The sequence below is a fragment of the Spinacia oleracea genome, chromosome 6, assembly GCF_020520425.1.
Source record: "Spinacia oleracea cultivar Varoflay chromosome 6, BTI_SOV_V1, whole genome shotgun sequence".
Taxonomy (NCBI): domain Eukaryota; kingdom Viridiplantae; phylum Streptophyta; class Magnoliopsida; order Caryophyllales; family Amaranthaceae; genus Spinacia; species Spinacia oleracea.
This window is the reverse complement of record NC_079492.1, coordinates 49,788,371-49,860,459: the sequence shown is the minus strand read 5'-3', so window position 1 is coordinate 49,860,459 and position 72,089 is coordinate 49,788,371. Positions and strand designations below refer to the sequence as shown.

The 72,089-nt window shown below is 39.5% G+C and overlaps 1 long non-coding RNA gene and 1 pseudogene across 1 annotated transcript; one reads left to right on the top strand and one right to left on the bottom strand.

The window, feature by feature from the left end:
* Positions 1–45,957: 45,957 nt before the first annotated feature.
* Positions 45,958–51,367, top strand: LOC110787169 (uncharacterized). Its single transcript, XR_002533040.2, has 4 exons — positions 45,958–46,115; positions 47,814–47,900; positions 48,003–48,117; positions 50,198–51,367. It is a non-coding gene; the product is annotated as an uncharacterized lncRNA (long non-coding RNA).
* Positions 51,368–52,770: 1,403 nt separating this feature from the next.
* Positions 52,771–52,870, bottom strand: LOC130464496 (uncharacterized; annotated as a pseudogene).
* Between the last annotated feature and the right edge of the window lie 19,219 nt (positions 52,871–72,089).

Genomic DNA, 72,089 nt, shown 5'->3' with positions numbered 1-72,089 from the left:
CTCGCTCATTAGGTCCCTCTCGCCTGCATGCCCCCTTGGCTTGCACTTGCGGGTTGGCCTCTTGGGCGAAATTCGTCTGTTGAAGACACTACCTCGACCGGGGCATGTGTTGGATCTACGATAGAAGCGGTACCAAGCCAGGCGCAAATAACTACCCATAGAAGCCTATCATAAACTACATGACATGTTATTATCGCCTCATTATGAATGTTAGTTATGTGTAGCGAAATATGTGATTGTGTGTGACAAACTATCCTAGAAAACCAACGACCTTAAAAATTGCCCAAACATTCATAGACTAATTTGCCAAAGAGTTATACCGAAATACGTGTTCCGCAAACCCGAATGATTGCCACAAAAATAAGCGACGCTCGGGATGGCCTGTAACGAATCCCACAAACGCTTCAACGCGTAAAGGACGTTATTAGGCAAGCACGCAAATCGAAGTCGCATAAACAGAAGTAGACGCAAACAGAAAACGAGAACCAGCCAGGGGCGCATTTTCAACGCCCTTGACTGGGCGCCAGAATTTCTCACGCCCCACGCTGGGCGCTGAAGTTGCTGCTTGGCCTTCTGGTCAGGCGCAGCAGCCTTGGTGCCCGCGCAAAAGGAAAATACGTAGCACAAAAAAAAATGTTCGTAAAAAGAATTGCTACGAGGGCGTAAGAAAAGCACTCGATTTCAAAAGCGACTCGTAAAAAATTAATAACTCTTTGCGTCGTTGATAGGCCTCATACGACGACAATGCTCGGCACTAAAAAAACCGAACATGCTAACAATTATGAATGTCACACGGGCAAGTGTTTCGAAAATCCAAAGAATGACCAAAAGAAAAAAACTAAAAAGTGTACCAACAAAAGAAAGAGTGAAAAACCAATAGAGAGAGTCGAAGTCTAGACTAAGTAATGCTTGAAACTTTGGGAACCTAAACTTTAGCTTATCTTATGCCTAGGACTGGTCCTGCCACTTGGTGCCGATCAGGGAATCAACGGTTAGTGCGTCTCGAAGATACATCGCCAACATCAGGTTTAGTGACTCCAAGCTCCGTCCGTCGTCCCTCATTTTAAGGATCTCCGCTTCCCCAACCTCGATTCGCACCTTGAAACATGTCCATCGAAGATTTGCGAGACCAGATGGTCCAAATGACCCAACTTATGGGCCAATTGAAAATGGAAAATGAAGCTTTAGCGGCTGCGCAAGCCAAAAATGACCTCGATAACGAGAAGAGGATTGAAAAAATGGTCCTACAGCAAACCATGGGGAGCAAATACTTCTCCCTCGATCCTGAACCTTTTCCTGGCAAACTACCAGAAAAGTTCAGTTCATCTGACTTACCAAAGTTCAAGGCCACGGACAATCCCCGTGATCATCTACTGAGCTTTGTGAATGCCATGAACTTGAAAGGCGTGGACAAGTCCATGTATTTACCTGCCTTTCCTTTGTCCTTGGAACCTGTGCCGCTCAAATGGTACTATCACCAGGACCCTAAGCTCTTCCCCACTTGGGAAGACTTTGTCCATGTCTTCATCCAGCAATACTCGTCGAACATGGATTTTCAAGTCACCATGCGTGAGCTGGAAGTTCTCTTCCAAAAGAAAAATGAGGGTTTCCCAACCTACTTTGCTAGATGGAGGGACCAGGCGGCCCAGCTAATCAATAGGCCTTCCGAAACAGAATTGGTCCAAAAATTCATTGACAACCTGGACCCGGCTTACAGACAACACCTTAGGTACCTGGGACTTGACACTTTCAAAAGAGTTTATGATGTGGGAATAAAGATCGAGGACGACCTCGCCAAAACCATACAAAGCAAACCCACATATAAAAACTGAAGGAAATAATGCCCTTGGTCCAAGTATGCATTCAGTGTTAAGTCTAATAAATGCGGTTCAGTATTAATTAACAAGTTAATAATTCAGTGAGATCAAGTGAGCTGAATGCCTAGCTAGAGGCCGTTTCAGTTCAAGTGGAATTAATGATATTAATCCACAACTTACTCTTGACTGAACCCGTAGGGTCACACAAATAGTACGTAAACGGATCAAGTATTTAATGGCATTAAATACTCCATCTATGGATATTCGGAATCGACGGATCTTGGTTTCAGTGGGAGCTGAGATCGTCACAGGCAAGAAAAGAATACTCCGGAAACGATGATATTGCCGGAAACGGAAATATGGATCGTATCGGAAATATAAATATTATCCAAGTCGTAGATGTTGCCGGAAACGGAAACATGGTACGTATCGGAAAATATTATCGGAAATGGAAATATTGCCGGAATCGGAAATATTGCCGGAAACGGAAATATTATCAGAATCGGAAATATTATCGGAATCGGAAAATAATTCCGGAAACGGAAATATTAAATATTTGTTCGAAACGGAAATTAATTCCGGAATCGGAAATATTAAATATTGTTCGTATCGGAAATGAATTCCGGAATCGAGAATTTAATCGGAAGCGTATCGTACGAATTAGCATCGGACGAGGCCTGCCAGACGAAGGCCCAGCACGAAGCCGGGCCATCGCCCAGCAAGCCAAGCGCAACAACCACACGCCAAGCATACGACCAGGCCCAGCGCAAAAGCCAGGCCCAGCCGAAGCTTGGGCGCGCGCGCGGACAAGGCTGCGACAGTGGGCCTTGCGCTGTGCGCTCGGCGTGGGCCGCAAGGCCTGCGTGCGGGCGTGCGGTGCTTGTGCGCCACTCGTGTGTGTTACTCGGAATCCTAAGGCTACCGGGATTCGTAATATGATTAAATCTAATCCTAATAGATAAACTTTGTTTAATTAGAATCCTAGTAGGGTTATAATTAAATAGATTTGTATTCTAATAGGATTATAATTCCTTTCCATAAACTCTATAAATAAGTGCCTAGGGTCACATATTTACAACGTTTTTTCAAGTATTCAAAGTGATTTTTTGAGAGAAAAATTCAGTCACACATTTGCCTAAAAGTGCCGAAAATAATAGTACCTTAAGGGCGATTCTAGTTGGTCAATCTTAAGGCGGATCCGGACGTGCTGTGGACTATCTACGGAGGGACGACACTTGGAGTCCTAAAGACTTGTTCTTGTTCGGTTCGGGCGCAGCTAGGGAAGGCACGCAACAAAGAGTATGCATCTAAACTATGCTAAATGATTATGTGTAAATAATAGGTATTCCTGGCTTAATGGTTGTTTCCGCATGATTTATGAATTGTCATATGTATCATAACCTAACAGTGGTATCACGAGCCTCTTATTATTTTCATAATCTAAATTGCATGAACATGGTTAAATATTACAAATTTGCAAGAATTAAAAGGGGTGATTAATTTTCGTAATTGTTAATTAATTGCAAATTGCGTTTATTTAATTATACGTACGCAGTTTTTCGGCAGTTTCTTCGTTACTCATCCAAATCGAGTGATTTTTGTGTCAATTCCGCATGTAAAAGGCATTCTAAAATTTTGACAAAAATAGTGTGTTTTTCTTCCGAACCCAGAATTCTCAAATTCGAAGCCTAACTATGACTTTTCGGAGGTTTTAGTTTTTCGAATGCAAAATTTCGTAAATTTAAGATGTTAAATTAAATATTTGCGATTCTTGTTGATAAATCTTGAATTTTTGTTTGACCTACTGTATACGTTTAACAAGTTTGAATGCCTAGCCTTGTTAATTATGCAATCTAATTTGTAATTATGATTAATTTGTTGAAAATTAGAATAATTTAGAATTAATTTGATTTTCATAATTAATTATAATTTAATTAGATACCTATGATTAAAAACCACCATAAAAATTGTAAATTTATGATAAATTTTAAATTTTTATGACCTAGACTTGAATCCATGTTAATCGGAAATCAATTGAATAATAAATTTTCGATTTTTCGCCCTAAAATTATGAAATTAATATTAATTTATTAATTTGTCATTAATTTTAAATATAAATTTTTTTAATTTTATGCGATTCGTTCATATAACTTGCACGCACAAAGCAATGGACGCTACGTGTTACCCTTAAGGGGTGTTGTATAGTGCGGGCATGTGACGACGAGCAAGGGAGCTCGTCGCCCATGCGGCACGAATGCAATGAGCAAGGCCATGGTGCACGAGCACAAGGCAGAAGCCCTGCCTTATGTCGTGGGCTATGAGCAATGGACGAATGGGCATGGGCGAAGGCAAGGCACGGCAGTCGCGTGTGGGAGCAAGCGAGCTGCGCCACAACGCGCACTGCCTCGCGCAAGCGAGCTGCGCCACAACGCGCACAGCCTCGCGCAAGCGCGCGCAGCCTCGCGCGCAGCGAGCGCAAGCTCGCGTGCCACGAGTGCTGCGCCCAGCGTCGATGCCTCGCGCAACGAGCGCTGGCTCGCACAAAGCAAGCGCTGGCGAGCGCGCACAGCGAGCGCTGGCTCGCATCAAGCGAGCGCTGGCGAGCGCTGGCGAGCGCGCGCAGCGAGCGCTGGCTCGCATGCAGCGAGCGCTGGCGAGCGAACGCAGCGAGCGATGGCTCGCGTGCATCGAGCGCTGGCGCGCGCGCAGCGAGCACAAGCTCGCGTGGAGCCTTGCGAAGGATAGCAGCAGCAGCTATGCGACGCAGCGCATGGGCTGCGCGCACATGGCCAGCGATGGCTGTGTGCGTGTGGCCCATGGGCGTACGATGCGTGGGGTTGTTGCGTTACGATTAGATCGTTTTGAAATTTTAATTTGAAATTTTCAGTTTACGTAATTTTAATTAATTTTAAAATTAATAATTTAAATTATTTTCTTGGATTTTAATTTTGAATATTGTAATTATAATAAATTTTATTTATTCTAATTATTTTACTAAAATTAAAATCATGAATTAATTTAAATGCGACTGAAATTAAATTAAACTTTTTGGATTCAATTATAAATTTATATGAGCTTTAAATTTTAATTCAATTTGTATGTTTCCGGTTAGACTAGAAATACATTTTTATGTTTAAAATTAGTAAAGCATATGAATTTATTGGTTTAAGTGGGAACCCTTTTAGTCATAAACTCTTGATTAGGTCTACAAATCCTTAAGGTTAAAACAACTTGATTAAAATTAATAAGGACTGAATAATTGGTAGATTATTGGTGCCCTTGATTAATTGCTGCAAATGTTTACGTGATGCATAATGCGTTTTACTAACCAGCTATGTGGGCCATTCATGATAATGAATGGGTGAATGGTATATATTGTATATGTACTGTTTTGCAGGTTATGAAGTGACTAGTATGGCCCAAATAGGATAGAAAATATGGTCTGCGTACCATTAATTTGAATGTAATTGGTCTAAAGTACCAAAGTTGTTTTTCAATTCAAATATGGTCTGCGTACCATCAAATAGTTGTAATTAGTTTTAATTATAGCTTATCCTATTTGAAGAAAATGGTGCCTCCCACGGAGATTTTCAAGACGGACTTTGAAGTTAAAGCTTCAAGATGAAGTCGGGCCACACTAGATCACATTTATCTTATGCATGTTTTAAGTTATTTATTGCTTTAAATATGTCTTAAAATGCATGAGATCAAAAGCTTGATTATGTTGCATGATTAAGGATTTTAGTTCACTTAAAATCTAACCAACATAGTAAGAGCCTTAAGTTCCAAACTTAAAAATTGAGTTAAAAGGTGCCATGCCAAAATATACACTTGCTTGGATATCCTTTACATCAATCTAGTAATAGTTTTCGCTCAGCGAGGTGTTACTTATTGGTCCTAAAGGGGCAAGGTACACAAATAATTGTGAGTACATGTTAGTTTTGGTGAAACTCAACGATATAAGTAAGGAGTCCTTTTATGTCGTGGCAAAATCGATAGGTTTACCTAATAAGTTCTTAGATGTACCTATCAACCAAGAGTAGTTTCTAGACTATTAGCAAAAGGCTTTTGCTTACCTAAAATGTTTTAGAATTGAGTCGACAAACTGTGCTTAATTCTTCATTGGTTTTAGGGTCTTGGAATCATTTTATTCACACCTGCCAGAACAATAAATTCGAATAAAATGCTAATAACTTGTTGAAATTGCATGATTGCTTTAATTTTCAAGTTATTACTCATGATAAATGTTTAGACTTTGCATGCTTCAATGTATGTTTTAATTATTGTTTATAATTAAATATCTTGCACTGCAGTAAATCCTTTTAGAAAGATAACAGTAAATTTCCTCGATTGGTAGTGAATCCAAGAACGATTCACAGAAATGAGAGATGTGAGCAATTTTAAAATGTACGTTTCTTTTAGCGACTTTTATGGTTGTTTTCGAATATCAAAATCGAATGGCAAACCAATTGGTGCTTGTGAATTCAAAATACACTGTAGTTTTGAGATCATAAAGCATTGAGCTTAAACGCTCAGCTTTACCAATGGTTAACAACCTAATATCTTTGTCCATTTAATTCTCGAATGAGTCTAGTCCCTAGACATTCGAATAGATCGATGCTTAGAGAACTTTAGAAGCTTCTGGTAAGATCATCTAGTTGAAACAGAATATTCAACATAAATTAAATGGAAAGAACCTTGTTAGGGTGACATTGGACATGTCTAACAAAGTATAAAAGTCAACACTAAAGAATTCAATTCTGAAGACTATAAGAAAGGGTACAAGAAATAGGAAAACGAGGAACAAATGAAAGGAATTTACGATTCCGTTTCTACCTATAAGTTTATGCTTAAAGAGAAGTGACCTAGCAATCAAACTTCCTTGGTATCATATACCGCTTGAGGTTCTTACTTCGGTAATAACTCAAACAATGGAAGCTAGGATACACTAATGACCTACAAGTGGGAAATGAAGCATGGCAATGCTACATTAGTTGTAGGGTCATCTAGTTTGTTTTAAGTCCTTTCAAAGGCTGGAACTAAATGGCTATTTTGTTCCATAATCAACATACCTAAATTTCTGTTTTCAAACACAGAAAGACTCATATTCAAGAAAAACAAAACAATGTTTGTTTGTTTATTTGAATGAAATGGTCAATTACAGGTTGAGTCAATATGCTTGATTAAAACAAACAACTCTTTAAAGAACTTTACTAGGTTCAAATCAACCCCTTAATTTGAGTTCCACTAATCTTTGGCATTGTTGCTTAGACCATATCAACAAGTTAACATTCAAAAGCTCTATTTTGTTGGACTTTTGAAAGTTGATTGATTTCTAGATCATTTTAAGACAACTAGTCTTACTTGTTGAAAGTAACAAAAGATATGAACTATTGTTAGAACGCCTAGACAATAGAGTTCAAAGCTAAAGAAAGATTTTATGACTTTATTATTTCACATGGATTTGAGTGAATATAGGTTTATTTACTCAAAGTGATATAAACTTGAATCTTTTTGGCTAGTTCAAAGATTCAGAAGTATAAAAATCCTCTTGGCAAGAAATCATAAAGATCTAGGATAGATCATGTTAATGATTACTTGAGACCAAAAATGATCATCAATGATTGTGTGTTGTAATTTCACGATCGAGCTCCATAAGATATGGCATATCTAAGTTGGATTGATCGAAGTCAATTAGTACTTGATTCGATCAATGATGGATCATAAAGACTTTTCCTATAATTTCTAAAACAAAATGCTCAACTACCACCAAACTAAACCAAATTCGTCAAAGCTATTGAAAAGTAATTTCAGGATATCTTTTCAATTATATATATCTAAAGAGTTGCTAAACTCAGTGGGAGCTTAGTGTTTGTTATTCAACAAACTAAGGCCCGAGTCTAGATATATGTTTCATTGTGATTTATTCAAATGAGACACAAGGGTATTGTTTCTACCACGAATTTTTGAGAACATAATGTTTGTTTGCTCGAAATAATGTCCTTTTGGAGATTCGTTTCCAAAATGACAAGTGGGAGAAAATAGACCTCGAAAGTCTTCGAGGCGAACAACAAACATAAATGGACATTCCGGAGGCTTTTTGAAGTTCTTTAGAAAATCCGAACACGTATTCTTTAAGGACTTTAGAAGTGGCTTTAAAGAATAGACATCTCTTAGAAGACTTTACAAGTGCTTCAAGGAGAACAGAATATTCAAAGGACTTTCAAGTGGCTATTGATATTCTATTGTTTGATGTTCAATACCCAAGTAGGCATAGAGTTCAAATCACTGAAACTATGATATTCTTCTATAGTGAAGAAACATGGAGTTCAGGTCACTGAAACTATGCAATTCTTCTATTAGATAGTGAAGAAACCTACAACTTACAGTCAAACTATTATCATGAAGATTAATGAGTTTGTGACCTGTAAGAAAGCTATGACGAAACCCAAATTCCCTAAAAAGGTTAGAGGCCTTATATAGACTCAAATGTTTTAAATGGTTAGAGGCCATAAAACATACTCAATGTTTTGATGACAAAATTGAAATTTTGTTGATTTGCAAGAATAGTTTCACACCTATTGGTTGCAAGTTTGTTTTAAGGATAAAAACCATCAAACATGAAATTTTGTTCACACACAAAGCGAGATTAGTTGCTAAAGGTTACAAGCAAATTCATGGTTTGAATTGTGTTGAAACCTCATGCATAATCGTAATGCTCAAGTCTATAATTCAAGCAATGATTGCATATTGGTACTTATAGAAATTGGATGACAAAACGTATTCCTCAATCAAATGTTGGAATAAACTATGTACATGGTATGTCATAGGATTTGTGGATCCAAATAAATGCTTGAAAGAGAAAGCTAGCTTATAAAATCTAAGTACAGATTTAAGCAAGCAATTGGGAATTGGAATTGTATTTTAGTGAAGCTAATAAGTATTTTAGTTTCATAAAATGTACATGATTCTTATAGATTTATAAGAAGTTTAGTGGGAGTACGTAAAACTTAATTGGTCCTATGTGTATCACACACATATCTCTCTATTGTGAAATAACATTCAAATGCTAATGACTTAGATTTGAAATTATTCATCAATAATGGACCATGGCGAAACTTAGTACATATTGGGTATTAAGATCTATTTACAAAGATCTTATAATATTGTTTTAGATTAAGTAATGGCATTTACTAAATCAAACACGAAAGTCTCCATTGGAGATATTCGACCCATGTGAATAAATCTAAGAAAAGGATGTTTGAACTATGTATAAGCATTTACTAAGTTAAACATCAAAGAGTCTAAATGAGATTCTTAACCTATATTATATGTCAAAGAATTTAGCTGGATTCAGTATCTACTGAAATTGAATGAGCTAAAGTTACATGAATAGAATTCAATTGGGAATTATTCTGCAAAAGAATTTATCATGTATGATATAATATGAGGATCGCCAAAAACGTATCGTATGACTTTAGGCATGACGAACATATACCAATCTCTATTGATCTAAGTGAAGACCAATTAGATTGAGATCAAGAACACTTATGGTACTTGAAAAGGTACATAGGAATAGTTCTTGATTCAAGGAAATAAAGATATGCTAAATATTGATGCTACACGCATAAACACTGGCAAAGGATCAAGCAAAATCCTTTGGAGTTAACCATTGACAAGGACGAGCTAAAGTGCATCGTGTTTTGAAATGGCAACATGGATTGAAGACCATGAGTTGTTGCGTGGGAAATTAAAATAATAATTTCTATGTTCTAAGATATAGTTGGAGAGTCTTCCACATATCTGTGAACTTCTTGGATAAGTAGATCCAACCAAAGCATCACTAGCAACCTATACAGTTGAAGTAAAAGTAATTATTGCCTAAGAAGCAATAAAATAGAGTTGTTTATATGAGTTCTTCATTGAACTTGGGAAGATCACATGTCTGTTGACTTAATGGTTCTTCATTGCAAAATGCGTAGAACCACTAATGTATTTTGAAATGTATTTTCATTTATCATATATGAAATGTATTTTCATATTCCATTTATTCTTGGTTTAGTATTAAATGATGAGTCCCTTCAATTTGACGATATATTCAAGATAGACTGTCAGGACCAGTCCTGTGACTAAGAAATGTCTATCAAGTGAACTTGAATGTCAAAAGTTGAAAATGGTCCCTAGTCGGAGTTTTCAATAAAATTGGACGCATAGAAAACGTTAGACGACTAGAATGCAAGATGACTAGTAGTTCTGTTTCTTGAACTATGGGGACATGGCAATGTCATAATCATTTGCATAGATACTTACTTTGGGAAGACTAGTATCGGACAAGACCTATGAAACTTTACTGTAAGAGATGAAAATCTGTCATAAGTAAATTTCATTAAAATTATTAGACACTAAATCCTCAATACCTGAGTGATTTGAGATTACTTGTTTGAGAACTGGTTGCTTTGACGTTGACCAACCGTCGCACCGTAAAAGGAGGCTATAAAGGCAACACTCAGGTAATCACCTATCAAACGAAGTCTAATCTAAAGATCGCAAGATTGGGATTGTCCTCCCATAAATCGGGATGAGATGCTTAAAAGTTGTACAAGGCCACTCGGAGAGCTAGAAACTGTGAAATGCATGGCCGTGCTCGGATGAATCATAGGCTATGATTATCTGTTTATTTGATCAGTTGAACTCTGAAACCGAGGAACACCTCTGGACATAATAAGGATGACAACTCTTACCTTATGTTCAAGAGCAAGCATCGAGCGACAAAGGAATTAGGAAATGCACACTTGTCCCTAAGGACAAGTGGGAGACTGAAGGAAATAATGCCCTTGGTCCAAGTATGCATTCAATGTTAAGTCTAATAAATGCGGTTCAGTATTAATTAACAAGTTAATAATTCAGTGAGATCAAGTGAGCTGAATGCCTAGCTAGAGGCCGCTTCAGTTCAAGTGGAATTAATGATATTAATCCACAGCTTACTCATGACTGAACCCGTAGGGTCACACAAATAGTACGTAAACGGATCAAGTATTTAATGGCATTAAATACTCCATCTATGGATATTCAGAATCGATGGATCTTGGTTTCAGTGGGAGCTGAGATCGTCACAGGCAAGAAAAGAATACTCCGGAAACGATGATATTGCCGGAAACGGAAATATGGATCGTATCGGAAATATAAATATTATCCAAGTCGTAGATGTTGCCGGAAACGGAAACATGGTACGTATCGGAAAATATTATCGGAAATGGAAATATTGCCGGAATCGGAAATATTGCCGGAAACGGAAATATTGTCAGAATCGGAAATATTATCGGAATCGGAAAATAATTCCGGAAACGGAAATATTAAATATTTGTTCGAAACGGAAATTAATTCCGGAATCGGGAATATTAAATATTGTTCGTATCGGAAATGAATTCCGGAATCGAGAATTTAATCGGAAGCGTGTCGTACGAATTAGCATCGGATGAGGCCTGCCAGACGAAGGCCCAGCACGAAGCCGGGCCATCGCCCAGCAAGCCAAGCGCAACAACCACACGCCAAGCATACGACCAGGCCCAGCGCAAAAGCCAGGCCCAGCCGAAGCTTGGGCGCGCGCGCGGACAAGGCTGCGACAGTGGGCCTTGCGCTGTGCGCTCGGCGTGGGCCGCAAGGCCTGCGTGCGGGCGTGCGGTGCTTGTGCGCCACTCGTGTGTGTTACTCGGAATCCTAAGGCTACCGGGATTCGTAATATGATTAAATCTAATCCTAATAGATAAACTTTGTTTAATTAGAATCCTAGTAGGGTTATAATTAAATAGATTTGTATTCTAATAGGATTATAATTCCTTTCCATAAACTCTATAAATAAGTGCCTAGGGTCACATATTTACAACATTTTTTCAAGTATTCAAAGTGAGTTTTTGAGAGAAAAATTCAGTCACACATTTGCCTAAAAGTGCCGAAAATAATAGTACCTTAAGGGCGATTCTAGTTGGTCAATCTTAAGGCGGATCCGGACGTGCTGTGGACTATCTACGGAGGGACGACACTTGGAGTCCTAAAGACTTGTTCTTGTTCGGTTCGGGCGCAGCTAGGGAAGGCACGCAACAAAGAGTATGCATCTAAACTATGCTAAATGATTATGTGTAAATAATATGTATTCCTGGCTTAATGGTTGTTTCCGCATGATTTATGAATTGTCATATGTATCATAACCTAACAAAAACAACACCTATAATCGGGGTAACACATCCCAAGCCCAAGAAGTCCATGCTGTAGAAGAGACTCCCGCCCGAAGAAGCCCTGGAAGATGGGTCCGAGACCGAAAGTTTGCCTCACTCGGGTCGACTTTGGTACAAGCCTTCGAAAGATTAACCAATCAAGGAAAATTGAGACCTATAGGCCCCACCCGTGACCCTCCTGTCAAAAGCAAATATTGGGTCGAAGGTACTTACTGCAAATTCCATCAAGGAAATGGGCATGACACTGAAAACTGCTGGAACCTAAAGAATACCATCCAGGACATGATAGAGGATGAAGTGATACCTCTCCCTAACGTTGGCAAACCCAACAACAACAACAGCCCACTCGGCTCTTGTCACATCTCTCTCGACCAACCAGAAAATGAGAACTTCGACCCTACGGTGTACATTACACCTCAAGGTGCACCACTCACTGTGGTCCCTATGGATCGAATCGAGAGAGAAGTGTGCGGTGTGTGGGATGATGATGCTGAAGACATCTACCTATCTCAAGTGTCGGGCCTGGGATTAGGAAGCGATGACTTCCAAACCTCCACACAAGGGGTACGAGCCTATGATAACTCTCGAAGGCCTGTGTTGGGAAAAATCAACCTTACCATACAAACCGGGCCTGTGGCACGCACCACGGAGTTTCAAATAATCGACATGAAGCCCACTTTCAACCTCCTATTAGGGCGACCTTGGCTCCATGACTTAGGAGGTGTGGCTTCTACCCTGCACCAAATGGTTAAACTTACCCATAACGCGGTAATACTAGAAATCCGCGCCCCCCCTCTCGACATCAGCTGTACTATGGTTGGAACGGCCGAAACTGCAGACGACCTTTATGGGTTTCAAATGGAAGAAACAATCCAGTTCATTGAAGACTATGATCCAGCATTCCTAGACCCGCATGCATCCCGGGTCATCCCTAGAATGCTGCTAGCTCAAGGTTATTTCCCAGGAACCCCATTGGGCATAAGGAAGAAGGAATGCACATTCCATCCTTTACCCAACAAATCTACTCCCTTTGGCTTAGGCTATGAACCAACGGAGGAAGATATTGCTGACCGCCTATCTGGGCTACACCTTAACAAAGCCAAGCAAACCACCCTCCTTCCCCCGTATCAAAGAACCCTTAACGGGGTGTTCGTTCGGGAAGGAGAAGAACACCCATGCTGTGATTTCCCTGAACCCTTCGTTCAGGATGGCTTGCTAAAACCCGGATTTGAAATTTTCCATGACTGCCACACCTTGGATGAGGCACCCCACCTCACCAAGACTAAAACAGCTGAAATATTGGACAACCAGGCTCTATGGACATTGTTTAACGAATCGAGGCCTATGGAGAACGAGACTGTGATGACTACCCTAGCTTTACAAGATGAAGGTTTCGATCCAACCTGGTTAATCTCTCCTGCATCAACACTAGAAGAGGTCGAGAACGGATGGGTGAAGACATATCAGTGGGTCAATGCAAAAGGAATGGAATTCAAGATGAGTACCGGTGAAGGACCGAAGTTTTATGAGACTAAACCCCAGGCTTGAGCCACATAGAGCACCATTAGTAAAAAGCGCCTAGTAGTTCTTTAGATTGGTAGAAAAAATAATAGAGACTTTAGATGGTCCTAAGGCCCCTTAGAATATAGGTCAGTTTTATTTCAGTGTGTTTTCCTTACTTTCCGAATCAATAAAGGCGTAATATTTCTCCTAAAAAAAAAATTTATTCTAACACTAAATAAAGCACCAAATGTACTTGCAAAATACAAAAATAAAGAGGCGGCCCACTCTAGGCCCAACAAACAAAGCCCACTCGGTTTTGAAATAGTGCCATGGGAGCCAATTCCCAAAACCCACAAAATAAACCGCACCATCCCATTCATATCCCCAAAACATAAAAGTCAACCAGTGTAACCATAAAAATCAACCCATACAACCCAAAGAAGTCAAAGGAAATCAAAATCCAAAACGAAAGCAAATGTTGCTTAAAAGGGGAATTAATAAAATATAACCCCCACCAATCCTTCAAAAACGACACGCACCTCAACCCACCTCAAAAGCCTACACAAGGATCTTCATAACTTCCGCACCCTAACTCCATTTTCAAAACTGTTTTGAGTCACGAATAGAAAAAATTAATCCGGACAAAAATGCATTTCACGCTAACAGCCAAAAAAACCTCCAAAATAGCCTCAAAATTGACTTTAAATACGAGCAAAAAATCAAGGCACAAAAAAAAAAAAAAATGCAAGAACATGTGAAGCAAAGCGTCAAAAATTGACCGCCCAAGTCATTTTCAGCGCCCAGGGCTGGGCGCCGAAATCTTTGACGCCCCAGCCTGGGCGTTGAAACTCTCTGTCTGCCAAAAATTTTCTTTTCAGAAGTGCTCGTCATTGTATCCGCACACAACGGAAAAATAACGAACACTTGGGGGGTACAGTACGTATCCAAATAGGCTTACCAAAAATATAGCCATACAAATTAGTCGAATTTCATTTTGTCGCGACTTATGGCAAAAAACGGCAGATGAAAATAATGATAATACTTAACTCATTTGACCGATTAAGTAATATGCTTCCACCTCAGGGCGTATCTACCGAAATCCGGCATACTAGAACTTATTCTAAAGCTAGAACTACGCGCGACCTGATTCTGACAAGATACGTAGGCAATCCTTACCAAGGATTCGGTCCAATAAAAAAAAACATATTCTTTGTGCAAAAAGTGTTAGCCATATAAAAACATAAAAAAGAGGAGAGAGAAAAATAAATGAAAATGAAAAATAAAAATACGCCTTTATTGAAAAAATAATAAGGAAAACAAAGTGCTAAGAATAAAAACAAACACAACCGAAATAAATAAAGGGCACCTACACCCTAGCAAGAACTACACTACTCTAGTTCTTCCGGATCATCAAATAAAGTCTTGAAGAGGGCAATGTTCGCAGGATCCACCCCCACAGTCTTCTGCGCTGCCCCAATATCAATCTCCATAAGAACCAGCTCCTGGACACTAACTTCCAAAGAAGCCAAGGTTTCAAAAACATTCTCAGTTATAGCCCGCTCAGCCTCAAGGGCACAGACAATGGTGGGAGAAGGATTATTATCATCAACTAGACTAGCCACTGTTTCTACAGGCGGCTGAGCCTTCCTAACCCATACATTGTTCCGGTGACGATCTCCGCGAGAGCTTGCATTTCTTTTAACAACAGCAGGCCCCTTCATGTTAGGCATCTTTTTGAGCCTGAAACTGGAACGGGGAGGAACTTCCTTTCGCTTTCGATCAGGACGAGCTTTCACAGTCTTAATACTATAGGTACGAGATTTGGAAGAATCAGGACCCTCATACTTAACACGAATACGAGGTATCAAAAGCTCAGCCGGCTCCCCATTTCGAGCCTCGGTCCTCACATCTTTATCATCGGAGCTCATCCACAACTTGTAGTTTTCAGAAAGACCCCCAAAGACATTTGTAGCTACGGCCCAACGCGGGAGACCATCATAATACTTAGCCCACGCTAGGACACGTGCTTGTGAAAAGGCCGCTACCTTAGGTGGTACCGTATCGGAAAAGGGGATAGTCTGCCTTAAACCATATTGACGCATGACTCGATAAGGGAAAATATAAATGGGACGAGATAGCCCCAACAAAGAAACATAAACCGATACATCAGAACCCCCTGTCATAGTAGTCAAACCCCACCATGGTACCACCCACTTAATAGAACAAATGCCATAAGTAAAAAAGGAGGTCCATTCGGCCTCGTCCTGGCCCTGGTGCAAGTATTTTCGGTTACCCAAGGCTATAGGGCGATAATGTTTAGGATCGGCAGGAGCTTCCAAAAGTCTAAGCCGTTCCACGAGCCAAATCTGCAAAAAACGGGCACGATCAAAAAATAATAAAAGAAAACGGTTCATGGGCGCAGTTTCAACGCCCAGGACCAGGCGCCGAAAATTCCAGCACCCAGCCCTGGGCGCTGAAACTCATTGTGTACGCAAAAAAAACGTGTATACGTGCGCAAGGAAAAATCGATTACCTGCAGTAATAGGGGGCTTCCCTTAAAATGTTCAGATTTGGCATCCTTCTTCAGCTCATCCGCACTCAGCAAAGTCTCGGCAACAACCAACGGCATAATAGAATAGCAACTTTCCATATGGCTAATCAAGGGGATCAACCTTATGTAACCGAACACGCCATTGTTATTCGACAGCAAATAGTGATTCAACAAGCAAAATACAAGGGCTCGAATATTCAATTTCTGTTCGTTCATATTCTTACTAGGCCTAAAGTGATGTTTTACAAGTTTTGCCAAGTTAACCTCGTTACCTACAACAATTTCAGCAAACATGTTATCATCTAGTCCTAGGAAAGCCCCTATGGTTGTTTTACCCTCTTCAATAGTGCCAGGGGTAGCAGGAGTAGCATTAGTAGGATAACCAAGGATCGCAGCAAATTCATCTGGCAAAGGACATATTTCGTTGCCCCGAAAGGCAAAAAAATGATGATCGGAGTCCCAAAAGCTTAGGGCAGCATGCAGAAAGTTATAATCAATATTAAATTGTTGTAAGCCTAAAAGTGCCTCTAAGTGGTATTCTTTTAACAAAGCCTTTTCTGTGGGAGTAAGGGCCCGTAGCCAACGCCTAACAGTCCGTTGGAGTGAGAAAGTAGGGATCGACATGGCAAAAGCAATGAGTAATTAAAACACAGCAAAAAGAGAGAAAGAAATTGGGAGTGGTGGAAAATAGGGACGTATCTAGCCCCTATATATAGCTGAACGCACCCAGTGACATCCTGATCCCATTCGGAAACGCGTTAAGAAATCCGAAAGTCAAATATCACCAGGAAAAGACCTCCAGCGCCCACGGCTGGGCGCCGAAATGTTTAACGCATAGCCTTGGGCGCCGGAAATGCAGCCCAAGGCCCAGATTTCACAAAACACGGAACAGGAAAGGACTTAAAACCGTGTTGCTAAACACGAGGCCCTATTGCAAGTAGGATCAAGCCCAAAGCACCTTTAGCTCCCAAATAAGCAAAAAAAAAAAAACATTAAAACTTGGTCGAAGCTTAGACTTGTCTCAGAAAATGCTTATGTACACTTTTCAAAAACAAATTAAAAATCATGGTCATTCTTCGAAACACCAAAAATGTGTGTCGTTAAGTCGTTGGTTTTCCAAATAAAAAATGTTTGTCTGTCAAAGGATTAATCCGGGCCAAGCTAAAACCGGATGTCGCCTGAAAACTAAAGTCGCACTCCACGGCTTCGCTAAAGTAGCACACTACTATAAAAGGTCGCTCGCACATACGAGCATGACCCCAAACATGATTACAAGATGCGAAAAATGACCGACGAGCCCCAGTGGTTGGGGGCTCGCGAAAAAATATACTCCAACAAGGAGCGCACAATCAAAATCACATTCCCGGACTACGCCATACACCATCTCATGTTTAGATATCTCAAAAAAAATAGCGCAGGTTCGACCTCAGAGAAGGGTCGTCATTGACATTTGTGCATGGTCCTCTGATCAAAGACCAAGTAGTGGCAAAAATCGAGCCGTAAAGACTAGCTCAAAACCACGAAAGCAGACGGTCGCACGACAAAGGTCCGTCTAAACCCGTTGTCAACCCACGTTCAGGTTACAACTAAATCCGAGCATCCCTCGAAAGAATTCGCTCTTGCAAGAATGAATAAAACAAATTCTCAAAAGAAATCACAAAGAACAAAAGAAATAGGAACTTGCCCATCTTCAGTTGGCAAGATCGCGTCACGAACCACGCGAGTTCCCAAATCGAAAAAACGAATTCACCCTCAGCGGACAGGGCTCGCCCACCCTCAGCGGGCGGGGTCTGCGACACTAGCCGCGCGGGTCCTCAGTTTTCAAAAAAGAATCTTCAAAAAAAAATATATATGTTCACAGGCTCGCCATCTTCAGCCGGCGAGGTCTACGGCGCAAACCACGTAGGTCCTTATTTTCAAAAAATAAACGCAAACAAATTTCAAAACAGATTCGTCCACTTCTATCGGACGGGGTGTCCACCCTTAGCGGACAGGCTCGCCATCTTTAGCCGGCGGGGTCTGCGTCACTAACCGCGCAGGTCCTTAGTCGCTGCAGCGATAACTTTTTTGGTTTTCCGTTTTTCCCAAAAACGATGTAAGTAGCTTTTGGTTTTCCGTTTTTCCCAAAAACGATGTGAGTAGCTTTTGATTTTCCGTTTTTCCAAAAAGCGATGTGAGTAGTTTCCCTTTTCCAAAATTTAAAAGATTGGTTTTCCGTTTTTTCCAAAAAAGAACGATGTGCTGGATTTTCCTTCGTTTTACGTCCCATAAAAACAAGGGGGTTTTCTCGTTTAGCTAACCCTGAAAATGAGAATCTTTAAAAACATTTTTACCTCGTGGTTGGCTTGGCCAGGCCCAATTACACTTTATAGCTTTGATTTCGAAAACATCTGTAGCTACTCCCAATGACAAAGTGAGGGAGTTTCTACGCCTCTTTAGATACTTCCAATGACAAAGTGAGGGAGTATTCTATACTATCCGTTGACAAATCCCAATGACACGTGAGGGATATGTCGACATTTCAAGTGATGACCCTTAAGTCAAAAGTTATCACTCGGGGGCTCGTGAGACCCTCGCAAAACAGGTCACATACACCATGGCTTGTGTGACGCACTCCGTCTAGTACTTTGACCATCGTCTTACTCCAAGACTCAGTCAAAGTGGGGGCTAACTGTAGACACCTACTTTTGTCCCCATTCCCGAAAGGGAAAGGTTCGATGATGAAAGCATAAATCTCCACTTGAAGACGCATCTCCAATAAAATAACGAATCTCAATTCCCCTTTTTATTTCACCCGAAACCTGCTATTTATAGAAAGATGCTATTTGTGGACCCCTGCTAAAAATAGTAACTGCCGTAATTGCCAGCTGTTAAAAGTGGCAAGTCATAAAAGAGAGAAACCTGTCAGAATTAGGTGTTGCACTCCAACATAAATCCTAAATGAGATAGAAAACTGCGAGAATCCTATTCCTAATATGATTCAGAAATAAGAGTTACGTATTAATTAAAATCCTAACGAGCCTAGATTTCATAACGGGCCCAGACGCATTCCGTCATGAAATTGATACGCACTAAAAGACTCGATTAAGTCTCAAACACTACGGATTTCTGGAATCCGAATCTGACTAAGAAAACAGCCCAGACCCTATTTTCAACGCCTGGCTCTGGGCGCCAAAATCTACGGCGCCCAGGGCTGGGCGCTGGAATTACCTAGGTACGTGTTTTTTCCTAATTCTTTGTGGATTAGAACTCTGCAATTCTATCTTTCCACGAACTCTTCCCTATAAATACAGCCCCAAGTTCGACGTGAAAGGAACACACAATTCATATTCTGAGTATTGACTCCAACCCTTAGCCTAAGCCTCTCGCTGCGAAATTGTTCACGCGTTCTGTCGCAATCGATCCATAAATCGAACAGAACGAATCCTGTCCCATAATTTGAGATTCGTTAAATAAAAAGGAGAAATAGCAAAGTCAAAGTGGTTAGTTTTCTGAGAACCGTGACGCACCTCTCAAGGGTGCGTCGTAATGTGTCCCTTTTTGATGATTTAATTGCTTTCCTCGCCCTTTTTATGAACTGTTAAACTAATTAAATCTGATTGTTCTATCACGCCTAACAAATATAATATTTTTGGGAAATTGGATTATCATGCTAGGTCCCTTAATGCTATTTAAATCAGATAATCGTGATCGATCTAGTATTATATGTTGCATATTGCTAAAATCAACTAAGATTAGCTTAATAGTTAACGCATGTCCCATCAATTATTTATGCTGAGCTAGTAAAGATATCCTGCCTCTAGAGTTAAGCGAGTACTCCTCTCGGTAGTTACAGTCCCCCGAACCCTCAATCTCTACCTTGCGGGTGTATGTTGAGAGATCCCCACACCAGGGATCACAAGGGAACCTACGACCGTCGTGGTCAAACATAATTGCACTCCCTTTATGTCACGATAACCGGGTTTTGTCAGTTTTTCACATTGTCGTTAAAAACTGAATGGCGACTCCTATATTACTAGTCAATTGGGTGTAAACTCACAGGAAATCCAATTACACTTGATTGAATAAAAAGAATCGTCACACCCACGAGGGACGAGGTCACGCATTAGCCTCGTGCTTTTTCGACCCCCTCACACTTGGTGTCCTAAAGACTTGTTCTTGTTCGGTTCGGGCGCAGCTAGGGAGGGCACGCTACAAAGTGTATGCATCTAAATTATGCTATATGATTATGTGTAAATAATATGTTTCCTGGCATTATGGTTTTTCCGCATGATTTATGTTTATTCATATGTATCATAACCTAACGGTGGTATCACGAGCCTCTTATTATTTTCTTAATCAAAATTGCATGAACATGGTTAAATTTTACAAATTTGCAAAGAATTAAAGGGATGATTAATTTTCGTAATTAATTGCAAATTGCGTTTATTTAATTATATGTACGCAGTTTTTCGGCAGTTTCTTCGTTACTCATCCAAATCGAGTGATTTATGTGTCAATTCCGCATGTAAAAGGCATTCTAAAATTTTGACAAAATAGATATTTTTCGGCCGAACCCAGAATTCCCAAATTCGAAGCCTAACTATGACTTTTCGGAGGTTTTAGTTTTTCGAACGCAAACGTTTGTAAATTTAAGATGTTAAATTAAGTATTTGCGATTCTTGTTGATAAATCTTGAGTTTTTGATTGACCTACTGTATATGTTTAACAATTATGAATGCCTAGACTTGTTAATTATACAACCTAATTTGTAATTATGATTAATTTGTTGAAATTCGAATAATTTAGAATTGATTTGATTTTCATGATTAATTAATAATTTAATTAGGTACCAATGATTAAAATCCACCATAAAAATTGTTAATTTATGTTAAAGTTTTAATTTTTATGACCTAGATTTGAATCCATGTTAATGGGAAATTAATTGATTAATAAATTTTCGATTTTTCGCCCTAAAATTATGAAATTAATATGATTTATTAATTTGTCATTAATTTTGGAAATAAAAGTTTTAATTTTTATGCAATTCACTCATAAAACTTGCACGCACAAAGCAATGGACGCTATGTGTTACCCTTAAGGGGTGTTGTATAGTGCGGGCATGCGACGACGAGCAAGGGAGCTAGTCGCCCATGTGGTACGATGCAATGAGCAAGGGCCATGGCACACGAGCACAAGGCAGCACGCTGCCCTGTGTCGAGTGCTGTGCGCATGTGGGCGGGTGGGCAAGGGCGAAGGGCAAGGCGTAAGCCAGTGGCAGACCCGTGTGGGCAGCAAGCGTGCTGCGCCACAGCGCGCACTGCCAAGCCCAGCAAGCAAGCAGACGCAAGGCGACGAGCAAGCGGGCGCGCGCAGCGTGGCCTGCAATGCTGCATTGCGTGTGGCCTGCAGGCGCGACGAGCGAGCAAGCGCGCGCGCAGCGTTGCCTGAAGTGCTGCGTTGCGTGTGGTTGCTTGCGTGTTGCTGTACAAACAATCAAGGGGCGCTAAGCCTCGTGCACTCGATGGGGCTTGGGCGCAAGCCCAAGTGCCTCGTCGTGTCTCGATTGAGTCGTTTCAAATTTAATTTTGAATTTTTAGTTCGGAAATAATTTTAATTAATTTTAAAATTAATAATTTAAATTGTTTTCTCAGGATTTAATTTTGATTATTATAATTATTATAAATTTTAATTTATACTAATTATTTTACTAAAATTAAACCTTGAATTAATTTAAATTCGTTATATTCAACTGAAATAAATTAAATAAGTGGATTCAATTATAAATTTATATGAGCTTTAAATTTTAATTAGATTTGTATGTTTCCGGTTAGACTAGAAATACATTTTTATGTTTAAAATTAGTAAAGCATATGAATTTATTGGTTTAAGTGGGAGAAATTTTAGTCATAAACTCTTGATTAGGTTTACAAATCCTTTAAGGTTAAACAACTTGATTAGAATTAATAAGGACTGAATAATTGGTAGATTATTGGTGCCTTTGATTAATTGCTCCAAATATTTATGTGATGCATAACGTGTTTTACTAACCAGCTATGTGGTCCATTCATGATAATGAATGGGTGAATGGTATATATTGTATATATATGTACTGTTTTGCAGGTTATGAAGTGACTAGTATGGCCCAAATAGGATAGAATATATGGTCTGTGTACCATTAATTTGAATGTAATTGGTCTAAAGCACCAAATTTGTTTTTCAATTAAAATATGGTCTGCGTACCATCAAATAGTTGTAATTAGTTTAATTATAGCTTATCCTATTTGAAGAAAATGGCGCCTCCCACGGAGATTTTCAAGACGGACTTTGATGTTGAAGCTTCAAGATGAAGTCGGGCCATACTAGATCACATTTATCTTATGCATGCTTTAAGTTATTTTTTGCTTTTAAATATGTCTTAAATATGCATGAGATCAAAGCTTGATTATGTTGCATGATTAAGGATTTTAGTTCACTTAAAATCTAACCAACATAGTAAGAGCCTTAAGTTCCAAACTTAAAAATTGAGTTAAAAGGTGCCATGCCAAAATAACACTTACTTGGATATCCTTTTTTCATCGATCTTAGTAATAGTTTTCCGCCAAAGCGAGGTGTTACTTATCGATACTAAAGGGGTAAGGTACACAAATAATTGTGAGTACATGTTAGTTTTGGTGAAACTCAACGATATAAGTAAGGAGTCCTTTTATGTCGTGGCAAAATCGATAGGTTTACGTAATAAGTTCTTAGACGTACCTATTAACCAAGAGTAGTTTCTAGACTATTAGCAAAAGGCTTTTGCTTACCTAAAATATTTTAGAATTGAGTCAAAATACATAATGTGCTTAATTCTTAAATGATTTTAGGGTCTTGGAATCATTTTATTCACACCTGCCGGAACAATAAATTCGAATAAAATGCCAATAACTTGTTCAAATTGCATGATTGCTTTAATTTTCAAGTTATTACTCATGATAAATGTTTAGACTTTGTATACTTCAATGTATGTTTTAATTATTGTTTATAATTAAATATCTTGCATTGCAGTAAACCCTTTTAGAAAGGTAACAGTAAATTTCCTCGATTGGTAGTGAATCAAAGAACGATTCACGGAAATGAGAGAAAATGAGAAATTAAAAATGTATGTTTCTTTTAGCGACTTTTATGGTTGTTTTCGAGTATCAAAGTCGAATGGCAAACCGATTGGTGCTTGTGAATTCAAAATACAATGTAGTTTTGAGATCATAAAGCATTGAGTGTAAACACTCAGCTTTACCAATGGTTAACAACCTAATATCTTTGTCCATTTAATTCTCGAATGAGTCTAATCCCTAGACATTCAAATAGATCGATGCTTAGAGAACTTTAGAAGCTTTTGGTAAGATCATCTAGTTGAAAAGAATATTCAACATAAATAAAATGGTAAGAACTTTGGAATGACATTGGACATGTCTAAACAAAGTATAAAAGTCAACACTAGAGAATTCGATTCTTAAGGCTATTAGGAAGGTACAAGAAATAGGAAAACAAAGGAACAAATGAAAGGAATTTACAATTCCGTTTCTACCTATAAGTTTATGTTTAAAGAGAAGTGACCTAGCAATCAAACTTCATTGGTATTATATACCGCTTGAGGTTCTTACTTTGGTAATAACTCAAACAATGGAAGCTAGGCTACACTAGTGGCCTACAAGTGGGAAATGAAGCATGGAAATGCTACATTAGTTGTAGGGTCATCTAATTTGTTTTAAGTCCTTTCAAAGGCTGGAACTTAATGGCTATTTTGTTCCATAATCAGCATACCTAAAATTCTGTTTTCTAACACAGAAAGACTCACATTCAAGAAAAACAAAAACAATGTTTGTTTGTTTATTTGAGTGAAATGGTCAATTACGGGTTGAGTCAATATGCTTGATTAAAACAAACAACTCTTTAACAATAAAAACTTTACTAGGTTCAAATCAACCCCTTGATTTGAGTTCCACTAATCTTAGGCACTGTTGCTTAGACCATATCAACAAGTTAACATTCAAAAGCTCTATTTTGATGGACTTTTGAAAGTTCATTGATTTCTAGATCAATTTAAGACAACTAGTCTTACTTGTTGAAACTAACAAAAGATATGAACTATTGTTAGAACGCCTAGACAATAGAGTTCAAAGCTAAAGAAAGGTTTTATGACTTTATTATTTCACATAGATTTGAGTGAATATAGGTTTATTTACTCAAAGTGATATAAGTTTGAATCTGTTTAGCTAGTTCAAGATCCAGAAGTATAAAATCCACTTGGTAAGAAATCATAAAGGTCTAGGTTAGATCTTGTTGATGATTGCTTAAACAAAAAATGATCATCAATGATTGTGTGTTGTAATTTCACAATCTAGCTCCATGAGATATGGCATATCTAAGTGGAATGATCGAAGTCAATTAGTACTTGATTCGATCAATGATGAATCATAAAGACTTTTCCTATAATTTCTAAAACAAAATGCTCAACTACCACCAAACTAAACCAAATTCGTCAAAGCCATTGAAAAGTAATTTCAGGATATCTTTTCAATTATATATATCTAAAGAGTTGCAAAACTCAGTGGGAGCTTAGTGTTTGTTATTCAACAAACTAAGGCCCAAGTATAGATATATGTTTCATTGTGATTTATTCAAATGAGACACAAGGGTATTGTTTCTACCACGAATTTTTGGGAACATAATGTTTGTTTGCTCGAAATAATGTCCTTTTGGAGATTCGTTTCCAAAATGACAAGTGGGAGAAAATAGACCTCGAAAGTATTCGAGGCGGACAACAAACATAAATGGACATTCTGGAGGCTTTTCGAAGTTCTTTAGAAAATCCGAACACTTATTCTTTGAGGACTTTAGAAGTGGCTTTAAAGAATAGACATCTCTTAGAAGACTTTACAAGTGCTTCAAGGAGAACAGAATATTCAAAGGACTTTCAAGTGGCTATTGATATTCTATTTATTTGATGTTCTATACCCAAGTAGGCATAGAGTTCAAGTCACTGGAACTATGATATTCTTCTATTGGATAGTGAAGAAACATGGAGTTCAGGTCACTGAAGCTATGCAATTCTTCTATTAGATAGTGAAGAAACCTACAACTTGCACTCAAACTATTATCAGTAGATGAATGAGTTTGTGACCTATAAGAAAGCTATGACGAAACCCAGATTTTCTAAAATGGTTAGAGGCCATATATAGACTCAAATGTTTTAAATGGTTAGAGGCCATAAAACATACTCAATGTTTTGATGACAAAATTGAAATTTTGTTGATTTGCAAGAATAGTTTCACACCTATTGGTTGCAAGTTTGTTTTAAGGATAAAAACCATCAAACATGAAATTGTGTTAACACACAAAGCTAGATTAGTTGCTAAAGGTTACAAGCAAATTCATGGCATGGATTGTGTTGAAACCTCGTGCAAAATCGTAATGCTTAAAGTCTATAATTCAAGCAATGATTGTATATTGGTACATATGGCAATTGGATGACAAAACGTATTCCTCAATCAAATGTTGGAAGAAAACTATGTACATAGCATGTCATAGGATTTGTGGATCCAAATAATGCTTGAAATGAATGCTAGCTTATGAAATCTAAGTACAGATTTAAGCAAGCAATTGGGAATTGGAATTGTATTTTAGTGAAGCTAATAAGTATTTTAGTTTCATAAAATGTACATGATTCTTATAGATATATAAGAAGTTTAGTGGGAGTACATAAAACTTAATGGTCCTATGTGTATCACACATATCTCTCTATTGTGAAATAACATTCAAATGCTAATGACTTAGATTTGAAATTATTCATCAATAATGGACCATGGCGAAACTTAGTACATACTGGGTATTAAGATCTATTTACAAAGATCTTATAATATTGTTTTGGATTAAGTAATGGCATTTACTAAATCAAACACGAAAGGCTCCATTGGAAATATTCGACCCATGTGAATAAATCTAAGTAATGAATGTTTGAACTATGTATAAGCATTTACTAAGTTAAACATCAAAGGATCTAAGTGAGATTCTTAACCTATATTATATGTCAAAGAATTTAGCTGGATTTAGTATCTACTGAAACTAGAATGAGCTAAAGTTACATGGATAGAATTCAATTGGGAATTATTCTGCAAACGAATTTATCATGTATGATATAATATAAGGATCGCCAAAATGTATCGTATGGCTTTAGGCATAACGAACACATACCAATCTCTATTGATCTAAGTGAAGATCAACTAGATTGAGATCAAGAAAAACTTATGGTACTTGAAAAGGTACATAGGAATAGTTCTTGATTCAAGGAAATAAAGATATGCTAAATATTGATGCTTCACGCATAAACACTGGCAAAGGATCAAGCAAGACCCTTTGGAGTTAACCATTGGCAAGGACGAGCTATAGAGCATCGTGTTTTGAAATGGCAACATGGATCGGAGACCATGAGTTGTTGCATGGGAAATTACATAATAATTCCTATGTTCTAAGATATAGTTGGAAAGTCTTCCACATATCTATGAACTGCTTGGATAGGTAAATCCAAACAAAGCATCACTAGCAACCTAAACAGTTGAAGTAAAAGTACTTATTGCCTAAGAAGCAATAAAACAGAGTTGTTTATATTAATTAGTTCTTCATTGAACTTGGGAAGATCACATGTTTGTTGACTTAATGGTTCTTCATTGCAAAATGCGTAGAACCACTAATGTAGCAAGAAAGACTAGATCACAAAATAAACATACTCAAAAGATCTTATCATCTATCTCGAAGAACATTCGATGAAAAGGATATTAAGATTGGCAAAGCATGATAACTAAACCTATGCAACAAGTGAGAAACAACACTCACATTGTGGCACTAGAAATCAAGCATAGCTTTGAATTCCATGAATTGTTTTAAAGATGGGTTTGAGGCCCATGGTTGTAAAACATTGGGGTTGAACATTTATCAAATATGAAATGCATTTTCATATTCCATTTCATTTTGGTTTAGTATTAAATGATGAGTCCCTTCAATTTGACAATATATTCAAGATAGACTATCAGGACCAGTCCTGTGACTAAGAAATGTCTATCAAGTGAACTTGAATGTCAAAAGTTGAAAATGGTCCCTGGTCGAAGTTTTCTATAAAATTGGACGCATAGAAAACGTTAGACGACTAGAATGCAAGATGACTAGTAGTTCTGTTTCTTGAACTATGTGGACATGGCAATGTCGTAATCATTTGCATAGATACTCACTTTGGGAAGACTAGTATCGGACAGACCTATGAAACTTTACCGTAAGATATGAAAATCTTTCATAAGTAAATTTCATTAAAGTTATTAGACACTAAATCCTCAATACCTGAGTGATTTGAGATTGCTTGTTTGAGAACTGGTTACTTTGACGTTGACCAACCGTCGCACCGTAAAAGGAGGCTATAAAGGCAACGCTCAGGTAATCACCTATCAAACGAAGTCGGGATGAGATGCTTAAAAGTTGTACAAGGCCACTCGTAGAGCTAGAAACTGTAAAATGCATGGCCGTGCTCGGATGAATCATAGGCTATGATTATCTGTTTATTTGATCAGTTGAACTCTAAAACCGAGAAACACCTCTGGACATAATAAGGATGACAACTCTTACCTTATGTTAAAGAGCAAGCATCGAGCGACGAAGGAATTAGGAAATGCACACTTGTCCCTAAGGACAAGTGGGAGACTGAAGGAAATAGTGCCCTTGGTCCAAGTATGCATATAATATTAAGTCTAATAAATGCGGTTCAGTATTAATTAACAAGTTAATAATTCAGTGAGATCAACTGAGCTGAATGCCTAGCTAGAGGCCGCTTCAGTTCAAGTGGAATTAATGATATTAATCCACAGCTTACTCTTGACTGAACCCGTAGGGTCACACAAATAGTACGTAAACGGATCAAGTATTTAATGGCATTAAATACTCCATCTATGGATATTCGGAATCGACGGATCTTGGTTTCAGTGGGAGCTGAGATCGTCATAAGCAAGAAATGAATACTCCGGAAACGATGATATTGCCGGAAACGGAAATATGGATCGTATCGGAAATATAAATATTATCCAAGTCGTAGATGTTGCCGGAAACGGAAACATGGTACGTATCGGAAAATATTAATGGAAATGGAAATATTGCCGGAATCGGAAATATTGCCGGAAACGGAAATATTGTCTGAATCGGAAATATTATCGGAATCGGAAAATAATTCCGGAAATGGAAATATTAAATATTTGTTCGAAACGGAAATTAATTCCGGAATCGGGAATGTTAAATATTGTTCGTATCGGAAATGAATTCCGGAATCGGGAAATTAATCGGAAACGCGTCGTACGAATTAGCATCGGACGAGACTTTCTAGACAAAGGCCCAGCACGAAGCCAGGCCTGCGTCCAGCAAGCCTGCGCGTCACACAAGGCAGCCAAGGTCACGCCAGGCCCAGCAGGCCAAGGCGCGCGCACGAGTGGTCTGCGAGCTGCGCTGCTCGCGTAGGCCGCAAGGCCTGCGTGGGCTGAGCGCTCGCGAGGGTCGTGCTCGTGGGTGTTTGTGTCCGATACAAATCTTAAATCTAAAGGGGTTTGTTCAAAGATTAAATTCCTAATCCTAATAGGATAAAATAGTTAATAAGAGTTTTAATATAATTCTAATTAAGCTAATTAGTATCCTAGTAGGATTCCAATTCCTTTCCATAAACTCTATAAATATAGGCCTGTGAGGGGGTCGAAAAAGCACGAGGCTAATGCGTGACCTCGTCCCTCGTGGGTGTGACGATTCTTTTTATTCAATCAAGGGTAATTGGATTTCCTGTGAGTTTACACCCAATTGACTAGTAATATAGGAGTCGCCATTAAGTTTTTAACAACAATGAGAAAAACTGACAAAACCCGGTTATCGTGACATAAAAGGAGTGCAATTATGTTTGACCACGACGGCCGTAGGTTCCCTTGTGATCCCTGGTGTGGGGATCTCTCAACATACACCCGCAAGGTAGAGATTGAGGGTTCGGGGGACTGTAACTACCGAGAGGAGTACTCGCTCGTCGATAACTCCAGAGGCAGGATATCCTTACTAGCTCAGCATAAATAATTGAAGGGACATGCGATAACTATTAAACTAATCTGAGTTGATTTTAGCAATATGCAACATATAATACTAGATCGATCGCGATTATCTGATTTAAATAGCATTAAGGGACCTAGCATGATAATCCAATTTCCCAAAAATATTATATTTGTTAGGCGTGGTAGAACAATCAGATTTAGTTAGTTTAACAGTTCATAAAAAGGGCGAGGAAAGCAATTAAATCATCGAAAAGGGACACATTACGACGCAACCTTGAGAGGTGCGTCACGGTTCTCAGAAAACTAACCACTTTGACTTTGCTATTTCTCCTTTTTATTTAACAAATCTCAAATTATGGGACAGGATACGTTCTGTTCGATTTATGGATCGATTGCGACAGAACGCGTAAACATTTTCAGAATATGAATTCTGTGTTTTCACGTCGAATTTGGGGCTGTATTTATAGGGAAGAGTATGTGGAAATATAGAATTGCAGAGTTCTAATCCACAAAGAATTAGGAAAAAACACGTACCCAGGTAATTCCAGCGCCCAGGCCTGGGCGCCGAAGATTTCGGCGCCCAGAGCCAGGCATTGAAAATAGGGTCTGGGCTGTTTTCTTGGTCAGATTCGGATTCCTGAAATCCGTAGTGTTTGAGACTTAATCAAGTCTTTTAGTGCGTATCAATTTCATGACGGAATGCGTCTGGGCCCGTTACGAACTCTAGGCTCGTTAGGATTTTAATTAATACGTAACTCTTATTTCCGAATCATATTAGGAATAGGATTCTCGCAGTTTTCTATCTCATTTAGGATTTATGTTGGAGTGCAACACCTAATTCTGACAGGTTTCTATCTTTTATGACTTGCCACTTTTAACAGCTGCCCATTACGGCAGTTACTATTTTTAGCAGGTTTCCATAAATAGCAGGTTTCGGGTTAAATGAAAATGGGAATTGAGATTCGTTATTTTATAGGAGATGCGTTGTCAAGTGGAGATTTATGCTTTCATCATCGAACCTTCCCTTTCGGGAATGGGGACAAAAGTAGGTGTCTACAGTTAGCCCCCACTTTGACTGAGTCTTGGAGTAAGACGATGGTCAAAGTATTAGACGGAGTGCGTCACACAAGCCATGGTGACCTGTTTTGGCGAGGGTCTCACGAGCCCCCGAGTGATAACATTTGACTTAAGGGTCATCACTTGAAGTGTCGACATATCCCTCACGTGTCATTGGGATTTGTCAACGGATAGTATAGAAACTTCCTCACTTTGTCATTGGAAGGATCTAAAGGTGTGCAGAAACTCCTTCACTTTGTCATTGGGAGTAGCTACAGATATTTTCGAAATCAAAGCCATAAAGTGTAATTGGGCCTGGCCAAGCCCAATCACGAGGTAAAAATGTTTTTAAAGATTCTCATTTTCAGGGCTAGCCAAACGAGAAAAACCCCCTTGTTTTCACAGGACGTAAAACAAAGGAAAATCCAGCACATCGCTCTTTTTTGGAAAAAACAGAAAACCAATCCTTATAATTTTTGGAAAAGGGAAAACCAGAAAAAATTATCGCTGCAGCGACTAAGGACCTGCGCGTCTTGTGACGCAGACCCTGCCGGCTAAAGATGGCGAGCCTGTCCGCTAAGGGTGGACGCCCCGTCCGAAAAAGTGGACGAATCTTGTTTTTTGAAATTTGACAATAAGGACCTACGCGGCTTGTGACGTAGACCCCGCCGGCTAAAGATGGCGAGCCTGTCCGCTAAGGGTGGACGCCCCGTCCGAAAAAGTGGACGAATCTTGTTTTTGAAATTTGAAAATAAGGACCTACGCGGCTTGTGACGTAGACCTCGCCGGCTAAAGATGGCGAACCTGTCCGCTAAGGGTGGACACCCCGTCCGATAGAAGTGGACGAATCTATTTTGAAATTTGTTTTGTGTTTATTTTTTTAAAATAAGGACCTACGTGGTTTGTGCCGTAGACCCCGCCGGCTGAATATGGCGAGCCTGTTTTATTTTGTTTTTGAAGATTCTATTTTTCGAAAACTGAGGACCTGCGCGGCTAGTGACGCAGACCCCGCCCGCTGAAGGTGGGTGAGCCCTGTCCGCTAAGGGTGGACGCCCCGCTCGCTGGAGGTGAGCGAACCTGAATTCGTCTTTCTGATTTGGGATTCGCGTGCCGCGGTCTTGCCTACTGAAGATGGGCAAGTTCCTATTTCTTTTGTTCTTTGTGATTTCTTTTGTGATTTCTTTTTATTCATTCTTGCAAGAGCGGATTCTTTCGAGGGATGCTCGAATTTAGTTGTAACCTGAACGTGGGCTGACAAGGTGTTCAGACGGACCATTGTCTTGTGGTCATCATCTTTCATGGTTTTGAGCTAGTCTTTACGGCTCAATCTTGCCACTACCTGGGTCCTTGATTAGGGGACTATGTATAAGCATCAACGGCGACCTTTGTCTTGAGGTCGTAAATCGGTTTTATTTTTTGAGACATCCTAACACGGGACTTCGTACAGCGTAGTCTGGGAATATTGTTTTAACTTTGCATAATATATATTTTCTTTCGAGCCCCCAAGCATTCGTGCTTGACGGTCATTTCTTGTAAAAGAGGTTCCTTGGGGATACGCATTCTGTAATGTCCTTGATCGTGTTTGGGATTGTGCTCGTAAGTGCGAGCGATCTTTGTAGTGGTGTGGTACTCTTAACAAAGTCGTGAGGTGTGACTTTCAGTAAGGAAATCGGCAATTTTCGAGTCGAATGGATGCGGCAGGGCCCAACAGAAGTTATGGCCTTTTTTTGAGCCTGGGTTCATTTTCGGCGCCCATGCCTAGGCGTTGAAATAATTCACGCCCAGGTGGGGCGTTAAAAATGTTGTTTGGGCTGATCTTTTGATGACACAGTTGGCCTCTTGAAAGTTCTATGTATTCTCTTCTCTTTTGTTTTTTCTTTATTTTTAGAACGTGATGATTTTCTTGAGAAGCCGTAGCCGATTGGTGGACTACGGTGCTTGTCGTTTTTGGGGCGATTATTTTAAGGAACTGTTGCTCTTAAGGCGTACAGTTATTTCGATAGTTGGGCGAGTCTATATGGCCCGAGGAACATACCTTTAGGCGTAAGACTTTGACCACTCTTGTTTTATATTTTTCCTTTTGAACGCGTTCGTGAATGTTCGATACTTAGAATGATGATATGTATGTGCGAACAAGCGTTCATAGAATGGCCGTTGTGTGCGGTCCATTAATCAGTTTGCTTGAATCATTATTTTTTTTTGAGCAATGACTGATTTTGAATAGTTTGCTTAGAAGCTTGATAGGGTTCAGGCCCATTCATGAAGTGGGCTCAAACATCGTGCCCTTTCGTTTGTTCAAACATTTGCTTCGAGATTTTTTATTTTTGTAGCTCCCAAGTATGCATGTTGGGATGCTTTCTTTTGGCGTACGATTTTTTAGGTTCTTTCGAGAAAGATGCCTTGGGGTTCCGCTCGTGTAGGTGCGAGCTATTCCTTCCGTGGTAGGTAATATTTTGCTACCTTTAATCCTTAATGTAGAAGTCGTGTGGCTTGCATTTTGAATTTGGGCGATAAGTAGTCTTTGCCTCTTTTACACATGCTCTTCGATCGTGCCCGCATTAGTGCAATCTACCTTACCTTTTTTAGCCTTGTACTGTGGGATGGTTGAACTTATGGTGCAACGTAGGCTTGTGTGGCCTAACGGCGTGTCTTAGAACATTCCTCCAAGTGTTGGGATATCATTATTATTTTTTGCATTGGAGTACTTCATCACGCCTTACTTCGTTCAATGCGAGTATTCATAGATGTTTCTTTCTTATTTTTTATATCTGGGCAAAACATGGCTGGCAGAAAGATTCAGCGCCCAGGCTGGGGCGTTAAGGATATCGGCGCCCAGCTCTGGGCGTTGAAAATGATTTCTGGGCATATTTTGACGGTTCTTATCCTTGATTTTTTTTTCTTTCGCTTTTGCTTTGGAACGAGGTAGGCTGTGTAACGGGCGCTTGTAGGGCGAGCGTTATGTGCAGTAGTTGGATCAGAGTTTCGGTGACTCGCGATTTTCAGTTTCCCTTGTTAGTGGGGTGACTTTTATATATTCTAAGTGTTGCTTAGAATTCGGGAGGGGTTGTAGCCATTCTAAGGTTCGCTTTAGACGATCAAACCTTAGGATTGTGCCCCTATGATGTATGTATAGCATTAGCGTCGAGAATTTGTGATGAAATCGTCATCTCAAGCCCCCAATTGTAGCTACGGGATTGGCTTGGTGCTATAATGCCTTGCATACGTTTTTATGCATTCATGGTGACATAGATCATGAATAGTTTGAACCAGACTCGTTTAGTGCGAGGTACGTTCGAGTAGTGATTTTGCTGCTTCTCTTGTAAATGTCGTATTGTGCGACATTGCCATGGTCAAGGTAGTCACATGTTGAAGTGTGCCTTGACCAAAAGTTAGGTGTCTTTCTTTACCCATAATCATATTTAGAAATCTTTTTGACTCACTTGCAACATCGGGATAAACGCATACTTAGATTAAACCAACGACTATTTATTATGTTCGAAGAAGTCTTTGAAAATTATTTGGAAATTATTTTAAATCCGAATCCTACTGTGTACAGTCCAAGGTGTCCTAAGTAAGTTGACTTATAGAAGGGTTCGTATAGGATTACATGAATGAATCAAAATACTGTTACGATTTTTGGAATGCTGTCTAAGGATTTGCTGGAAGCCAGGGTGCAGGCGTCAAGATATATTTGTGCCCGTTTGGCATATGCTTTAGGCTTTTAGGGCCATCTTTTCCAGAATTGCGGGAATATAACCCGTTTTCAATTTGACTTAGATTTACGTGGTGTATGTCTGCACAAAAGGTCAAGGTATACTTAGTTCTTTCCCTAGCTCTTTCATTTCAATTTTTAGCCCCCAGTTGCTATTATGTCTTCCCATTAATGATGCTTCCAGATTTCGATTTTAGATGCCCGTGTCATATGTTTGAGTAGGGTGAGCCTTGGTTAAGTCCCAAGTCCTATTGACAATGTCTGATTTTTTTTCAAAGGGGATTAGCAAGCATTCGAATTACCATGAACGGGTGCCCTGAGTTCGAAGGAACGATGGGGTGATGCCGTAGAACAATCCTCTTGATTGCAAGCTTACTGCCTTTACTACTTGTTGGCGATTATGACTGTGTCTAGTGGTGAAAGAAGGTCTTTAAGTGAGCGACTATGTCTAGTGGTGAAAGAAGGTCTTTAAGTGAGTTAGTTCTCTTTAGGTCAGGTCGAGTACTTTAGAGGTCATGGACGCTTGCGCTAGCCCCCATTCAATTGAGGCAAAGAGGTCTTTTGAGTCTTGGCTAAGTGCCTAGGAGTGTGAGTGCTCCTTCTGGCAAGGGTATGTGCCCTTATTATTTTTCGATGTGTGCTCGTTTTGGCATCTTGACGACTTGGATTCTTTCTTTGACTTAAATTTTTCTTTCGACTTGGATTGCAAGTAATTAAATTTCAATAAGGGACTTCTATTTTTATTCTTGTTTTTCTATAGGCTTTAATATTGGTTGGACCGAATCATGGATTGCCTACGTATCCGCCTTAAATAGATTTTATTTGGAATCAGGTCTTGCGTAGTTCTTAGCCTAGAAAATGGTTTCTTAGAATGCTGATTTTAAACAAGTACGTTCTGAGGTGGAACCGTAATGTTTGACATAGGATGAGATAAGTGAAGTTCATTATTTATTTTAATCTGCTGCTTTGCCGTAAGCCAAAATTTTGTTTTATTTTTTTAAGTACATGTATTTTCTTTTCATGTGTTTTTTTTGGTACGTATACCTGAATACGTGTTGTACCCCTCCAAGTGTTCGTTATTTTTCCGTGGTGTGCGGATAAAATGACGAGCACTTCTGGACAAAATTTAGCAAGCAGAGAGATTCAGCGCCCAGGCTGGGGCGCTAAAGATTTCGGCGCCCAGCTATGGGCGCTGAAAATGACTTATGGGCGGATCTTTTTGGTGCGCTAAATGCTTCTTTTTCTCTTTAGACTAACTTTTAGAGGCGCTTTGCAAAGTTTGCTTTTTATTATTCATTATTGTTTTGTACTTTTAATTTGTCTTATTTTTTATTCGTGACTCAAGACGGTTTGAAAAAATGGGTTGAATGAGATAGGATAATTTTTATAGGTATTGGTCAAGCATGAGGATTATATCTGCTAGGACTCACAATTTGCAGCCTCAAGCTAGTGTCACGAGTTTTTTTTTTCAATCAAGGCCAATGGGTAGCATGGGGAAGGTTCAAGGGTATATCAACAGGATGTATTCACACAAGTTATATGGTCATTATGCTAATGGTGATGCAAGAGCAGGTTTGACGCACGTGTCAATGGTCGTACGTGGTTTGTAGTTGATAACAAGTTCAAGAACAAGAGTCGAGGTAATGGTTTCTTGCGTTATGGCAATGAGAACATGGATGGGTTAAGTTAGCTGAACAGGGGCCCCAGAGCGAAAGCGTCTAAGAACATAAGGATTGGAAAGGGTAGATATCGTAGAATTTTATGATTTGGATTGGTTGACTCAATTCTTTTCCTCCGTTTACTTGGGTAAATTTCGCGCTTTGGGAGGTACGGGTTAAGTATTTCATGGCTCGCCCTTTTCGCTCTCCCTTTTCTCTTTCTCTTTTTTCTTTTTGCTTGGGATTTCTCCCCAACATAAATCCTTCAAAATTTTTATTTGGGCTAAGAGGTAGATGGTTGTGGTCTTAGAGTCACGAGGCGAGACTGAGTGAGCCTCGTTTGGTAGGCCTATAGTGGACCTTTAATTTTAGCGGGCCTAGGGTGGACCTTTAATTTTAGTTGGCCTAGGGTGGACCTTTAATTTTGTCTTACTTTGCTAGCGTATTTAGTCGTTTCTTAAAATGTGCAAATAGCGTAGATTCAAAATGTTATTTTTACCTTATTGAAATTTAACGAAAGAATTACATCGAAAATAATTTTTTTTTGTTTCTTTTCAGACTTCAGTTTCTGGGATTTAATTGGAAGTTGTGATTTAGACTCGAACTTTCATTAATCTTTCTGATTATAACCCGTGTATGAATACAAGGAGGTGGCCTAAACTCAAAATGATGACGTGGCGTAAGCCTATAATACTTGACCAAGCGACTCTAAGACTTAGGCTAATTGGACCATAACTTTCGTTGGTTGACACTTTAGATTTTAACCCTTGGGTGTTCAATTTGTCATGCGCCATTTTGCTTAATGTTGGCAAGGTAGTTAGTTGGGGAGATCGAATTTTCATTTTTACAAGGCTAGAATTATTAGTGCGGCTTCTCTCTTAGTGTGTATTGCTTTACCCCAATGGTAGCTTTATCGTATGCCGATTTGGGTATTTTAATGGTTGGTCATGTTGCATTCATGGAAAATCTTTTAGTCCGTACTTAGTAGTATTTCAAGGAGCGAGTGACTCGAGAGGACTATGATAGTCTTGACCCAATGAGATCCTAAGCCTTGAGGCTATTAATTTTTTGCTAACGGTATTGACACCTTAGGTTCACTTTGGGGTTTGTGCGACTATGGGGGAATGATTTTCAGAATGTGACCGTTTCCATTTTGCAAATACTTGAATTAAATAATATGTTCTTTTTATTGGTGAGAGAGAGTATTGAGGCCTTAGACTCTTAGCAAGGGATGACAATTACATACGGGTGCTTATTGATTTAAATGTTAGGAAGGGAGACTCAACATGGTTTAACCTTTTTATTTGCAGAACGACACCAAGCATTAGGACTGATTCTATGGATAAGACAACTAAGACTTAGGATTTAGATTGTACTTTGGCATAGCCTAGTCTAGACTCGGATTTATTTGAACATTTATTTTTTTCTTGAAGACTTTATTCGAACATTATTTTTTGAATATTTTGCCCATGTGACATTCAAGGTCGTTTAATTAGCATGCTCGGTTTTGGTGCCGAGCATTGTCGTCGTAGGAGGCCTAACAACGACACAAAGAGTTAATTATTTTTTTATTTTTTAGTCGCTTTTAGAGTCGAGTGCCTTTTCATACGCCCCTGCAGCAATTTTTACGAAAAGTTTTTTTTTGCTACGTATATTTTTTCATGCGCGGGCACCGAGGCTGTTGTGCCTGACCAAAAGGCCAGGCAGCAACTTCAGTGCCCAGCAGTGGGCGTGAGAAATTTTGGCGCCCAGCCAGGGGCGTTGAAAATGCGTCCCTGGCTGGTTCTTGTTTTCTGTTTGCGTGTTTGCCTTATAACGTCCGAAATACGTGTTCCGCAAACCCGAACGATCGCCACGAAAATAAGCGACGCTCGGGATGGCCTGTAACGAATCCCACAAACGCTGCACAACGCGTAAAGGACGTTATAAGGCAAACACGCAAAACTAAAGTCGCAAAAACAAGGGTGCGTCGTAATGTGTCCCTTTTCGAGAACCAGAACATTTTTGCGACTTTAGTTTTGCGTGTTTGCCTTATAACGTCCTTTACACGTTGTGCAGCGTTTGTGGGATTCGTTACAGGCCATCCCGAGCGTCACTTATTTTCGTGGCGATCGTTCGGGTTTGCGGAACACGTATTTCGGTATAACTCTTTGGAAAATTGGTTTATGAATGTTTGGGCAATTTTTAAGGTCGTTGGTTTTCTAGCATTACTTGTCTAGCATTATTCGTACGCACAATCATAACATAGTCACACAGTTCGCAACACATAACTACATTACAAACATGGATTTGAAAATTAAATATGTCACGTAGTTTATGATAGGCTTCTATGGGTAGTATTTGCGCCTGGCTTGGTACCGCTTCTATCATAGATCCAACACATGCCCCGGTCGAGGTAGTGTCTTGAACAGACGAATTTCGCTCAAGAGGCCAACCCGCAAGTGCAAGCCAAGGGGGCATGCAGGCTAGAGGGACCTAATGAGCGAGCGATTGGGTTCGGGATAGGTGTACTACCTGCACAAGTACCGAGTGGGCGACATGCGCGGCGTATGCACCCCCCTATTGGCGAAAAAAGGTATCCTTAGTCCCAACTCCCGAGGGAGCCGAGATTCGTTATGCGGTTCTACCCGTTCACATTAATATGATGATTTTCAGGTCGTCCCAACTTGATGGGGAAATAAACGCGGGGTAGGATCGTTTCACCCTTCGGCTATTTTGATTACCTACAAGCACGAGTATTTCCTTCACTGTCCCCAGTGGAGTCGCCATTGTGCGGGGGTCGAAAAAGCACGAGGCTAATGCGTGACCTCGTCCCTCGTGGGTGTGACGATTCTTTTTATTCAATCAAGTGTAATTGGATTTCCTGTGAGTTTACACCCAATTGACTAGTAATATAGGAGTCGCCATTCAGTTTTTAAGAACAATGAGAAAAACTGACCAAACCCGGTTATCGTGACATAAAGGGAGTGCAATTATGTTTGACCACGACGGCCGTGGGTTCCCTTGTGATCCCTGGTGTGGGGATCTCTCAACATACACCCGCAATGTAGAGATTGAGGGTTCGGGGGACTGTAACTACCGAGAGGAGTACTCGCTCGTCGATAACTCCAGAGGCAGGATATCCTTACTAGCTCAGCATAAATAATTGAAGGGACATGCGTTAACTATTAAACTAATCTGAGTTGATTTTAGCAATATGCAACATATAATACTAGATCGATCGCGATTATCTGATTTAAATAGCATTAAGGGACCAAGCATGATAATCCAATTTCCCAAAAATATTATATTTTTTAGGCGTGGTAGAACAATCAGATTTAGTTAGTTTAACAGTTCATAAAAAGGGCGAGGAAAGCAATTAAATCATCGAAAAGGGACACATTACGACGCACCCTTGAGAGGTGCGTCACGGTTCTCGGAAAACTAACCACTTTGACTTTGCTATTTGTCCTTTTTATTTAACGAATCTCAAATTATGGGACAGGATACGTTCTGTTCGATTTATGGATCGATTGCGACAGAACACGTAAACAATTTCGCAGCGAGAGGCTTAGGCTAAGGGTTGGAGTCAATACTCAGAATATGAATTGTGTGTTTTCACGTCGAATTTGGGGTTGTATTTATAGGGAAGAGTTTGTGGAAAGATAGAATTGCAGAGTTCAAATCCACAAAGAATTAGGAAAAAACATGTACCCAGTTAATTCCAGCGCCCAGGCCTGGGCGCCGAAGATTTCGGCGCCCAGAGCCAGGCGTTGAAAATAGGGTCTGGGTTGTTTTCTTGGTTAGATTCGGATTCCTGAAATCCGTAGTGTTTGAGACTTAATCGAGTCTTTTAGTGCGTATCAATTTCATGACGGAATGCGTCTGGGCCCGTTACGAACTCTAGGCTCGTTAGGATTTTAATTAATACGTAACTCTTATTTCCGAATCATATTAGGAATAGGATTCTCGCAGTTTTCTATCTCATTTAGGATTTATGTTGGAGTGCAACACCTAATTCTGACAGGTTTCTATCTTTTATGACTTGCCACTTTTAACAGCTGCCCATTACGGCAGTTACTATTTTTAGCAGGTTTCCATAAATAGCAGGTTTCGGGTGAAATGAAAAGGGGAATTGAGATTCGTTATTTTATAGGAGATGCGTTGTCAAGTGGAGATTTATGCTTTCATCATCGAACCTTCCCTTTAGGGAATGGGGACAAAAGTAGGTGTCTACAAGGCCTAGGGTCACATATTTAATAGACGATTATTTAAGTATACAAGGTAAGATTTTAAGCAAAAATCAGCCAAACACTTGCACCCGAATAACCGAAAATCTAAGAACCTTAAGGGCGATTCTAGTTGGTCAATCTTAAGGCGGATTCGGACGTGCTGTGGACTATCTACGGAGGGACGACACTTGGAGTCCTAAAGACTTGTTCTTGTTCGGTTCGGGCGCAGCTAGGGAGGGCACGCTACAAAGTGTATGCATCTAAATTATGCTATATGATTATGTGTAAATAATATGTTTCCTGGCATTATGGTTTTTTCGCATGATTTATGTTTATTCATATGTATCATAACCTAACAATGGCGTGTTTCCTTTTGCGTCTGTCTGGATACAGTTTAGTTGGCTGAAGAGAGTTGTAAGCTAGTGGATGTGAGTCTGACCAATTTTGCTATTTTATTGTGGCTAATGAAGGCCTGGTTAATTGGGGTGGGTGCAAGCAATAGCTTACGGTAGAATTGTGCTCTGTTGGTGATGCTTATTTTCTTTTGGTGTTGGTATGAAACCAGCCTGGTAGTTTGAGTTGCTGCATTACCAAAGTTGAGCTGTGGACTTCGTAATTAATTACTCTTACTCTATAGTCAGGTAACACTATCCTACTAGCTCAATAGGTAGAGCATTGTGCTAATGCACAAAAGTGTGGGTTCGAATCCCACGTAGGTTCATATTTACTTCTTGTATTGTTTTATTTACTTTTAGTTTGAAAACGTTTACTTTGGCCTCCATATACTCCAATACTCGGAGTTTCTATGTTGTACAAAACTTTTGAAACTTTTTGGAACTTTAGAGAATTTTTAATTTACTTTTGAGTTAATATTATTTACTTTTGATTTGTTTTATGTTCCTCTTGTTGCTGTAGCAGTCTTGTTTGCCGACATAGTTTCAATTGATCTGATGCAACATACCTTTGTTCTAATGAGCTAGGCATCCGTGATCTGGTCTCATGGTTCTTGAGGTTTGTTATGCAGCCCTGAGGTCAGTAGTTCAGTTGTCAATCTTGTCATGATCTTTGGCTAGATTAAATCAAAGCAACTTATGCATCTACATATGACTAGTCGAGTAATGTTTTACCAATTGATTCTCCTAAAACAACACCAGAACACAAAAACCTGATCTACTATGGGTTGTTTTATTTACTTTTGAATCGGTTCTATTTACTTTCACTAGTTCTTTATTTACTTTTAAATTGAACAAAAGGAAATTTTTGGCAACCTATTTTAGAGAAAATAATCTTTATCTTTTAATTACATCAATGAAAATGAAAGTGAAAGAAGTTTCGGTTTACTTTTGGAACAATTTCATTTACTTAAATCTTTATTTTCTTTACTTTTTTTTTTGACGAGAAAAATGTAGCTGTTATTACTCAATCGAAATTTTGTCAGCTACAATGAGAGGGCGAACTTCCTCTGGGCAGTCCTCCATCCACACTAGGACTTCCTCAAACAATAGAGAAGCTTTAGCTAAGGAGTGAGCGACTGTATTACAAGTTCTTTTAGTAAAGAGGAACACACATTTAATGAAAGAGGAAGCAAAAGTACACATATCATGAACTACTACTTGGGAGCTTGAGCATTCTTTAGATTTGTGTTGCAGTAGTCTAGTTAGAGTCAGACAATCACTCTCTAGTTCCACTGTCCTGAAGCCAGCCTCGTGTGCATATCTAAGACCAAACATCGCTGCCTCAGCCTCTGCTTGCAGTACAGTCATACGAGCCACCCTGCATTTGCCGGCAGACATGATAACATCGCCAACTGCGTCTCTAACTACCATACCCAATCCCACCTTGCCGTCTGCAGACATAGCTGCGCCAGAGCCACTGGTTTTCAGGTGGGTTCGAGGTGCTTATTTACTTTTATATTTTATGCTTTTCTTTTGAAAAAAGCTTTATAATTATTTTCTTTTTTAGTTTAATTTACACTAATTGTACATGTACTTTACAAATATTTTGATTTACTTTTGATTTATTTTATTTACTTTGGAGTTCCTTGTATTTACTTTTGAGTTTTTTCTTTTAACTTCAGAGACAACCTATGTAGGAATCGAACCTACATCCCCTATGCATATGCATAGTGCTCTACCATTTGAGCTAATAGGTTTAAACACATCTAGTAATAAAATACTCAACTCCAACTGACATTAAGTCATACAAAATACTCAACACAATCTCGTCTTCTTCGCACTACATACACCTTGGGTCATCATATTAAGTTACTTATACACAATGTAGTTACTTTATCTGTTTGGGTCAACACACCATCTTCATTATCAATTATTATTCCAACTCAAATCCTTAAAAGCTCAAATATGCCAAATATGACATTTATGGTAACGGCTCGTAAGAATTCACAACTAGCTTCACGAATTTACTTCTCAGCTTAATCTATTTACTTTTATCAGGTTTTGATCTACTTTCTAAAACATGATATAAGAATATCTGATTTCCTACACAACAATCTGACATAAAAGGTAAGGACCGCAACCATACAGAACAACTCAGCTACCCAGCAACAAGCCTGCATCACCATTCACCAGCCCTTCAGAATTGTACAAAATAGTTCACCTGTCCAGCAGTCCACACAGGACAACAGTGGCAGCAAGTCTGCATCACCAACCCCTCTGTACATGGCTAACAAGTCAAAACTACTAAAAACAATCTGAAATTTGAGGCATTAACTCAGAACCCAAATACTAAAAACTAATAAGCTAAAAAACCTGAGTCAACGCATCTAGAAATTTAGTTTACTTTAAGAGAGATTAAGTTTACTTTTGTGTAATTTTCCTTTAACGGATTTTAATCTAGCTAATTCATTCATTTCTAGTAAGTTTTTAATCTAATTTTAAAAATAGGAGAATCATAGGAGGAAAATGTAATTGTGTGTGCAAGCCATATCCCAAATTCCTAATCTAAACAATGAATCTGGATAATACAAATTCATCTAAACTTTGTCAATAATCATATTCTGAGGTGGTTCTTCCCTTAGTTGCTCATCATTATATTCATTGTTCACATAATATCCTACTCTAATCATTATCATGGAGTGATAATTATTGCATTAGTGACAACGTTTCCTCCAGAAAGGAGGTCGGTGGGTATAAGTTAAGGTTAAAAGGAAAGATACAGAGGAGTGTTAGTTTGCATCAAGAGATACAATTTACTTTTATAGACATGTAATATACTTTTGCACAATTTTAGTTTATTTAAAGTCTAGTTTAATTAATCTACTTTTACTAATTAATTATTTACTTTTCTGGCTAATTAATTTACTTTTTAAAATAAAATTTGATAAGGCTTAATATTGTCAGAATCTTGTAAGAATCTTCTAATGTCAAAACTGTAGATACACATAATACAACTTCAACCAAATATGTGTACAGAGAAACCACAATTAAAATGCCTAATAATCTAGAGATTTAGTTTACTTTTCGTGAGATTTAGTTTACTTTTGCAAAATTTTTGTTTACTTTAACACATCTAAATGTAGCTAACTGATTCACTTCCAACAGTTGAACTCCTTCAAGATAGAGCAAACAAGCTACAAAACCTAACAAAAAGCTAGAACACAACTCCATGACTATAAACTAACATCAATAAAAACAAATGCAGAACGATCCTTGATCGATGATCAAGCAGCAACAAGCAACAAGGTTCAAAGTCCTATCCCAGCAACAAGCAACAAGGTTCAAAAACTTGTTCCAACAGTAACCAAAGTTTGATCACATGTCACATCCACTTTGGAGACTAATTCATCTACTTTTACTACTTTTCAATCTACTCTATAGAAATAAAGAAAATAATAATCACTAATTTGAGTGTTTTTTTTCTTAGAAATCAAACTAACTGTGAAGAAAACTGAAGAAATTAAGTACCTAGAAATCAATTAGGATTGAACTCGCAACTCTTGCCCTTGTCTTGAGGTAGTTCGCATCAAATTCAATCTGCAAAATGATACGAAATTTAATCTATTACCGTATAAGACAAAATAATGAATTCGAGAACGAAGAACAAATCAAATACAGGATGAATCTTAGCGAAATTCGATAACCTAGAAATCTAATTGAACTTAATTAGAAACATTTACCTTCAATTTTGGGCTCAATGATTGCAGATTCAAGTATAATAGAAATACTGCTGCAGAAATACTGCTGCAGAAGAAATTAGAAATAATTAAGCAAATCAAACAATTAGTATTCGAAATTTTCGCATGATGAACTTCAAAATCGATGTAGAACATTAGGAATTTTCGCATGATGAACTTCAAAATCGATGTAGAACATTAGGAACTTCAAACCAACTTGCTACACCACCATACAACATTCAACAACCAAACCAAAAGCAGACCAGAACCAACCAACCATCTCCCAACACATGAACTCCTTCAGGATAGAGCAAACAAGCTACAACACCTAACAAAAAGAACACAACTCCCTGACAATAAGCTAACAGCAATCAAAAAAAATACACAAAGATCCTTGATGATCAGGCAGCAACAAGCAGCAAGGTTCATAGAACACAAGAAAACAGGTTGCATAAAAACTCTAATCCAAACGACAATATGCCCACCACAAGAACATATCAACTATCCACCAAGAAACACAAGGCAACACTGGCAGTAGTTTGTTTTTGATTTACTTTTAGAGAGGTTTTGTTTACTTTCATATAGATTTTGTTTACTTTCCTAGAGATTTTGTTTACTTTGTAGAACAAATCAGCGGATCCAATCCAAAAACTAATCTAAGCATGATAGAAAATCAAATCAACGAATTGAAGTACTATTCTAGGCTTTGATCTCAAAATAAGTTCGCAAAGTTTCCAAAATCCGCACACAAAATCATTCCACACAAATTTCTCATGAATTCATTCAAAAGTTCGTTCACAACATCTCTAAAATTCCGCAAATTCGAGCTCCAAAATTTCTAAAACAATTAGACCTAAAAAATCAAATAAAATTCCTCTGACCTAATTTAGCTAAAACATAAGAAATTGTGAGAGGTACCTGATTTGAACATCGAATTCGCAGATTCAAATGCGAAATTGGTTGCACGCACGATGATTTGAAGAACTGGAGAGAGAAAATGCATACATCGAATTTGGCGGTTGTGGAAGAAAATTCGATGAACTAGAGAGAGAAAGTAACCGCGCATCAACATTCATTTAATTCGCGAGACAGATCTCAGCCATCCGTTTTATTTTAATCCAACGGCTATCAAAGGTTCTCATTTTAAAGTAGGTTCTCATCTTAAGGGATATATATATATATATCATCTTGTTAGCTTGGCACCGTCTTGAATATTTGTTCAATTGCTAACTTAAAGTTCTAAACTTAGAAATGCTTGAAAATAATAAAATTACATCAAAATTTCCATGGTACGTAGACCATATTTAAAACTTTACATTCAAAGATAGAACGGTTCGCATACCGTATTTAACTATCCTAAATGGTCATACTAGTCACTTGGAGTATCTGCATTACATAAAATATACATTCTATGCATTCACCCATTCGTATGCTAAAACGAATTGCCAATATAATTATGCAAGTATTTATGTGAATTAATTAAAATTCACGTTCACATAAACGTGTCCTAAAAGATTAATCAATTTCCAAATTATTAATCCTTAGACTTTATTCTAATTAAAATTAAATTTAATTAAAATAATGCGACCTACGAAAATAATTAAAAATAATTATTTCATTTTAATTTCATTTAGTGGCTCCCACTCAAACCAATAATTATTCCGGATAATTAATTATTAAATATTAAATTAAAACTCGCGGCCTGGCCCATGTAAATAAAATATTAAATTAAATATCCCGTTAGCCCAAATTAATGCAAACTTGGTCAAACCTAACGAAATAAACAAATTTTTAAAAAAAATATCCAAGTGCATGCTTGGGCTAGGCTTGCGCCCAGCCCATCGTAGCGCTTGTGTGGCCTACGAGGCACACGAGCAATGCTCGCATCACTAGAGGAAAAATGCTTATAAGTTCCTCATCAAAGGTTGCCCTTATTAAACAAGTGCAACCTTTAAGAACAAAAAAAATTAAAAAAAATTAAAATAAAATTAAAATCTCAACTTTTTACCTCAAAACAAACGCAAGTACGCAACCCTTAACCTTGGGCTAAAAAAAAAAGAACTAACACTGCTCTCATCGTTCCCTGCAGCCAACTTCACACACTCGCTCCCTGCAACATCTCCCTGCTGACCGGCGAAGCCACCAGCGCTCTCTTTCTTCTCAGGTGACCGGCGAAATCTCTTCCTTATTTGTTTAGTTGTTAATTTTTTTGTGTAATTTGATTCGAATATGGCCTTATGAGTTTCATTGTTAACTGTTCGTTAATGGAAATGAAAATTAGGGCTTGCTGTAATTGTCAATTTACTGTGTTAGTCATTTAAGTGGCTTTATCTCGTGATGAATTCGTGATTGAAATATCATAATTAGTTGTGGGTTCATTGTAATTTGGAATATTATGATGATTTGATGTTAATTTCACAATCAAACACTGGTGAAACGGACTAGAGTCGGGTTAAGGAGTACGGTGGCTTTGGTCTATTAAGCTTCAGTATTTGGAATGAAGCTTTGCTTGAAAAACTTCTTTTGGCTACCTTCGAGTCAATCAAATCTCTAGTTATTACATCGATCATAATGGTTTTGGCGATGCACCTGGCTGCTTGAGGGCTTCTAGGATAATAGGAAGCTTGTTTCTGGCTAGGTAGCAAATGACTGACTGACTGTGTCAACTAACAAGAGTAATGAGGTGACTTATTCTATTAGGAAGGTCTAATAATGTAATTCATGCAAATCCTTGGCCTGTTTGGACAAGCATCCCGTTATTCCCAGAAGCTATCCCCAAATAGAACCTCTACTGCTGGTTGACAGCCCAAGAAAGTATTTGGGAGATTTTACGAGGTGAAGAACTTAGATTGTATACACTGCTGTGTTCGTGGGTCGACACAAGAGTCTTAACAGCACATATTTGACTCACCCAATCTAATTTCATTATGGAGGGCTCTGTACTTGAAGACACCTGCAAAAAAAACAAAAATCCGAAACTCAAAAAAAATCAATCCGAACCCAGAAAATCGGGTTAGGGTTGGCTTTGAACCTTTTCTGGGTTACCGACTGAATATAATTTAATGTGTAGAATTGATACAGAAAATGACTTGTTAGCCTAGTGGTTATGTGAACAACAAGTTATTTTAAACTTCGTAGGTTCGAATCTGACGGCGCTTAATTCTTTACCTCTTCTCTCTCACTCGAATTGACAGTACTGACAGTTGTCTCACACAGCACTCCTTCACAAAAGAAGAGAAACGTGGGAAAACCCTATTTCTCGAACTCCGACAGCCACTTCTTTCCCTACTGTAGAAATGTTACACTTCAATTCCTAATTGATTTGGTTAGTTCTTACTTTTGTTTATCAAATCTGTATTCTTGGTTTGCTGATTTTTTGTTTGTTTCGGAAAAGTTTGTTTATTTGACTCCTTGTTTCTTAACTACTAAGTACTGCTCCTTTGTGTAATTTGCAAGTCTGATTTTCTTTTTGTTACTTTAGATATCTTCTTTGCCCGTGGCGGAAAACATTGACAATCCCTCACCCTCTCATATTCCAGCCTTTATTTTTATGTACTAAGGCTTTTTAAAGTCATAAGCTGCTAAGAAAATCAGACCTCTTAATTTGGGTTGAATTGGATGAATGAAAGTGCGTTTTTGTTAAAAGTTGGTGCGAGCACCTTTTACTTACCATTATCCTTTGCTTTTTTTTCTCTTCTTCTTTTGTTATTCTAGAGTCTAGACGTTGTGATCTTGCTGGGAATTTTCCTTTATTCTGGTTGTCAATCTTCTCTCGTGTGTAGCACACTATGTCAACACTTCGAACATTCATGCACCACTCTTGTGTTGAAATAAAGTTGGTTCTCCACATTTTTTACTCCAGGAAATCGTCAACATTGGCAAACCTCCGTGTCTTGGATATTACATCGAATAAGCTAACAGCAATAGAGGATATTGAAAAGTTGGCAAGGTATGATGGTTATCTTCTACCAGTAAGTACTTTTCATGAAATTGATGGTTGGCTGTTTAGCCGCAACATAGTTATGTTCTTTGACTGGATCTTTTTGTTCAGGTTGGAAGATCTGTGGCTTAATGATAACCAGATTGCCTCTCTGGAGGATATGGCTGAGGCAGTTGCTGGTTCTAGGGAGACGATTACCACTATCTATCTTGAGCATAACCCATGTGTATGCACCTAATCTTAGTCTTGCTATCCTATTTTGAATGCTAGAATTGGATAAACCAACAGAGCTTCTTTTAAATTTAAGTGCAGTTGTGTGATTGCACATTTGAGGCTCGTTCGATCGTTATGTGTCATATTTTGACTAAAATAGCCGTTTTTGCTCCCAACTCTCAACTAATGAACCAAAATAGGAATTCTTAACCCTTTACATGTTTAAAATACTTAGTATTAGGTTTTCAATCTTTATTCTCATCTACTTTGGTTTCCAATCCTTATTCTCATCTACTTTGATATTTGGGATCGAAAATGCCATTTTTGGCCAAATATGACCTTTATCGAGCCAAATGAGCCTTAGATGTGCATAAAGAACTTGAAATGAATCTTAATAACCTCTAACTAAGCATATGAAACATAAAAAAGATTTAGAAAGTGTCCTTAGGTTCATTTGTTGATATTTGGAATTGAAAATGTCATTTTCGGCTAAATATGACCTATATCGTGCCAAATGAGCCTTAGATGTGCATAGAGAACTTGAAATGAATCTTAGTAACCACTAACTAATCATATCAAACATAAAAAAGACTTAGAAAGTGTCCTTAGGTTCATTTGTTGATATTTGGAATTGAAAATGCCATTTTTTGCCAAATATAACCTATATCGAGCCAAATGAGCCTTAGATTTTCTTAAAAAACTTGAAATGAGTTTAATAAATATATAACTAATCATATAAATAATGAAAAACGTTTAGAATATGGAAATAGGTTCATTTGTTGATAGTTGGGATCGAAAATGCCATTTTTGGCCATAAATGACCTATATCAACCCAAATGACCCATAGGCGTGCATAACGAATTTGAAATGAGTCTTATAATCATATAATTAATTATATGAAGCATGAAAAACGTTTAGAATATAGAAATAGGTTCGTTTGTTGGTAGTTGGGATCGAAAATGCCATTTTTGGCCATAAATGTCCTATATCGACCCAAATGACCCATAACGAACTTGAAATGAGTTTCATAAATATATAACTAATCATATGAATCATGAAAAATGTTTAGAATGTGGAAATAGGTTCGTTTGTTGGTAGTTGGGATCGAAATGCCATTTTTGGCCAAAAATGACCTATATCGACCCAAATGACCCATAGATGTTCATAAAAAACATGAAATGAGTCTTATAATCATATAACTAATCATATGAATCATGAAAAACGTTTAGAATTTGGAAATAGGTTCGTTTGTTGGTAGTTGAGATCGAAAATGCCATTTTTTGGCCATAAATGACCTATATCGACCCAAATGACCCTTAGGCGTGCATAACGAACTTGAAATAAGTCTTATAAACATATAACTAATCATATAAATCATGAAGAATATTTAGAAAATGTACTTAGGTTCATTTGTTGGTATTTGGGATCGAAAATGCCATTTTTGGCCAAATATGATCTATATCGACCCAAATGACCCTTAGGCTTGCATAACGAACTTGAAATGAGTTTCATAAACATATAACTAATCATATGAATCATGAAAAAGGGTTAGAATGTGGAAATAGGTTTGTTTGTTAGTAGTTGGTTGCGAAAATGACATCTTTGGCCATAAATGGCATATATCAACCCAAATGACCCTTAGGCTTGCATAACGAACTTGAAATAAGTTTCATAAACATATAACTAATCATATGAATCATGAAAAAGGGTTAGAATGTGGAAATAGTTCGTTTGTTGGTAGTTGGGATCGAAAATGCCATTTTTGGCCATAAATGACCTATATCGACCCAAATGACCATTAAGCGTGCATAACGAACTTGAAATAAGTCTTATAAACATATAACTAATCATATAAATCATGAAGAATATTTAGAAAGTGTACTTAGGTTCATTTGTTGGTATTTGGGATCGAAAATGCCATTTTTGGCCAAATATGATCTATATCGACCCAAATGACCCTTAGATGTGCATAAAGAACTTGAAATGAATCTTAATACACTCAGAAAGTTGTTTTCGCGACCAATACAATTTCTGTTTTCGCATATGAAACTTAATTTAATTTATTGGTTTGCATGTACGTTGTTCTTTTAAAGGTTTTCACAACTCCAAGGGAGGGGCCCTTCACCAAAGAGGAGTTGGATGAAGTTCGAGACAAGTGGGCTACTTACTTCAACGATTGTGAATTACCCCCAGTGTAATAAATAGAGCAGGCTTGTAATTATCCGTGACTCTTACATTATTTTGTTATTTATCGATTTAATTAATTACATTTGAATTAATTCGGAAATATTATTGAAAATTTGAAATTTATATCATTTTTGAGAAATGTCAAGATGATGTTTGGTGAAACAGTATTCTTTAAACTATAATGCAGAATTTTATATTGCAAAATATCAGGAATTTTATTGCAGATTTTTTTTTAAAAAAGAAAAAAAACCCTCAAAAGTTTCCTTTGTTTGCAACAATAGCAACTTATGTGAAGCTTATAAGTTGCCCTTGTTTCAAACAAGAGCAACTTATGTGAAGCTTATAAGTTGCCTGATATGCATGTATATATAGTATTTTTACCCCCGTCCCTTAGTACTTTTATGTGTCAAACGTGCTCTTAGGAGCCGTTTCTAGTACTAATGTGTGTTATTGAGTGTGCCTTGAGTTTCAGGTTTGATTATGAGAAATTGGTCGTTTTAGACCCGTTTCATTGTAGATCTAGGCCACGATCTAGGCCACTATATGAGTCCGAGAAGTTCGGGACCTCCATCGTCGACTTTCGGGAGCCTTGGATGCTTATGGTTGAGCCCCGGGAGTTAGACTCAGTGATATAGGCGAGCTACATTGAAGATTGCAAATCGCCATGGAAGCTGAGGGCGAAATGCAACCATCGGGCGGAATTATAAGCAATCTGGATTCATCAACGCGCGCCCGATCGGGCGCAGCTCGCCCGATCTGGATCGGGCGGTCAATCTGGAGGCTATATGGAGAGTTCACAATCCGCCCGATCGGGCGGATTTTGGCCCGATCGGGCCGACTATCGAGTGGATCGCCCGATCGGGCGACGCCAACCCCCAGCACTTATGCGCGAGTTTTCTTTCCGTTTTTTAGGCTTTATTTTGGGCAAACTATATAAGCAAGCCTTAATTGTTTTTAGAGGACACTTTATTTTCTAGTATTGAAGCTTAGTATTATTTCCCTTAGCCTAATTTTCTATCTAGTTTATGCAAAAACACTTAGTTTAATTCTCAATAAAAATTCAAGCTTTCACTTTCCTTTGTTCTTCAAATAGGTATTAATTCTTATTTAAATTCATTGTCTTGCTTTAATAATGTTTTCAATTGTTATTATTGCTTTGTTTATTGTCAACATGCTTGAGTAGTTTAATTTCTAGGGTTGGGGATCCATGAATAATATGAAGGGATGATTGAATGATTATGATTGTTGGCATTGTAATTGATTCCTATTGATTGGTTTATTTCACTATACAATTAGATTTGCGCAGGTTTAATTGTGGTAGTTATGCAATATCAAATTAAGATTCGAGAGATGCAATTTGATGTTTAGGCTTGTGTCAATAAGTAGAATTAGAGTTAATACGTAGCGAGAGCCCGTTAATTCTAAGTCTATGATTAGTATCGACTTGAGAGAGCATGCTAATCTAATTAATTACTTTGTTGATTATCGTGATTGTTCAATGTCCTGGATTATTATTTATTGGCAAACCTATTCCCTAGATTCCTTAATATATTGATTCATTTTTGTTTAATATTCGTTCGTAGTCTTAGTATACAAACCATCAACTAACTTTGTTCACAATAGTCTAGATTAATTAATTGATAGTAGAAAGAACGCTTGTTTCCCTGTGGATTCGATCATGACTTCCCTTGCTACCTAGCTAGTGGACCTTAGGTTATTTTTGATTAGGTAATACGACTTTAGCCTGTCAAAATTTGGCGCCGTTGCCGGGGAAACGGTTTTATTTTCAGTTGTTGATTGCTTATCCTAGATTATTGTTTGTTACTACTCAAGGAACTCACGTTCCTTGAGACCGGATCTCACGTTCCTTGAGACCGGATCTCACATTGTTTTGTAGTCTTTGTCTATGCCCAGGACCGTAGGTACTAGTAATCTTACTCCATTCGATCCGGAGCCCGAAAGAACCTTTCGTAGACGAAGAACTTTCATTGCATAGTGTGTGAATTACTCTGATTCTGATCATAATATTGGCGATCTTTTTCCTTCAGATAAGATTCAGTTTCAGAGATAGAGATGGGTGACGAAAATCTGATACCGTCACCTACCCCACGGCTTACAGACTATTCTAAGCCAAGTCTGTCCGTGCTACCAAAGGCGATCATGCCTTCTATTGCAGCTGAGACCTTCAAGATTGAGCCTGCATTGATTAACATGATCGAGAGACGCCAGTACGGTGGGGAACCAGGTGAAGATCCGAATCTTCACATTCAGTCCTTTATCCAATATTGCTCCACCATCAAGCAAAAGGGATTGACTCCGGAGGAGACTATGGAGATACTTTTCCCGTTCTCTTTGAGTGGGAAAGCTAAACTGTGGATTAATGGGTTGAATCGGGCGGCTTTGAAAATCAATAATTGGGAATCCTTGGCTCTTGCTTTTTATGTTAAATATTTTCCACCTGAGAAAACGGCTCCTCTGAGGGGTCAGATATTAGGTATCTCACAACAAGCGGATGAGAGTTTGTTCGAGGTCTGGGAGAGATTCAAGGATTTGCAAAGAGAATGCCCGCACCATGGTTTGGAAGATTGGTTCTTGATTCAGCAGTTTTATAATGGTCTGGGTAATGAGTCTAGATGTTTGTTGGATTCAGCTGCCAGTGGGAGGTTCATGCAACTTGAGGTGCCTAGAGCTATGGAGGTGATTGAGGAGATAGCCATTCACAATGCCCAGTATGGAAATCCTAGAGGTCTATCTAACACGGGTGGTAAGCATGATTTAAATTCTATTGAACAATTAACTGCCCAATTGACTGCTTTACACTATAAGTTTGATAATATGCAAGCAGCCAATACTCAATCTGCCCAACCTGCTAGTGTAGCTGCTATGAGTGCCCAACCTGCTACTGTTTGTGAAGGTTGTGGAATGTCTGGTCATTATGCACCGGAATGTAGGAGCTCTGTTGAACAATGTCACACATTTCAATCCTACAAACAAAATAACCCATTCTCCAACTCTTACAATGAGGGCTACAAAAATAACCCTATACTATCCTACAGGAGCAACAATATCCAGAACCCTCACCATGTCCAACATCCACCACTACAACCATACCAACCCTACCAACCACGGAACAACTACAACCAACAGTCTAGTGGACCACCTGGGTTCCCTAGACAACACACATCACCTCCACCACCACCCCCTCAAACCACACAGCCTGACCCTATGCTAGTAGAGATGAGAAACATGATGCTACAAATGCAAAAATCTCTAAGTGAAAAGGATGCAAAAATCGATGCTCTTACTGCTCACAACAAGATCATTGATACACAGTTGGCACAGATGGCTACTACTATTGCAGGGAGGCCACCGGGCCAACTTCCTTCACAGCCCGAAAATAGGGAGACTGCTAATGCAATTACATTGAGGAGTGGTAGGGATTATGATGGTCCTTCTATGCCGGTTGAGGTTGATTCCGGGGTGTCTGCTAGTGATCTGGTCAGTGAGGAAATCCCGAAGATAGTTATGGGTGAAAAGGAAGCTGAAAAGGTAGTCAATGAGAATGAGGCTGCAACTGAGGTTAAGAAGGGGGCGGATATTCAAGTCCCACCTATTGCACTCCCCTTCCCAAACCGACAACTCAAGAATAAGCTAGACAAGCAGTTTGGCAGATTCTTGGAAGTGGTCAAAAATTTGCAGGTAACGGTTCCTTTTACTGAATTAATTTTACAGGTTCCTACTTATGCTAAATTCATGAAAGATATTTTGACCAGGAAACGTGCTTTTTGTGAGGTAGAGACTGTAGCTTTCACTGAGGAATGTAGTGCTTATTTGCAAAACAAGTCTTCGCCTAAACTTAAGGACCCCGGGAGTTTTTCCATCCCATGTAACATTGGCACCGTGTTTATTGATAAAGCTTTATGTGATCTAGGTGCTAGTGTGTCTGTCATGCCTTTGTCTGTCTGTACTAAACTGAATATGGGTGAGCTTAAGGTTACCAACATCACTCTACAAATGGCCGACCGTTCTGTCAAATACCCCTTAGGTGTTTTAGAGGACGTCCCTGTTAGAGTAGGTAAATTCTATATACCTGTAGACTTTGTAGTATTAGATATGCAGGAGGATTCTCAAATTCCCATAATCTTAGGTAGACCCTTCCTTCACACGGCGGGGGCGGTAATTGATGTTAAAAGTGGGAAATTGACATTGTCTGTTGGGGATGATAAGGTGACTTTTAATCTGAATAGTGCCTTAAAAAGTCCCATGCTAGAGGAGGAACAATGCTATCGCATAGATGTAGTTGATTTTATTACTCGTGATAACGTCTCCCAAGTTCTCGAAAGAGACCCTTTGGAGGCAGTGCTTTGTTGTGAGTCTTCTGCAGGTGATAGCAGTTTTTGGAGTGCTGAAGTGGATGCTCTGGAGTTGGCTCTTAATGGTGGAGAATCTGAGCCGGAGAGCACCAAATTGAAGAGGTTAGTTCGGCCGGTTTGTTCTGTTAAAGAGGTAAAGAAACCCGAACTTAAGCCTCTTCCTGCTAACCTTAAGTATGCGTTTTTAGATAATGAACAACTTTGCCCTGTGATCGTCAGTACTGCACTTGATGCAGACCAGTTATCCCAACTTCTTATTGTGTTGAAAAGGCACAAAAAGGCCATTGGGTACGGTATTCATGATTTAAAGGGTGTTAGCCCTGACTATTGTATGCATAGGATACATCTAGATGAGAATCATAAACCATGCATCCAACCCCAGCGTCGTTTGAACCCTGTCATGCAAGATGTTGTAAAAGCTGAAGTTATGAAATTGCTTGATGCGGGTATTGTGTATGCTTTGTCTGATTCTAAGTGGGTGAGTCCCGTTCAGGTAGTGCCTAAAAAAGGGGGGACAACTGTGGTGAGAAATGAAAAAATGAGTTGATACCAACTAGGGTAGTCACAGGTTGGCGCATGTGCATTGATTATAGGCGTATTAATGTTGCTACTAAAAAGGACCATTTTCCCCTTCCCTTCATTGATCAAATGTTAGAAAGGCTAGCCTGTCACAAGTTTTTCTGTTATCTGGATGGTTATTCTGGTTTCTTTCAAATTCCCATACATCCAGACGACCAGTAAAAGACCACCTTCACCTGTCCCTATGGTACCTTTGCATATCGTAGGATGCCTTTTGGTCTGTGTAATGGACCTGCTACTTTCCAACGTTGCATGATGAGTATCTTTTCTGATTTTAAGGAGTCTATCATGGAAGTGTTTATGGATGATTTTAACGTCTATGGTACTTCTTTTGATTCTTGCTTGCTAAATCTGACTAAAGTTTTGAAGAGATGTGAAGAGTGCAATTTAGTCTTGAACTGGGAAAAGTGTCATTTCATGGTTACTGAAGGAGTGGTTTTGGGACATTTGATATCTGATAAGGGCATTCAGGTGGATTGAGCTAAGGTCCAAGTGATTGAACAATACCCCCTCCAGTTAATGTGAAGGGTGTTAGAAGTTTTCTTGGTCATGTGGGGTTTTATCGCCGCTTTATCAAGGATTTTTCTAAAATTGTTAAACCACTTACCCAGCTCCTCCTCAAGGATGCCCCGTTTGTGTTTACTGATGCTTGTCTTGAAGCCTTTGACAGGATTAAACATGCACTGATTTCCGCTCCCATCATTCGTTCTCCCGAATGGGATCTCCCGTTTGAGATAATGTGTGATGCAAGTGATTATGCAGTTGGGGCGGTTCTGGGTCAGAGAAAGGAGAAGGTTTTACATGCCATCTATTATGCAAGTAAGACCTTAGATGAAGCTCAAGTTAATTATGCTACTACTGAGAAGGAGCTTCTAGCTATAGTCTATGCCTTGGATAAATTCCGCACCTATCTGATTGGATCCAAGGTGATAGTCTATACTGACCATGCGGCCCTTAAGTATCTGCTCTCTAAGAAGGAAGCCAAGCCTAGGCTTATTCGATGGATACTACTGCTACAGGAGTTCGATCTAGAGATCCGCGACAAGAAAGGGGCGGAGAATGTGGTTGCAGATCACTTGTCTAGATTGAGGTAAGAGGATGGTAAGGGATCTACACCGATTGATGATTCATTTCCGGATGATCACTTACTTGCACTTGCCAGTCAGTCACCATGGTTCGCAGATTTTGCTAACTACATTGTAGGGAGAATTCTTCCGGCCGATCTTTCATATCAACAGAAGAAGAAATTCCTACATGATGTCCGGTTTTACTTTTGGGACGACCCTTATTTGTTCCGTGAGACTGCTGAAGGGTTGTACAAGTGTTGTATTCCAGAATGGGAAGTTCAAGGTGTAATCAGTAGGTGTCATTCTTCACCTTATGGTGGTCACCATGGACCGTCTAAAACAAACGCTAAGTTGTCACAATGTGGTTTTTACTGGCCTACTATGTTCAAGGATGCACCGGCTTTTATTATGGCTTGTGATGCGTGCCAGAGGGCCGACACTATTTCGAGGAGGTATGAGATGCCACAGAACGGGATCCTTGAGGTTGAGATTTTTGATGTGTGGGGAATTGATTACATGGGACCATTCCCATCGTCCAAGGGTAACTTGTATATCCTTGTTGCTGTAGATTATGTGTCAAAGTGGGTGGAAGCCGTTGCCTCACCTACTAACGATGCTAAGACAGTCATCTCCCTGTTCAAGAAGATCATTTTTGCTAGATTTGGGGTTCCGCGCGCTTTGATCAGTGATGGAGGGTCACACTTCCATGAGAGGCATCTGGATGCGCTCCTGCGCAAGTATGGGGTTTATCACCGCACTGGGCTAGCCTACCACCCTCAGACGAGTTGTCAAGTTGAGGTCTCCAACCGAGAGATCAAATCTATCCTTGAGAAAGTGGTGGCGAAGTCTAGGAAGGATTGGAGCGATAAGCTAGATGATACTCTATGGGCATACAGAACCGCCTTTAAGACACCTATTGGTACCTCCCCGTATCGGTTGGTGTATGGCAAGGCGTGTCACTTACCAGTAGAAATGGAGTACAAGGCTTATTGGGCAATCAAACAGCTCAACATGGATGCAAAGCTAGCCGGTGAGAAGCGGTTACTTCAATTGGGTGAGCTCGATGAATTCCGATTACAAGCCTATGATAGTGCCCGGATTTACAAGGAAAAGACCAAGAAGTGGCACGACAATCACATTTTGCATAGAGAGTTCGCGGTGGGCGACAAGGTTCTACTTTTCAACTCTAGGCTTAAGTTATTTCCTGGAAAACTTAAGTCTAGGTGGTATGGGCCGTTCACCGTGACTATGGTAAGCAAGTTTGGGTCTGTTGAAGTAGAGAATGAGAATGGTGAACGATTCGAGGTCAACGGGCAACGTCTGAAGTTGTACCATGATTGGGCTACTGTAGGAGTGGTTGAGGTCCATCACCTCAATCCCTCCGCCTCATAGACTGCATATTCAAGGTAACAAGGTCGAGCGGGACCTAGAAATAAACCAGCGCTTTGCGGGAGGCAACCCGTATTTTATCTCTTTAGTAGTATAAGTTTGATTTTTTTTAATTCTATTTTTGTGTGTTTAGTTAGCATTTCCCATACCTAAGTGTGTTTAAGTATTGTTTTTGGTGTTAGTGAGGCGAGAAGAGGGCATTATGCTGTTTGGGTGTTTAATAATGTGCAGGCCTAAAGCTCCAAGTTCGAGAAAGTGAAATTACGCACAAGGCCAAGCACGCTGCAAACCGCCCGATCCGAATCAGGCGAGGTGCGCCCGATCGGGCGCGCACAGATGAGTTTCATGCAGTTTATTTCTGCCCGATCGGGCGCAGCATGCCCGATCGGGCGGTCTGGCGAGTGGAATGCTCGATCAGGCGAAAGTATTTTGCCCGATCGGGCGGTCTGGCGAGTGGAACGCCCGAGTCGGGCGATTGTTTGCCCGATCGAGCGCAGAAGGCGAGTGGAATGCCCGATCGGGTGAAATTATTTTGCCCGATCGGGCGGTTGATGAAAATTTCGAGGAAAAGTCAAGGATGATTCCGGGCAGGAAAAAGTCAAGAAAATGAGCATTCGCAAATCGCCCGATCCGGATCGGGCGAGGTGCGCCCGATCGGGCGCGCACGCATGAAAAGAAAAGGATCGCATCCCGCCCGATCGGGCGGAGGGTCGCCCGATCGGGCGAGACGCGATTTCAGCGATAAACACACGAATTCCCCTTTCTTTCTTCACTTCCTCTTCATCTTCAACCTAACTTTCTCTCACTTCCTCCATTAAACCCCAACTTCGAAAAACTTCCAACCACCATAACTCCCTCAAATCTCCACCAAATTCAACAATTTTTTCATCAAAATCATCCTCTACAACCTACACCTAACCGATTTGAGTTTTCTCTCATCCCCACAAAATCCCCAAATTCACCCAAAAAGCTCAAAAACTCAAAAAATCAGATTTTTCATCAATGGCAAACCGACCACAAAGGAAATGCACAAGGGTACGGACACCACCACCTCCGCCGCCGCAATTCGAGCCCGACACGGATTTTCCGGATGTCATCTTTATTACGGAGGAGAAACGAGCACGATTCATGCACCTCAAATTGAGGGAGGTAATCCCTACTCGCTTTATATGTCAAAAATCCTTGCATGAAATGGGAATTGAGCGTGATGTAAAACGTGTTTTTGTTGGTGTTGGCATGAGTAACATGTATAGTATGCTCCGTCTCACATTTAGACGGTTGACTCTAGAATTTTTGAGTAGTTTTAATGTGCGTAGGGATGGTTATCGAACCGTGTCATCGGTTCAATTTCGTGTGATGAACCGAACCTACACCATGAGCTTATCTGATTTTGGTAGGATTTTTGGATTGTCTACCACATATAGTAGGAAACCTAAGGAGACCCATAATAACTGCACCATGTGGGGAAAGCTTACGGGCAATGCTAATCCCGGGAGTATGCAACATTTGCATGCTTCCAAGATACAACACCCGGTACCCATTGTCTTTTACAGGTTCCTAGGATTTACAATCTTTGGTAGGGATGAGACCCAGAACATTAGGAGTACGGAGCTAGAGATCCTAGGTGGCTACGTTTCAGAAGGAGAGGAGAGCTACAAAATGAACCTTGCACATCACATGGCCTCTCAATTTTACTCCATAGCCACTTCCGCACATACTACCAAAATTACCATTGGTGGGTTGATCACCCACATAGCCATGGCCACGGCCAACTTTACTGAGGCTAACCAGATTCCAGTTCTGGGTAGCAACTTGCTTGATTTGGCTTATTTTGCTGGACTCCGTAGGCTACAGGGAGAGCATGGGTTATTTAGGCCGGGAGCCATGTACTGGATGTTCGAGGGAAACAGGCTTTTCACCTTGCCTGACCCTCAGGGCCGTACTAGTTTCAGACCCGGTCAGGCTCATTATCTATTTGTTGGATTTGAGCAAGAGCCTCAGCCTGACCCCCAGCCTCAGCCTGACCCTCAGCCAGAGCCCCATCAGTACCAGCCAGAGCCTCGCACCTACTTCAGGAGGGGGCGTCGAGACACGGGGAGGCCCCAGGGTGGCCCGGTAGTACATGAGGAGCAGGGGTCCATTGATGAGAGGTTGAGCAGACTTGAGCTCGGGTTCCGGGAGTTCGCAGCTGATCACCAGAGGACCATGTTCCCATTTTATGATCAGTATGCCAGGCAGGGCTATATTGCCCCAGATTACGAGCACCCTACCTGGTATACCTATCCCGCGGAGGGATATGGAGCTCCGGGTTCTATGGGCACCTTCACACCCACCCAGTACGGAGGGTGGGGAGCGGGTCCTAGTGGGCATGGTGGCCGAGATGATGGTGATGATGATGGCGGCAATGGCCGTCAATGATGGAGATGAGATCGAGTTGGTTCGATACCCTTGAGCCAATGAGGACATTGTCTGATTTGGTTTGGGGAGGGTTTCACATTACTTGTACATTGTAGGTATGTTTTTCTTTTCTTTTCGCATTTCTTTATTTTGGTGTGTTTCTTTGGTGTGTTTAATGCTTTCTAGACTAGTTTATTGCTTTGAAAAAAAAAAATACAAAAATACGTTCCGATGAATGCAAAATCATGCTTCCCTGTGCCCCTTTGATTGAAAATTGTTTTGATTCTTGGTATTTGATGATGGGCAATGTAGATGTGTTAGCCATGATTTGATGTTCGATTTATTTGATGCCTAAACATGAGTCAACTCCGACTAACTACTTGTGGACTTGGTGCTTGACTAGTTTACTTGGTTAGGATGTGTGATAGCTTCCTGGTGTGCCATTGATTTTGAGTATTGGTTTGCAACTATTAGTAATGTTTTATGACTCGTATACATGCACATTGTGGAGGACGAAGGCATTTTTTCTATTTAGGTAGCCTTCAGATGAAATTAGATACGTTTGTTCCCTCTTTTTCTACCCATGTTAGTGCCATTTATTCGGTGACTAACCACATTACAAGCCCGTAAATTCCCCATTGGTTACTAGTCCCAAGCCTAGCTTGGGGGAGCTAATAGTAGTGAGGTGAGGGAGTTGTAGTGTGGTACATTTTGAGCATATTAAGTATTGAAAAGGGAAGTTCTTCTTATCATGATTGTTGTTGAAAAAATGAAATGAAAAATGAATGAGATGAGGAGAATAAAAAAATAAAATTGTGTGAAGGTTCAAAAAGAAAAAAATGAGATTGAGCAAGAAAAAAAAAATCGTTATTCTCAAAATAATTCAAGCTTTTGTCACTCCGGTATTATAATTTCTTATCTTCATGAGTGATTGGTTATAATTGTGAAATCAAGACAAGAAAGTATAGTGTGGTTGTTTGTTGTTTTTATTCATGTGTTGAGTGGGAGAGTTGTGGTCGTCATTTGTGATTGATCGTGGGTTTGCTAGGATTTATGCTCCCCAAAGCCGAGGCTTTAAGCTTACATTTTACCCAAATTTACCGCACCCTTACCTAGGCCTATCATTACAAGCTTGAAAGACCTTCCGACCTTTGTGCATAGAGTTGTATTAATGTGAAAGTAGTTGTTTATCAATGCAAGTTATCACATGACACATTCCGAGTCGACTACTAGGTTGAGTGCATGTTTTTCTAGACACACGAGTGTTGTGAGTTTGGGAGGGCATTGTACACATATATGTTAGGAGGGGAGCGAACGGGTACATTTTTTATCCGCCACATAAATGAGTGACGAGTGTGTGAGCACTAGTCTTGAATTCCATTGTACACTTGTGGTTCGCTTTGCGTGACGATTGTTAAGGTGGATTGGCGATTGAATGAATTTGATTGGTTAACATTGATGCATGCTTGTTGGATTTTGCCTCGAATTATGTTTTTCATTTTGAATTATGTCGAGGGTGAAGTTGCTTTTGTGTTCATCGATGATTTCCTTGCTTAGGGACAAGCAAGGATCTAGCTTGGGGAGGTTTGATATGCATGTTTTATATAGAATTTTTACCCCCGTCCCTTAGTACTTTTATGTGTCAAACATGCTCTTAGGAACAAATTCTAGTACTAATGTGTGTTATTGAGTGTGCCTTGAGTTTCAGGTTTGATTATGAGAAATTGGTCGTTTTAGACCCGTTTCATTGTTGATCTAGGCCACTATATGAGTCCGAGAAGTTCGGGACCTCCATCGCCGACTTTCGGGAGCCTTGGATGCTTATGGTTGAGCCCCGGGAGTTAGACTCAGTGATATGGGCGAGCTACATTGAAGATTGCAAATCGCCCTGGAAGTTGAGGGCGAAATGCAACCATCGGGCGGAATTATAAGCAATCTGGATTCATCAACGCGCGCCCGATCCGGATCGGGCGGTCAATCTGGAGGCTATATGGAGAGTTCACAATCCGCCCGATCGGGCCGACTATCGAGTGGATCGCCCGATCGGGCGAAGCGACGCCCGATCGGGCGACGCCAACCCCCAGCACTTATGTGCGAGTTTTCTTTCCGTTTTTTAGGCTTTATTTTGGGCAAACTATATAAGCAAGCCTTAATTGTTTTTAGAGGACACTTTATTTTCTAGTATTGAAGCTTAGTATTATTTCCCTTAGCCTAATTTTCTCTCTAGTTTATGCAAAAACACTTAGTTTAATTCTCAATAAAAATTCAAGCTTTCACTTTCCTTTGTTCTTCAAATAGGTATTAATTCTTATTTCAATTCATTGTCTTGCTTTAATAATGCTTTCAATTGTTATTATTGCTTTGTTTATTGTCAACATGCTTGAGTAGTTTAATTTCTAGGGTTGGGGATCCATGAATAATATGAAGGGATGATTGAATGATTATGATTGTTGGCATTGTAATTGATTCCTATTGATTGGTTTATTTCACTATACAATTAGATTTGCGCAGGTTTAATTGTGGTAGTTATGCAATATCAAATTAAGATTCGAGAGATGCAATTTGATGTTTAGGCTTGTGTCAATAGGTAGAATTAGAGTTAATACGTAGCGAGAGCCCGTTAATTCTATGTCTATGATTAGTATCGACTTGAGAGAGCATGTTAATCTAATTAATTACTTTGTTGATTATCGTGATTGTTCAATGTCCTGGATTATTATTTATTGGAAAACCTATACCCTAGATTCCTTAATATATTGATTCATTTTTGTTTAATATTCGTTCGTAGTCTTAGTATACAAACCATCAACCAACTTTGTTCACAATAGTCTAGATTAATTAATTGATAGTAGAAAGAACGCCTGTTTCCCTGTGGATTCGATCCTGACTTCCCTTGCTACCTAGCTAGTGGACCTTAGGTTATTTTTGATTAGGTAACACGACTATAGTCTGTCATTGCCCTTGTATGAAACAAGGGTAACTTATAAGTTTCACATAAGTTGCCCTTGTTTGCAACAAGGGCAACTTATATGTTAAGGGCAACCTTTGATAATTTCACAAAAGTGACCCCCCCATATGTTGCCCTTACAATTGGCAACTTATAAGCCTATTTTAAGGGCAACTTATGATGTTTTTTCCTCTAGTGCATACCCCGCAGCCGAGCACGCGTGCCCACAACCCTCGCTGCCCCAGCGCGCTTCGTTCGAAGCTCGTCGCTGCGCATCGCTGCACGTCGCAAGGCTTCGTACCTTGCTTGCTCACAGCCCACGCCCATCCTTCGCCAAGCACGCGCGCGGCACGCGGCACCCATGCTGCTGCCCGCGTCGCTGCAGCTCGGCACGGATGCGGTAGCCCGCATGGCTCGACAAGCCACACGTCCACCCACCCTTGTTTTCGTGCCTTTGGTTCGTAGTACGGACCAACTCAATTAAAAATTATTTTAATTTCATGAACATTTGCATTAATGTTATTTTTCATAAAAAATTACGATTTTTATTTTCGAAAAACAACGGTTTTTACGATATAATAAAATTAACGACGATCCAATTTCGTAAAATATTAAATCAAGGCTAACATTATTCAAATCAGCCAAAATTTTGAACTTTTTAAATAACAAAATCTAAAACTTTAAATCGTTCTTTAAACACTTAAATTTCAGATGTTAATAATTAGGTTTAAGTGCGATTAAAATTAACGAAACCATTAAAAATTTTAATCCAATAATTTTTAAAATTAGCCTCTGGCCCATGAATTTATATTCCCTTTCCCAATTAACCGAATTATTAGATCTAAATTATTTAAAAATCAATTAGGGATCTAATTTTTACGAATTTGGGGAAAGCAAAATTGGGGTTTATACTTAACGGAAAAATCTGAAAATTTTACCATAGATCAAGAACATACCCAGCAACATCGTGTCAAAATTTCATTCAATTCCTAGTAGTTTAGGTCGACCTTTTAATTGAAATACTTTCCGAAACTTTTAATTTTAATTCAAAAATTAACGAAAATGCCCAAAAAACATCAATTCGAGGCCTGTTTTTGCAATTCCGTTCACATGAGTTGATCTTACAAAATCTTTTTCAATCAGATTAGTATCAGAAAAGTCAAAAAACCGAATCTTTTTTATTTCAGAACAGGTTACGCAATTAATCCAAAAATCCATAAAATTTCCGAAAAATCAACAAATTTCTAAAAAATTCGACAACAGCAAAAACACAAAAAATTCATGCTAAAACATGCTTTGAATACATAAGGATCTGATACCACTGTAGGGGAATAAAGTTAAACATAATAACATGTGCGGAAACAATCCCCAAAGCCAGGAAACATGTATAAAGCACAGATTAAGCAAACTTACATTTGAAGCGTATTTTCCCTAGTAATCTGTCAACGAACAGGAACTTAGAACTCCACTTGTCGTTCCTCTACTTGGTTCACCGACACGATCAGATCCGTCTTGATAACCGTAGCTTAGACAATCAATCAAGAGTTTGTGCTTTTGGGAAGAACACATGCATGAAGGCTGAGAGAGAATTAGGGTTTCTCTCTCATCCTTAGGGTTTGATTTGTGTCGACTGAATTGTATTAAGTTAGGAAAACAACTTGTGTGGAATCATATTATAACCCTTAGGTTATAATACTAATCGGCCAAGGCACAAAGGCCAAGGGCAAACCAGCATTACCCGCGCACAGCCACAAAGGCGCTGGGCCTTGGGCCTCGCTTTGTGCGCTGCTGCTGCTGTTCCTTGCATGCGCGCGCCCAGCCAAGGCATGGGACTTGTGCGCGCTGGCTTGCTGCTGCGCCTAGTGGGCCTTGCGCGCTTGCGCGCCTTGGCTCATTGGGTCGGCATCGTTGCCTTCTCGTATTTGCGTCCAATGCCTTACGGCAATTATTTATCGTATAATACTTGACGATCCAATGTCGAACTATACGATTATTCTTTTTGCCTAGCTTACGAATATACGCAATACGATATACGATTCCGATCCAACGTCATATCGTATATTTATGTTTTCCAAACTAATTCCCGAAAAGCTATTAAATGAATTTCCGATTCATTTAATCCGGTGATCTGTTACGTGTCATTGGTGTGACCTTGTAGGTTCAGTCAAGAGTAAGTTGTGAGCTTAATATTCATTAGAACTCACTGATCGGAATCATTGCTCCAGCTAGCTGTTCCGATCACTTGATCTCACTGAATTAATTGTTCGCAATTAATCTGAACCTTGGTATTAGACTAAATTCACCTTGGTTGAAGGACATATTTCCTTCAGAATGTTATCCTATAATTGTGAGAACTAACTATCCCATGAAGTCGATCACTAAATCATCTACATACACCAGTATTGCAACAAATTACATTGCTGTACTTTTGTGAACAAGAAATAGTTTGTCTTTGATTGGACAAACTTGTGTTCCAATAAAGAATAGCTAAGTTTGGAAAAACCACTACCTTGGTGCCTGCTTTAGACCATACAGATCTTTCAGCAATCTACACACACGTTGAGGTTTACCCTTTGGAGTTGGTAACTCCCCCTCAAACTTATCACCGAACCTGAATCCTTTTCCTATGTACCCAGGTGGAAGTTTCATAAACACAGTTTCCTCTAGGTCTCCATGTAGAAATGCATTATTTACATCCATTTGATGTACATCCCATCCTTGAAGAGCAGCAACAACTAGTAAGGATCTCACCATGGTTAACTTAGCCAATGGAGAAAAAGTCTCTCCATAATCAATGCCACATTGTTGTCTATTTCCCATGATTATCAGTATAGACTTGTGCCTATCCAACCCACCATTTGCGTGATACTTGGTCTTGTAGATCCATTTTGATCCAATAGCAGTATTCCAAGGTGGCAGAGAAGTAATTTCCCACGTACTGTTGCATTCCAGAGCATCAAGCTCTTCGTTCATGGCTTGAAGCCAGTGAGTCTCTTTCACTGCATCTTTGAAGAAAATAGGATCACTCTGAGGGGCCAAGTGACTCATCAGACAATAGTATTGTTGGCTCACATTAACATGTGTCTTTTCTTGTATTTGAGTAGGTGATAAGCTGGTTGTCATGTTTGTGATATGATAGTCTGTATGCCAAGATGGTGGTCTGTGACCTCTTTCAGACCTTCTCACAGGTGGATCTGAATTAGGTTGGGGTGATGGTTGAGGTTGTGTTTGAGGCTGTGTTTGAGGTTGTGTTTGAGGCTGAGTTTGAGGCTGTGTTTGAGGTGGATGGTGTGAGGGGGTCGAAAAAGCGCGAGGCTAATGCGTGACCTTGTCCCTCGTGGGTGTGACGATTCTTTTTATTCAATCAAGTGTAATTGGATTTCCTGTGAGTATACACCCAATTGACTAGTAATATAGGAGTCGCCATTCAGTTTTTAACGACAATGAGAAAAAATGACAAAACCCGGTTATCGTGACATAAAGGGAGTGCAATTATGTTTGACCACGACGGCCGTAGGTTCCCTTGTGATCCCTGGTGTGGGGATCTCTCAATATACACCCGCAAGGTAGAGATTGAGGGTTCGGGGGACTGTAACTACCGAGAGGAGTAATTCGCTCGTCGATAACTCCAGAGGCAGGATATCCTTACTAGCTCAGCATAAATAATTGAAGGGACATGCGTTAACTATTAAACTAATCTGAGTTGATTTTAGCAATATGCAACATATAATACTAATTCGATCGTGATTATCTGATTTAAATAGCATTAAGGGACCTAGCATGATAATTCGATTTCCCAAAAATATTATATTTGTTAGGCGTGATAGAACAATCATATTAGGTTAGTTTAACAGTTCATAAAAAGGGCGAGGAAAGCAGTTAAATCATCGAAAAGGGACACATTACGACGCACCCTTAAGAGGTGCGTCACGGTTCTCAGAAAACTAACCACTTTGACTTTGCTATTTCTCCTTTTTATTTAACGAATCTCAATTATGGGACAGGATACGTTCTGTTCGATTTATGGATCGATTGCGACAGAACGCGTGAACAGTTTCGCAGCGAGAGGCTTAGGCTAGGGGTTTAGAGTCAATACTCAGAATATATTATGTGTTGTTGTCTGTTGTTTCACGTCGAAACTAGGGGCCTATTTATAGGGAAGAGTTCGTGGAAAGATAGAATTGCAGAGTTCTAATCCGCAAAGAGTTAGGAAAAAACACGTACCCAGGTACTTTCAGCGCCCAGGCCTGGGCGCCGAAGATTTCGGCGCCCAGAGCCAGGCGTTGAAAATAGGATCTAGGCAGTTTTGTTTAGTCAGATTCGGATTCCTAAAATCCGTAGAGTTTGAGATTAATTCGAGTCTTTTAGCGCGTATCAATTTCATGACGGAATGCGTCTGGGCCCGTTACGAACTCTAGGCTCGTTAGGATTTTGATTAATACGTAACTCTTATTTCCGAATCCTATTAGGAATAGGATTCTCGCGGTTTTCTATCTCATTTAGGATTTATGTTGGAGTGCAACACCTAATTCTGACAGGTTTCTATCTTTTATGATTTGCCACTTTTAGAAGCTACCTTTTACGGCAGTTACTATTTTTAGCAGGTTTCCATAAATAGCAGGTTTCGGGTGAAATGAAATGGGGAATCGAGATTCGTTTATTTTATAGGAGATGCGTTGTCAAGTGGAGTTTTTATGCTTTCATCATCGAACCTTTCCCTTGCGGGAACTGGGACAAAAGTAGGTGTCTACAGTTAGCCCCCACTTTGACTGAGTCTTGGAGTAAGACGATGGTCAAAGTATTAGACGGAGTGCGTCACACAAGCCATGGTGTATGTGACCTATTTTGTGAGGGTCTCACGAGCCCCCGAGTGATAACATTTGACTTAAGGGTCATCACTTGAAGTGTCGACATATCCCTCACGTGTCATTGGGATTTGTCAACTGATAGTATAGAAACTTCCTCACTTTGTCATTGGAAGGATCTAAAGATGCGTAGAAACTCCCTCACTTTGTCATTGGGAGTAGCTACAAATGTTTTCGAAATTAAAGCTGTAAAGTGTAATTGGGCCTGGCCAAGCCCAATCACGAGGTAAAACGTTTTTAAAGATTCTCATTTTCAGGGCTAGCTAAACGAGAAAACCCCCTTGTTTTTATAGGACGTAAAATGAAGGAAAACCCAACACATCGTTCTTGTTTGGAAAAACGAAAAACCAATCCTTTAATTTTTGGAAAAAGGGAAAACCAATCCTTTAATTTTCGGAAAAAAGGAAAACCGATCCTTTAATTTTCGGAAAAAGGGAAAACCGATCCTTTGATTTTCGGAAAAAGGGAAAACCGATCCTTTAATTTTCGGAAAAAGGGAAAACCGATCCTTTAATTTTTGGAAAAAGGGAAAACCGATAAAAGTTATCGCTACAGCGACTAAGGACCTGCGCTGTTAGTGACGCAGACCCCGCCCGCTGAAGGTGGGCGAGCCTGTCCGCTGAGGGTGGACCCCCCGTCCGATAGAAGTGGGCGAATCTGTTTTGATGTTTTTGAAAATAAGGACCTACGCGGTTTGTGACGTAGACCCCGCCGGCTGAAGATGGCGAACCTGTCTGCTGAGGGTGGACGCCCCGTACGATAGAAGTGGACGAATCTGTTTTAAAATTTTATTTTGTTGTTTTTTTTTGAAAATAAGGACCTACGTGGTTTGCGCCGTAGACCCCGTCGGCTGAAGATGGCGAGCCTATTTTAAATTTGAAGACTTTATTTTTCGAAAACTGAGGACCTGCGCGGCTAGTGACGCAGACCCCGCCCGCTGAGGGTGGGCGAGCCCATTTTGAATTTCTTATTTTGCCTATGTAGAAGGGCTTTTGTGATTACAACCTGTTGGTGGGTCGTAATATTTCCTGATTAGATGTGTCCTATAAGTGGGTCCACACTGTGTATATTTTTTAACAATATTTTTTTTTGAGATATCCAAACATGATATGGTGTGTGGCGCAGTCTGGGAATGTTGTTTTTAACTTTGTATACTCTATATTTTCTTTCGAGCCCCCAAGCATTCGTGCTTGATGGTCATTTCTTGTCAAAAAGGTTCCTTGGGGATAAGCATTTGTAATGTCCTTGATCGCGTTTTGGGATCGTGCTCGTAAGTGCGGGTGATCTCTATAGTGGTGTGCTACTCTTAACAAAGCCGTGAGGTGCGACTTTCGGTGAAGAAATCGGCAATTTTCAAGCCGAATGAATATGGCAGGGCCCAATAGAAGTTAGGGCCTTTTGAGCCTGTGATCATTTTCGGTTCTTTAGGGCCTTTTGAGCCTGTGAATATGGCAGGGCCCAATAGAAGTTAGGGCCTTTTGAGCCTGTGAATATGGCAGGGCCCAATAGAAGTTAGGTTCTTTCGAAAAAGATGCCTTGGGGTTCCTGCTCGTGTGGGTGCGAGCTATCCCTTCTGTGGTAGGTAATATTTTGCTACCTTTAATCCTTAATGTAGAAGTCGTGTGGCTTGCATTTTGAATATGGGCGATAAGTAGTTTTTGCCTCTTTTACACATGCTCTTGGTCGTGCCTACATTAGTGCAATATGGCTTACTCTTCTTTTAGACTTGTACCGTGAGACGGTTGAACTTATGGTGCGACGTAGGCTTGTGTGGCCTAACGGCGTGTCTTAGAACATTTCTCCAGGTGTTGGGATATTATTATTTTTTGCATTGGAGTATTTCATCATGCCTCGTTCAAGTGTCCGAACAAGTGTGGCATTTTCTGCATGGGTTTGCACGGCTTATTACTTAGTTCGATGCGAGGATTCATAGGTGTTTCTTTCTTATTTTTATATCTGGGCAAAACTTGGCTAGCAGAAAGATTCAGCGCCCAGGCTGGGGCGTTAAAGATATCGGCGCCCAGCTCTGGGCGTTGAAAATGATTTCTGGGCAGAACTTTGACAGTATTTTTTTCTTTCGCTTTTGCTTTGGAACGGTGTAGACTGTGTAACGGGCGCTTTATAGGGCGAGCGTTATGTGCAGTGGTTTGATCGGAGTTTTGGTGACTCGCGATTTTCAGTTACCCTTGTTAGTGGGGTGACTTTATATATTCTAAGTAGTGCTTTAGAATTTGGGAGGGGTTGTAGCCATTCTAAGGTTCGTTTTACACGATTAGACCTTAGGATCGTGCCCCTATGATGTATGTATAGCATTAGCGTCGAGAATGTTCGATAAAATCGTCATTTCGAGCATTTTTAGAGTGTTTTTCTCAAGCCCCCAATTGTAGCTACGGGATTGGCTTGGTGCTATAATGCTTTGCATACGTTTTTATGCATTCATGGTGACATGGATCATGAATAGTTTGAACCAGACTCGTTTAGTGCGAGGTACGTTCGAGTAGTGATCTGCTACTTCTTTTGTGAATGTCGTATTGTGCGACATTGCCATGGTCAAGGTAGTCACATGTTGAAGTATGCCTTGACCAAAAGCTAGGTGCCCTTCTTTACCCATAATCGTATTTATAGATCTTTTTGACTCACTTGCAACATCGAGATAAATGCATACTTAGATTAATCCAATGACACTTTATTATGTTCGAAGAATTATTTGAAATCCGAGTCCTACTATGTACAATCCGAGGTGTCGTAAGTAAGTTTGACTTATAGAAGGGTTTGTACAAGATTACATGAGTGAATCAAAATACTGTTACTATTTTTGGAATGCTGTCTAAGGATTTGCTGGAAGCCAGGGTGCAGGCGTCAAGACATACTTGTGCCCGTTTGGCATATGCTTTAGGATTTTAGGGCCATCTTTTCCAAAATTGCGGGAATATAAACCGTTTTCAAATTGACTTAGATTTACTTGGTGTATGTCTGTACAAAAGGTCAAGGTATACTTAGTTCTTTCCCTAGCTCTTTCATTTCAATTTTTAGCCCCCAATTGCTATTATGTCTTCCCATTAATGATGCTTTTAGATTTCGATTTTAGATGCCCGTGTCATATGTCTGAGTAGGGTGAGCCTTGGTTAAGTGCCAAGTCTTATTGACAATGTCTGATTTTTTTTTCAAAGGGGATTAGCAAGCATTCTAATTACCATGAACGGGTGCCCTGAGTTCGAAGGAACGATGGGGTGACGCCGTAGAACAATCTTTTTCATTGCAAGCTTACTGCCTTTACTACTTGTTCGGGATTATGACTGTGTCTAGTGAAAGAAGGTCTTTAAGCGAACGACTATGTCTAGCGGTGAAAGAAAGTCTTTAAGTGAGTTAGTTCGCTTTAGGGAGGGTCAAGTCGAGTACTTTTAGAGGTCATGGACGCTTGCGCTAGCCCCCATTCAATTGAGGCAAAGCGGTCTTTTGAGTCTTGGCTAAGTGCCTAGGAGTGTGAGTGCTCCTTCTGGCAAGGGTACGTGCCCTTTATTATTTATCGATGTGTGCTCATTAATTTTGGCATCTTGGTGACTTGGATTCTTCCTTTGACTTGAATTTTTCTTTCGACTTGGGTTGCAAGTAATTAAATTTCAATAAGGGACTTCTATTTTTATTCTTGTTATTCTGTAGGCTTTAATATTTTTGCGAATTGGTTGGACCGAATCATGGATTGCCTACGTATCCGCCTTAAATATATTTAATTTGGAATCAGGTCTTGCGTAGTTCTTAGTCTAGAAAATGGTTTCTTAGGATGCCGATTTTAAACAAGTATGTTCTTAGGTGGAAACATATTATTTGAAATGGTAGAATAAGTGAAGTTTATTATTATTTTAATCTGCTGCTTTGCCGTAAGCCAAAAATTTGTTTTATATTTTTTTTGAGTACATGTATTTTTTTTTTTTGGTGGTACGTATATCTGAATACGTGCTGTACCCCCCAAGTGTTTGTTATTTTTCCGTGCATGTGCGGATAAAATGACGAGCACCTCTGGACAAATTTTAGCAAGCAGAGAGATTCAGCGCCCAGGCTGGGCGCTATAGATTTCGGCGCCCAGCTCTGGGCGCTGAAAATTATTTCTGGGCGGATCTTTTTTGTGCGCTAAATGCTTCTTTTCCTTTTTAGACTAACTTTAGAGGCGCTTTGCAAAGTTT